Source organism: Giraffa tippelskirchi, chromosome 8, assembly GCF_054371585.1.
Source record: "Giraffa tippelskirchi isolate mGirTip1 chromosome 8, T2T-mGirTip1v1.2.pri, whole genome shotgun sequence".
NCBI lineage: Eukaryota > Metazoa > Chordata > Mammalia > Artiodactyla > Giraffidae > Giraffa > Giraffa tippelskirchi.
Window position 1 is genome coordinate 163,305,171 of NC_137282.1, and position 70,945 is coordinate 163,376,115.

Below are 70,945 nucleotides of genomic sequence, written 5' to 3' on the forward strand. Positions count from 1 at the left end.
TGGCCCCGGCAGCGGAGTCCATGGAACGTCATCTTGGATAGATTCCTCTCACGTTGCCAAAAGACTCCCTTGCCCTGGAGGACTTTTAAATGAACACGTGGCCAAATATGGGGACCTCCAGTAACAGCTGATGAGCAGGCCAAGTTGGGATCCTCGGCCAATGTCTCCTGAAGTCCAGTGTCAGATGCAGAGACCTGGCTGGACGGTGACCCCAAGTGACGCAGGTTCACGCCCTCTGCTCCCCTGGCGAGGCTGACAGCGGGGGATCGGGTCTGGATTTAGCTGGACCGGTCACTGCTGCGTGACCTTCCTCTCCACCCTCTTTCCTGTCTTTCAAGCTCCACAGTCCGATGTGCCGTCCATCCCGCCTCAAGGAGGAGTCTGTGTTCAGGCTTTGTTTCCTCTGCTGATGCTCCCTTTCGGCGTCAGTCTGTGTCCATGCTCTGAAACGATGGGAACTGGTGCTCCCGACCACAGTGGAGACACCCCCCCCCAACAGTGTCCGTCCTGCCGTGAAGAGTCGGGGGGAAGCACCCGGGGCGGGGTCGTGCAGCTCAGCCCCCAGCCCAGCCACCCCCCACCGTCCTGCTGACTCAACCCCGCCAGCCCTGCTCTGCTCACAGAGGTCTTCCGGTTCGCCCAGAGTAAAACCTCTGCCTCAGCATTTTCCTCCGGCTCAGGAGGGAAAAGCAGAGGGTGGAGGGCGCTGGGCCCCCGGCCCCGCCAACCTCTGGGGGCGTCCTGCTGGCTGGCAGGGGGGTGATGGACGGCGCCCCTTCTCGAGTGGGCGGGGAGGACAGGGCGCCTTGGCCTGAATCTGTCCAGTTAGCAAAACAGGGGGAGCTGCCAAGACAAACAGCTGAGGTATGAGGGCTCGCAGCTCGCGATCACTGCAGGGTGACAGGCCTCAGGGAGCAAGACGTCAAGGATGCTGCTTGGAATAGCTGGGATGGCGAGCATTCTTTCCCAGAGGAGGGCTGGACCCGGCTTGGGGGGCAGGCATGCACGACCCCAGCGCCCGGGGGTGAGGGGCTCACTGCTGCTGCGTCCCCTCCAGGGATTGGGGGCTGAGCAGCACCCACCTCTCAGTGTCTTCCACGTGGGGGCCCCGTCCCCCACCTCCCTGCTGTGTCCAACACCAGCCTGGCCCTGAATCGGTTATATCAAAAGAGCTGTTGTAGTGCATAATCATTTTCATCTGGTTTTGGGGAAAAGCGGCCGTAAAATGTCTGCCGGCCGGTGGCTCGGGCCAGCAGGGCAGGCCTGCGGAGCTGGTGCTCTGCCGGGGGAGCAGCTGACAGGCCAGCCGGGCCTGCTTTACGGCCTCCAAAGCCTGTGCTGACACGGAGGATCCGGGCAGGATTTATGGTCAGCTCAGGCCATCACCCAGCGCCGAGAACTGGTCATTACAAGCCGCCTGACAGCTGGAATGCAGTCGTCACTTGGAGGAATATTTATTTGGTTTTTAAGTTTTTGGATGAATCTGGTTTTCAGAAAGCGAGGGCCCCCTAGGAAGTCAGACCATGCCATTAGTACATGCAAGCCATTATGCAGTCGCTGGCCAATTATGTAATCCTGTATGGAAAGCAGGGCCGAAAGCGGGGCAGGGACACAAGGGCTCATTACCAGCCTCGCCCCGCGGCTCCACGGGGTCACACGCACCCGAGAAGCCAGCGCGTGTACCGTCTGCCCGGCCTCGCCACCTCCCTGGACCACGGTGACGGTGAGCTTGACAGAGCGGTGGCATCCGTTAGCGCGGCTCCCTTGGACTCACTGCTGGATTCCAGGTGATAAGCAGCGCGGCACAAACAGAGCCGGACGTTCTGATTAAGCCCCCGTCAGCCTGAAGCTTCCCGTTAATCTTCTATAAACACATCTTCTTTTTACGCTAAAATCATCCCAAATGTTAACATTTCTGCTCTCAAGCAAGTCACAGTTTGGAATTAACGACGTCCGCGCGTGCCTTTTTTGAACAGTCCTCACGTCGTCCAGATAAGAACCCTGATGTGCATTGACGGACACACCACCACGTCTGTAAAACACTGCCCAACACTTCCGGAATCTTCTTCAGCTCATCCTGCCCCACTTAACCGTCTTATTTTCCTTTCCAGAACTTGAGGCCAGCATCTTGCCCTGACGGCACTTCTTCTCAGGAAGATCCATCCTTTTCCGAGGACCAGGGAGAGAAGGCGGGTCGCCCTTGTAGCCGCATCCAGCCTCTTGCCATCACGCAGTCCCACGGGTCGGCCGAGGGTCCCCTAGCCCGACCCCCCACGGGCGGGCAGTGCCCAGTGTGGAAATCCTCCGAGCTGTTGGCTTCTGTGGGCAGCTTCTGAGTGACCGTCACGCTCTAGCTGCGTCATTCACGGCTTACGTGGCCACCCTTTGAGAGTTCTTGAAAGCCAGGGGCTGTGCAGAGTTTCCTGTGCGAGTCACGCGCGCGACAGAACAGATTCGTGCTCTGTGTCAGGAGCAGCAAACGCCCGGGTGCTGCCCTGACCGCTCGAAGGCTGGTCGGCCCGTGGGCTCTGCCCCGAATGTTCACACGGTAACGTCTTCACCTCGGGATTCCCCGGAGGGAGATGGGCACGTGCTCGGTGCAGGTTCAAGTTCAGAAGAGAGGCAGAAACATCGCAGAAGCAGACGTGAGGAGCAGCCTAACCAGGAAGCTCAAATTGCGCTGAAAACACCCCTGGTGTCCTGGTTCGTGGTGGTGCGGCGTCTCCCCGGCTGCGAGCTCCTGAGGCCGGCACAGAGGAGGGAAACAGGGGTCCCCTGGAAGACCCTCAGAAAGGCCCACGTTGTTGAAGTGTCGGTTGCTTCTTCAAACACCGTGAGGCATTCATGCAGGTGTGCGCGGACCTCCTTTCCAGGCCTAGAATCACTCAGCTCACAGGCTCCTCATGCCAGGAGCAGCTCAGCGGTCTGACATGGCCCAGGGCACCGAGCATCCAGGACCAGCCACCTCGGTTCACTCCAGGGTCTCATATGGTCACGACTGGGTGTTGCCGACCAGGGTTTAATATCTGTTTATTTTTGCTGAGCTCACAGAGTCAAATTCATAGATGTGAAATGTTATTTGCACACAATTCTAGCCTATTTCAAATCGACATTCAATTCTGAGTGCAGAAAGGAGTGTGCTACCTGCACACAGGCATGCTGGGTCTGTGGATTTCACCAAAAATGAACTAACAGATCCATTTACAGTTATTGGTTTAATAACCTATTTTAGTTCCACAAAAATCTAGAATTAAAACTAACGAACTTAAATAAATCATTGATTTTGTGAGGCTTTAAATCTATGGGCTGTAAACTATAAACTTTTAAAGATATGTTTTACTAAAGGTTATGTTACTGCAAGTTGGAGGCAAGGAAGAACAAAATAAATGTGTCATCGATCTGAAATAATAGAACTAATCAAGTGTTGGAGAGTGAGAGAGATAAATAGGTAGGTAGGTAGCTAGGTAGACATAGATATATGATAGATACACACACTTATATATACACATAACAGGTAGATAGATACATACATACATAGTAGATAGATACTGATTTTTGTTACTGGATACTGGGCTATAAAATAAACTGGAATATAATTTATTTTTAGCAAAAATTATTTTCACCCACCAAGTAAAGAATAATAAATTATGATCGCTGGAGAAATCCAGCAATGTTTTCTAGCAAATATAAATTTAAATTGTAATGATAACTACATGGTCACTTATTTTAACACATTGCCATCTTGAAGGAAGATATTACTGAATTATGTATGATTTTGAATAAATTCCTCGTGGAAACAAGTGGAATGCATTGGCAAGGCTCATGACCTTTGTGGGATTCTCTGCCCCCGAAAGTCCATGGGAGAACCAGACGCCCACATGGACATCTCACTGGTTCTAACATCCTCACTTCCTGCTCGCCAGAGTCGGCAAGCGTATCAGTTTCACAGGACTCCATGAGGTTGTCCCAGGAGCCGGTCAGGAAGACCTGTGGGAGCCGGTGGCTCCACGTGGACAGAAAACACCAAAAGATTGAAAACGCTTCCTCGAATCTGCGGAATCGGAGTTCTGTTCCGGAGGAAGAGAAGCAAACGAGCTTCACGTTGTAGGGCAATAGCTAGTAAGCGGGCCACGTGCTCGCCCACCCAGGGCAGCCCCCAGGGAACCGGCCGCCTCGTCCCAGGGCTGGGCCGACACAGCCCGAGCAGGAGCCGAGGCTGGGCACCTGGGCCCTGGATACAAAGGGCCGTGTCTACTGGATCGTTTGTTTCGAGACAAGCAAAGGACACGCACTTCCCAGGAATAGAGCGCTCGGGAGCAAACTCGATGTCACAGAAAGATGGCTTGTCAGACACATGCGAGCAGCTGTGACCCCGTCACGGAGCCCACGGCCCCCAGCGGGACCCCCACCCTGGCCCATCACATGTGTGCGTGCACACACGCACACTCACACTCACACTCGCGTTCCCGGGCTCCCTGGCACCTGAACCGCAGGGCACGGACGAGACGCACTAGACCGCAGCTCCCGTGTGCCCGGCTGCACTCCTGCCCACATGCACGGCCTGTCTGGGTGTGGCTCGGGGACCTGACTCCAGTGCTCACCACACACACAGGACCTGCTTCAGGCCCACACGGCGAGAGCCAGGCTCCTCCAGCACCCCCCACGCAGCGCTTCCTCCCGGTCTGCCCCGGGACGCCCCGGAAACGGCCTCAGCCCCCAGAGTGCTGCATGTCAGCTCACGTGGACAGAGGCCGCAGGGTCGCGGCCACAGCCTTCTCTCTCTGAGCTAAACCAGGATTCGAATCCAGGTCCCCGGGGGGCAGCGCTGGCCCGGCCACCCCTGTAATAACAAGTGCCGTACCCACGGGAGCCGGGGGTTCCGGGAACAGGAACAAGCCCGGAGCAGAGAGCTGGCCTCCACTGTCCCCGCAGCCCAGCCGGCCCGGCCTGACGCTCAGGCGGGTCCCTGGACGGACGCTGGTCCCCTCGCTTGTTTGTGTCCCTTCTTCCCTGCGTTTACCCCAAACCAGAGAGAGGGACAAAGAGACCGATAGTAGTGGTGCATTCCTGCCATTTTTCTCATCCGTTCAGATCTGGGAAGCACCAGAAATCTTGTGGGAAAGCCGCTTCTCAGGAGGTTTCTAACCCGATTTCTCAACAGCAGTGGTCTGGAGTTTTTGCCTAAATTCTAGATAAGGTCCTAATTCCTGGTTACTTAGCTGCTCAAATTTCAAATCTTAGGTTCGCATCAATCATTCCAAAAGACAAGCAAAACATTTTGCAGAACGAAATTTGTTTTTTCTTTTTTTTTAACATATGTTTGGTCTGAATTTATAAGACTTCTACGTCTTTGAGGGAAAACACACATCTCCTGACAAAGGCCTGTCTCTCAGTCTCTCTGTCTCTGTCTCTGTCTCGCTAGTAACCTGAAGCCTCCCCTCTCCACCACCGCAGACTCCAATACTGAGCTGCTAAACTGTGCGCTCTAAACAAAACGTATCAGGAAACCACAGAAATGAAGACAATTAGGGTAAATAAGATCCGGTGATCAAACATAGCTAATTTGTATCCATAATATTTGGGAGTGACACAGTCTGCTTCAATTTGAAAGATACCTTCCAGACCACACTGCTTCCTTCCCAAGGGGACTGACTTTTGCTTTTAATTACTGAACCTTAAGAATTCTTGCTACAATTTGGGGTTAGCTTGTAATTCTTTGAGAAGAAAAAAAAATCCAGCCCATAAATCCTGCTGTATCCCATCACTTCCAATAATAGGCTTCTGTGGCCCAATCCACCGTCAATTAACTGCATTTTTGAGAGGGAGCTGGGGTGGGGGGCCGCTCACAGCGAGCACAGCCTCAAATAGCAGCGGGTGAGTGGACACCCCTTGGCACAGAGCCTTGGCTGAATCGGATGTGTAAGAATGTCTCCAAAGCAGAGCACGCAGTGAGAGGAAGGGACACTGTGGGGAAGGAGACGTGGCCCTCCTGCCCTAAGAGAGCCTGAGCGTCCTTCCGGCAAACAGGTGGGCTTCCCGCGTGGCGCTCGTGGTGAAGAACCCAGCTGCCAACGCAGGAGACGTAAGGGACCCGTGTCGGGTCCCGTCGCTGGGTCGGGAAGATCCCCTGGAGGAGGGCACGACAGCCTCGCCAGTGTTCCTGCCTGCAGAACCCCACGGACGGGGGCGCCTGGCGGGGTCTGTGGGGTAGCACAGAGTCAGACGACTGGAGTGGCTGAGCACAGCGCGCTGACGGGGTCTGAGCGCCATCCACGCTCTGAGACGCTCCGAGGCTCCATCTTACTGTCACCGCGGTCCCTGTGGCGGGAGGGGACTTGCCCTCGGTCCCACCCAGGGGTACGGCCGTGCTCGGGGGCCCCACGGCGAGCTGTCATTCACTCTGCAGCCCCGGCCTCACTCTCCTGGACGGTAAGGAGGGGGGTCACAGCCACCCCACCAGACTCCAGATAGTCTTCACACCACGCACTCTCAGCACACACCCTCCGTGAGCTGGTGATGGGGTATCAACCTCACCTTTCAACGTCTGGATCTGATTGGTCACCATCTTGGGGCCTGGCTGACCCTGCAGGGACTGGCCAGTTCTCAGACGCGGTGAAGGACGTGCCTGCAGGAGAGGCTTTTATGCACAAATGAACCATCCAGAGTCCATACCCCCACTGCTTTCTTCATGAGGCTCTGGGTGCTGCCCACCTGCCCTCTTCACCAAGTACCAGCCGACCAGGACAGCCTCTGCTCCCACTGCGGTGTCTCCGCCCGGCCAATCCCAAGCCCACGTCTCCTGCCTCACCTGCTCCTTCCCAGGAACTGCAATCAAGGCTCTTGCCTCGTCTCTCACCTCAGCACGCCCCATCCTCGCCGCGTACCTTAGAATTAGTTGTCAGCAACAGTCCCAGGGCGCCTGGCAGATGCAGACAGAGGTCCCCACAGTCCCCAGGGACCTCCTGGAGCTCCTCAGGGCTGTACCTGCGGTGCTCCCATAGAGCACGGCTGCCCGAGCCAGTGCAGGGGTGCGGGTGGCCAGCAGACCTGCTCTGTGCCAACCCCTCCTCGCGACGTCACACCGTGCTCAGCACTTCCCATCCCATCTCCCTGCGTGCGGCTGAGGAACTCCTCACTGTCTGCAGAACTGACTCATCTCATAGGTCTGCAGACACTGGCCATTTGCTTAAATTACTGGCCGGGAGATACTGTACACTCATCAGAATTTGAGTTTCCAAGCTCTGGGGCGGGCCTGTGAGTCCCTCACCTGTGTCTGCTGGACTGACCCCGGAAGCAGGGCTGACTTTTAGTCCGGGTCTCAGGGCAGCAGGTGCTCGGACAGGATGCCGGGTGCGCGGACGTCCCTGGGGAAGCACCTATAAGGACCGGGAAGCCGTGTGGCCGGAGCACGTCGGAACTGGACGCCCATTGGATGCCAGATGGAGAGGAGGGGCCTGAGTCGGCGCAGCGTCCAGACAGCTGCGCAATCAAGGCCTTTCCCGCTGGTCCCTGCAAGTCCCCCCGCCAGTGCTGCCCACCGGGGGAGCCCTGGGCTTCCCAGGAAGAGGCTGCCTCCCTGCCGCTTCTGCTCAGAGGAGAGGAGGAACTCCAGAGATGGGCTCCAGAGCCAGCAGCTGGAGCAGGGCCATCTCAGCCGTGGAGCTGGAGCCTGTGGTGCCTACCCTGGAGACTCGTCCCTCTCGAGGGCTCACACGGAGCGCCCCTGAGCCCCAGGAGACCTCGTATCACTTTCCCACAGCACTCCATCCTTTCCAGCCCCCACCCGGGTTTTCTCCTCAACTAAGTCCAGCAGCTGCCAGTGATGGGGCCAAGCGCTGCGCTGGCCCAGGGGGGTGGACTCAGGGTCTGTCCTGTGGATCCAGCTGGGTACAGAGGCCTCCACAGCCATCCAGGGGAGAGACAGGCCGGGAGGAGAGAGGTCAAAAGGAGCAGAAGGAGAAGGCAAGGCCAGGAGTCTTCAGGGTGCAGCAGAATTAACGTCAGGTCTGCTGACGGATGCCAAAAGGAAAGGGGGTCCACGAGGCCGACTGAGAAATGGGAAGGGGCTGAGGAGCGTGAGTCGCAGCGTGGTAGGCTGAAAGGAGCCCGCCCACGTCTCTGCTAAGGACGGGGCGTGGAGACTTGGAGGGTCTTTGCCTGAGTGCAAGCTTCCCAGCGTCCCACACAGAGATGGCCCAGCCCCAGGCTCCGGGGACCCACACAGGGACCTGGCTGCCACATGATCCGCCCTCCTCGTGGGGCCAAAGGGTAAAGCGTCCCTGTTGGTGGGGGATGGACAGGCTGCTCAGCCCCAGACAGTCTGGGTTCGGAGTGTCGGCCATTCACAGGATTAAACACAGTCAGTGAATGTCAGCTGCCTGACCTGGGGCAGGAGGATCCGTGAAAGATGCAGTGTCCGTGAAAAGGGAGGACTCAGTCCTGGCCCCAAGGAAAGCAAGCCTGGGGTGGTCTCCCCTGCTAGAAAAACTGGGGTCCCTGGTACCAGAGAGCTCATCTGTCAGGCCACAGAGCCGGCCCCCACGAGACCCTTCAGACACCGGCTCGACGCTCCATAGAGAAGCTAAAATAACCGAAAAACACAAGTGACAAGGGGCCTTAGGGTAGGCGCAGGATGGAGGTGCGGGCTGTTCAGATGGTGGAGAGAGACCTTCAGCAAGGGAGATTACGGGGCCACACTCCACGGAAGGCAGCGAGTCCAACCAGGGCCTGCAGGGGTGGGTGCAGCTTGGTGGTGGACACGGCCGACCGAGACATGATGGCTAAGTCACGGAGAGCAGAGCGGAGAGTCGAGGCACGTCCGCCAGGCCCTGGGGGCTGTCCACACTCGCCCACCCCACACTAGAACCTCACGTAACCAAAGTGCCGGAACCGCTTCCCCTTAGAACTTCAGGACGGAATCGAGAAACGCCCTCGGAGCAGGTGGCTGTGGGCCCTGGGATTCAGGGCGAGTGCTTGCTGGTGTTTGCTTTGCTTTCTCGAACTTTGTCTTTTGTTCCATTGGAAACCAACATAACTTTTTGGCTTTTCCTTATTCTACTTGCATGTTGCTACTTAGCATAGAAATCCCACAATGGAATTCTTTCTTCTTCCAAATGCTCTTTTCCCTTCAGCTCAATTCAGATGTTTTAATTTGGAACGTGTCCTGCTGTCCTGAGGGCAGGCCTGGTTTGAGATATCTCAGGATAAAGACCTTTTGGAACAAAACCTAACTTTCTAAATCCTGGCAAGGAACATCTGACAAGAGCACTTTCTGCACAGGGAGGGCGGGGTGGGGGGCGCTGCAGGCCTGAGCCGCCCCCTCCTCCCCATCCCAACGTCCTGCAGCCCCCTTGGCCATTTGAGCTGTGACGTCAGTCCTTCCAAGTGACCATAAAATGTTTTCCTTTATATTGTTTGTTCTGAGGTAGATGGGGGTTAAAGATAAGCCAGGTTTGGGACCAGGTTGGAACCAAGAGTGACTAATCACTGGCCACTCGTGCAGGGAACACCTCCCCCCACGCTCTCACAGCTCAAGCTGGGTCACGTCCTGCTCTGCCTCCCCCGTCCACCTCCAAGAAAGGGCCTCCGGTGGACAGGAAACTCAGCGGGAGCCAAACACCCTCTCGGAGAACAGGATGGACGCTGCACAGCCAGGCCCCCTGTGCCCCTGCGGCCTGCCTCCGTCCACAGGTGAACACACGGCTCCCGCCCCAAGCTCTGCAGGCAGCTCACGGGACTTCCTGTAAGTCTGCGGATTCTGGGCGGATGAGTCCTCATCCTCAGAGAAAGGAAGTCAGCTAGTAAGAGGCACTGCCTCTGCCCCCAACATCCGTGTCTGCAGCAGACGTCATTCCTGGACCAAAACCCTGAGCCCCAGCATGAATCCCCTCCACTCAGACTCCAGGCGGCCACCTCCAACCAACCGGCACTGGCTTTTCAAAGAAAAATCGTATGCCGTGGGACTTCCCTGGTGGTCCTGTGGCTAAGAATTCACCTTGCAGGGTTCATGGGTTCGATCCCTGGTCAGGGAACTAAGATCCCACATGACAGCTGAGCCCACACCTCACAACGAAGACCCAGACGACACAGCGAAGATCCTGAATGCTGGAAGTAATAGGCAGTTTGATAAATAAGTATTTTTTTAAATTAAAAAAAATTATATTCCATCCTGGGACCAAGCTCTCTTCCAGGTCTATTAAGTCCATTAAATGAATGTAACAGCAATAAGGTATTAAGAACAGTGGATGGACCAATGAATTCTAGCAAATCCTTCTTTTTGTCGTTAACATTCACTGAATATTGACTTATTTCTTAAACAACATGTACCCTCACTTGAAGTAAAATATCTCTAAATTCAGTGAAGAAACCTGATGCCCTTTCTCTCAGACAGTAGAATTTCCTTGGTGTGCTTTGAACTTGTTCACAAATAAGGCCTGTTAATAACATGGCTTGTGCTAATTCACTTCAGTCGTGTCTGACTGTGCGACCCCATGGACTGTGACCCACAAGGCTCCTCTGTCCATGGCACTCTCCGGGCAAGAATACTGGAGTGGGTTGCTATTTCCTCCAGGGGATCTTCCCAACCCAGGGATCAAACCCTCCTCTCTTACATCTCCTGCGTCGGCAAGCAGTTTCTTTACCGCTGAGCCACCTGGGAAGCCAATAATATGGCTCAGGGCACTGATATCCAGTTAGATCTGTCGAGTCCTTTTCTTCTTCCCAATTGTACATTTTGCAAAATTTTGCTCTAAAGCAATCAGATACGGACAAATAACTAGTGACAAGTCTTTCTTTAGCGAACTCACACGTGAGACAGGAGAACACCATCCCGGGTGTCAGAAACCATCAGATCTAAGTGTGGGAAGTTGAACCTGAGCTCTCGGAGCCTGAGGGCGGGAGCACCCTGGTCTCCCGGCTCTCACGCACCTCCTTCTATAGCTTGTAAGCTCCCCAAGGACGCGGACGCTGCTTTATCATCTCTAAGGCCCAGGAGGCTGGGACATGGCCCGCCAGCTGTGGACAGACAGTCGTGGGTGGATCTTCCCATGACTCAGGGCCTTCAAGGAGCAGACTTGAGATGCACGGCGATTCAGAAGGCAGCCTGCATGTGGACGCGTCCCTGGTAGGCAGGGTCCCAAGAATCCTTTCTTTCTCAGAACACTTCTTGGAAGAGGGAGCAGGAATATTGCTTCCAGGCTCGACTATGGTTTCGATCACGCTGATCCAATTTGCAGCTGCTCCAGCGGGCACTCACTGTCCAGGGGTGAGGAGGGGGCGTCTTTGAAGAATCAGTGGCAGATGCTGGGAACGTCCCAATCTTTGGCCCCCGGGGCAGATCACATGAGCTTGAAATGACAAAACCCCCGAGAAAGTTCATGAGAACATCTGGGCACCTTATCAGGGATTTATCGAGCTCTTAGGAGTTGATCCAGCCCTGTTTTAATGAGAATCGCCTGCCCATGGACAATGCATGCCAAAGGTTTTCCCTTTCTTCTCCTCCTCTTCCTTCTGCTTTTCTTTCTTCTTCTCTCCCCTCTTCTCTGGCTTTTATTGCCGTGAAGTTAATCCTGAGACAATGAACAAGCCTCACGTTTCCAGGCCTGCTACGTACTCTGTGGTCATCAAACACTTGAACTTGGGTTAACCACTCTGTGTCCAAATAAAACGGGCACAGCGGACACCCAGCATCACAGCTTGAGCTGGGGAACTGTGTGAGGTTGAATTACCCTCTACTTGTGCAACTGGGTCCTTGGCCAAGACAACATAACCTTTCAGTCCTGATCTGTGTGAATAAGAGAGATCTTCAAATGTTTTACTGATTTTTAAACTGGTAATTTTATACCAGGCACATATTTCAATTAACTAATTGTTATTCCTCTGTGTTTGTGCCTTGAGATGACTTAACTTAAGGAGTTACAATCATAAAATTAAAATAAATAACCATATCCCACTAGAGCCCTGCCCATCTACCCCAATCAACAACCTTTGTTCCCAGCCATGGGGAAAATAACATTCTTTGAACGATCAAAATGTTATAACTGTAAACTCCTCCTTCATTTCTAGGCTCTGCCCTGATTTAGTTGGAGTGTTTTCTTTCCTGACTCCTTCATTTACGTGAATAAATTAAGCGAGTGGCGGCCAATGAGACGAGGAAGCCAGACGCAGCTGAAGGCTACGTAAGGGCCGTAGCGGACCCAGGACCCAGAGGGCGCCTGGGGTCTGAAGATGGAGAAGGAGAGGTGCCAGGGCTGGGCAGAGAGCCAGCACCCAGGGGCCCGAGAAGTCAGCTGGCTAGGAAATAAGAACATCCCCTGAGTTGAGAAGATGAGAATTAAGGCTCAGCGGACAAATAGATCTTACAAAAGCTGTGGGGTGACAGAGAAACCCCCCCTGAAGAAAGTGGTGAGGTTTGCACTAACCCCCCTTCCAGCCTGTGATGGATTCAGAGTTCAAGAACAAAGTGGGGTCAACAGACAGACGTGGGTATATTCTGGTTTTGTTTTCAATTGTATTTGCAAAATCATGATGTGTGGTTTGAATACTTTGAAAAAATGTTAGCGATCACAGGGTGTGGGATTTTCCATTTTTGATTTCTCAGCAGCGCTCACACGTGGTTTAAAGAGACTTGGGACGCCCCTCAACGATGACCACGTGACCAGACCAGACCTCCTTCATTGAAAACAGGAGCGCCTGGTGTCCCGAGAGGTGGCTGACGGCAGCAGGGCCCTGGGCGCCCCGACCTCCTCAGGCGGGACAGGCCTGTCCCCCGGCCCTCTAGACGCGCGGCCTCGCTGACCCCAGGAGGACGGGCCCGCGGCCTTCCGTCCGTGGGGACCCGCCTGGGAGAGGAGGCATTTGACTGGCGCAGGACCGGAGTCAGGCTTTCCGGGAGCCTCCGCTTGCTCTGCCCACTGGGCTCGTGCCGCACACTCGCTGCCACACGCGGTCCCTCGCTCCCTCGGAGGCCCTTCCTGTTCGTCCTGCTGGACCCCAGGCACAGGCTCTGCGGGTCTCGTCGTTGTTCAGTCGCTCGGTCATGTCTGACTCTTGGCGACCCCGTGGACTGTAGCCTGCCAGGCTCCTCTGTCCATGGGGTTCTCCAGGCAAGGATGCTGGAGTGGGTTGCCATGCCCTCCTCCAAGGGTTCTTCCCAACCCAGGGATCGAACTCGCGTCTCCTGCATTGGCAGGCGGATTCTTTATCACTGAGGCACCCAGAAGGCTTAAATAACCAGGTTGGCGTTAGTGTGGGGTGAGGCCGGGGAGGCATTTAAAAGACTTCGCTTCTCCATTGAGTCCTTGGGGAGGGGAGGGATTTCTGGTCAGTCAAGTGATATATCAGCAGAGAAACTCCTTAGAGGCACATTTATTCCCGGCTCCGCAGGTTTTCCTGGAGGGGATGGAATTTTCACTATGTTCCTCTGGAGGGAGAAAGATGGGAAGAGTTTCTTAGCTTCTCTCCGCCCCACCCTCCTCTCCCTGCAGAAGGGGGACGTTTGTGTGAATTGGTTCCTTTAGGCACAGGAAACACAGCCAGTCCAGTCGCCTGCTCCTGCCTCGCCTGGGTTCTCTGCCTTGGGGTCGGGTTGGTGTCCTGCTCCCGTCTCTCCCTCTAGGGAGCTGGTGGGGAAGCTTAGGCATTTCCGGGGTTGTTTTTTTAAGTATTGTCGCTCAAGCTCAAGCTGCAGGGTCCAACAAAGCTGATGTGTCTCACGCCCTCAGGACCCCCGGGTCCTAGGTCATCTCTGCTTCCACTCACGGGGGAGATAGAGGGACCCAGGACAGCATGGGCGAGGCGAGGCAAGGCGAGGATTAAAGCCTTGCCTGTGGGTCTGGCAGGCGGGGCTTCGTGCCTGAGGGCGGAGGCCCCTGGCTGCAGGGTCTCTGGCTGCAGGGAGCACTGGAGGCTCCTGGGGAGCTGCTGGGGTCCCGTCCCGGTCGGGCCCCCAGTTCTTCTCACGCGTCTTCTGCCCACATCTCGGCCTCCAGCCCGAGTGTTGAGCACAAGCCAATCAGGCTCCCTGTCTTCATTTCCCCCTTCCTTATAGCAGCTCACTTTCGTATTTCATAAATAGTGTTAAGTATATCCTTACAAACATTTCAAATGCTACAGCGTGAATGTCCTCCTGAACTTCCCCTACTCCCCCAAGCCCAACCCTCTTCCCTGAGAACCAGCCCACACCCTTCCTGGGAGCAGCATTAGGGCCTCAGATGCAGTGGGGACCACCCTCCTGGAACCTGCTCCCTGCCGCCCTCCTCTGAGCCAGGCTTGGTTTCCTGAAAACCCAGTGAAGCTACACCTCAGGGTTCATACAGGCTGTGTACTTAGCACAAATGAAGAATCAACCACCAGTTTAGCAGAGAAATAATTTGCCCACCTCAATGCAGTTAAGACTGAGGTTACGGGAAACTCCACAGGACAGACAACCCAGTTTCTCCAACAAATCCATTTGTAGGGAAAAAAGAGAGATGGGGGTGAGGATCTATAGATTAAAACAAACACACTGAGCAAATGCAACGTGTGAACCTTCTTTGGATCCATGATTCAAACAAACCAATCTTACAGTAATTAAAAAGATGTTGATGAAACAATTAGAAATGCAAGTGAAGTAGTTGTCAGACAATGAGGAACCTCTGTTAACAACGCTGATGTATGATCATGGGTTTATACCTTTATACTCACAAATTCAGACTTCCCTGGTGGCTCAGTGGTAAAGAATCTGCCTGCAATGCAGAAGATGCAGGTTCAATCCCTGGGTTGGGAAGATGTCCTGGAGGAGAAAATGGCAACCCACTCCAGTATTCTTGCCTGGAGAAGGCCATGGACAGAGGAGCCTTGTGGGCTACGGTCCATGGGGTCACAGAGTCGGACACGACTTAGTGACTAAACAATAATGCTCACGTTTATATCTTTTAGAGATATAATCTGAAAACTTTATGAATGAAATTATATGAGGCTTGAGATTTGCTTTAAAGTAATACTGGGCAAGAGAGAGTGGGCGGGTGAAATTGAAACTAGACTGGCCAGGCTTTGGTGATTGTTGAAGCTGGGTGATGAGTGCCTAGAGGATTCCTCTTGCACATGCTTAAAATTTTTCATAATGAAAGTTTAGAAAAGCACACAGCTCTGGCTAAACTTCCCTGGCACCGTCCAGAGGAAGGGATCTCTCTTTGCTCCCCTCTGGACCTCCGAGCTGGGTGCAGCTGGGGGAGCCGCTGGCGGCAGGTGTGGGCGCAGACCTGTCTGAGAAGGGGCCTGGGAGTAAGGGTGGCCCCGACCCTGTTAATGAAACTTGACTCTTCTCTGCAGAAGGCCAAGTCCAGCCTGGGACTCAGATGGAAAACATGACGGCCTGCTTTGCCGTGACCCCAGCTTGGAGGTGCCTGTCATTTTACTGCAGGATGAGGTTCCCACACCCTGGCTTAATTGGAAACACTCATGCACATCTCCCCCCCTCCATCCCTAGGACAGGGAGATGCAGGCTTTGAGAGCCGCGACGGCCTGGGCGGTAGCCACAGCTGGACATGCGGGGTGCTGGACACAGACACGGCCGAGCAGCGCTAGGACTTTGCTCAGCAGTGAAGAGATAGCTGGGATATTTACTTTGAAGAGCAGCCTCAAATGTGGGAAATGATTAATCCACCACGAGGAATTTTCTCTTCTACAGAGTGATGCCCTCCGGAAATGGAGCCCTGGGTTGAGAAGGTTGCAGTCTGTCCCTCCAGCTCCACACTCGCTGGACCACCTGACGTCCTGGGGCAGAGGGGCAGCGTGAAACCCCGGGGGTGGAGAAGAAGAGGAACAAAACCACTTTTACCAGCTTTGAGAAAGCCGTAAGTCGTCAAAGGATTTTATCCGGAAAGTGAACACAACCTAGATTATAGGAGAAACCATTTGGAAAGCACATACCTGATAAGGGTTTATTCATACACCTGACAAAGGTTTAATATCCAGAATATATAAAGAGAATGGGTAGGATAAGGTTGGAATACGCTTGGCCATGCTTTGGTAACTGTTGAAGCTGAGCCTGTTGCTCAGCTGTATATGTAACATAACAATGTAACCAAAAGACAAACAATTCAACTTAAAAATGGGCAAAAGACTCAGACAGACATTTCTCCAAAGAATCTTTACCAATGGCCCAGAAGCACACGCGAAGATGCTTGACATCACTGGGCACAAGGGGAATGCAAATCAAAACCACGGTGAGAAACCGTTTCACACCCACTAGGATGGCTGTCAGGAGAAGGCAGTGGCAGCCCACTCCAGTCCCCTTGTCTGGAGAATCCCAGGGATGGCGGAGCCTGGTGGGCGGCCGTCTATGGGGTCGCACAGAGTCGGACACGACTGAGCGACTGAGCAGCAGCAGCAGCAGGAGCAGGACGGCTGTCACGATATCGTTTAATAGGAAAAAAGCATCAAGGACATGAAGAGATTAGAACTCTCACACGGCTGGTGGGAGTAGAAAACTGTTACGGAAATCGGCTTGGTGTTTCCCCCGCAACCATGAACACCATATGACTCAGCAGTTCCACCCAAAAGAATTGAAAGCAGGGACTAGAACAGACACCGCAGGCAACCCACATAAATGTCCCTTGACAGGTGAAGGGTAAACACAGTGTGTCCATCCATATCATGGAACCCCAAAACGGGAGGAAATGCTCACACAGACTGTAATATGGATGGATCTTAAAGACACTGTGCTCAGTGAAATAAGCCAGTCATGACAGGACAAATACTGGATGATCAGTGTACGTGAAATATCTAAAACAGGCAAAAGCGTAGATACAGAAAGGTTAGAGGTTACAGAAGCTGGAGGTGGGGGGAAGTAACTGGTTAGTAACTTGAGCTGAAGGTTCTGGCTTTAGGCACAGTTTCTGTTTGGGGTGAAGAACAAGCTTTGGCAACAGAGAGGTGATGGCTGCGTCATGCTGCCCATGTAACTGTTGTCGTTCAGTCGCTCAGGCAGGTCGGACTCTTTGCAACCCAAGGACGGTAGCACACCAGGCTTCCCCGTCCCTCACTAGCTCCAGAAGTTTGCTCAGATTCATGTCCATTAAGTCAGTGATGGGCTTCCCTGGTAGCTCAGACAGTAAAGACTCTGCCTGTAATGCAGATTACAAGCAGTCAATGATAGTAAGTAACCATCTCATCCTGAACATAATTAATGCTATGAAATCATTCATTAGAATTGTGAAAAAGACAAAAAATTATGTTGTGTAGACTTTACCACAATTTTTTAAAGTTAATAATGTAATATACCAAAACCTGTTGCACACTGTACATGGGTGAATTGTTTGGTATATGAATTTTATCTCAATGAAACCGCAAAAAAATATAGGCACACTTCAGAAATATTGTGGGTTTGGTTCCAGACAACTGAAATAAAGTAAGTTATACAAATTTTTTGGTTTCGGTTCATATAAGTTATGTTTACACCATACCATAGATTATTACATCTAAACATAATGTACTTACCTTAGTTAAAAAATACTTAATTGCTAAAAAATGCTAACCATCATCTGAACCTTCAGCAAGCGGCTGTAGTAGCATCAGTGATCACTGATCACAGATGCCATCACAAATAGAGTAATACAGAAAAAGGCGGGAACGTTGCAAGAATGACCGGACTGACAGAGACATGCAGTGAGCCGGGGCTGCAGGGAAAACGGTGCCAACTGACTTGTGGCGGCCACAGACCTTCAACTGGTAAAAAACTCGGTATCTGCGAAGTCCCAAAGCACAATGAAACAAAATCTGCCTGGATATCGATCACACACATACAAACACAGACACACAGACACACACACACACAGACACACACACACACACAGACACACAGAACCGCCCCAGACAGACACACACATACAAACAAAGGCACACAGACCACCCCAGACAAACACACAGACACACAGAACCCCCCAGACAGACAGACACAGACACGCAGACCCCTCCAGACAGACACACATACAGACAGACACACAGACCCCTCCAGACAGACACACACAGACACACAGAACCCCTAGACAGACAGACAGACACACACACACACAGAACCCCCCAGACAGACACACATGCACACACACACAGACCCCCAGACAGACAGACACACAGAACCCCTCAGACAGACAGACACAGACACACAGACATGCACACACCCCTCAAAAGATTCACAACTCTCCAGCCAGGCTGATGTCCACCCAAGGTGTGGCCACGGCGGGGACAACACACCCTCGCCCCGTGCGGCGTTCTCAGCCCCAGGGCAGCTGCCCACCGACTGCGCGGCCTGGCTGGCCTGAAGCCTGAGGGCTGTGCAGCTGGCGCCTTCCCAGCAGCCAGGGCTTGAGGGGACAGTCTCGTGAGTGTCCACGCAGCGTCTGTGAGGACACGGGCCAGCACAGGGTCGGTCTGTGGCCCTCTGGAGAAGCTGGACACCTAGGCCGTCCCTCATCCTTAAACAAGACTCAGCAACAGGGGGATGGCCGACACTTCCAGGAAGCAGTGGTTCTGGAGAAGGGAGAGGCCCCCTCCTCCTCAGATGGCCGGGCTGAGGGAGGACGAGCCAGAAGCCCCCGGCCAGCTTCCTGGGCCGGGCGGGGCTGTGTCCAGCCCTCCAGGGCAGGCTCCCGCTGCGGCGGCTCTCAGGCCGGGCCGGCGGCCTCCGGGACGTCCCCCGGTCCCGTCCGGCTCTCAGTCACTCCTGCCTCATCTCTGACCTCCAAGCCCCCAGGTAGTCGGCCTTCCCCTGCTCACACCTGTGCGAGGACCCCCTTGTCCTCGGCCTCCCGTTGAAGGAGACGCAGCAGAGGATAGGCTGCCGCTCCGCGTCCCCACGCGGGGGCCCTGGCTGTGCAGACAAGCTCCCCCGGAGCGAGTGAATGAATGAGTGGCCCCCGGCCCGGGGGGGGGCCCTCACCCGGATACTGAGAGGACCCCTCCCCCTCGGGGTGTGTGTCGGGGGCCTGGCTCGGGGAAGGAGACTGGGAGGGCGCTTTCGGCTTCTCTCTCCTCCTTTTGGCTTCTCTCAGCCTCTTCAGACCGACTCTTCTATGATTGCAGTCAAAACCCACAAAAATAAACTGCATTTTCTAATTTTCTGAATCCTACATGTTTCTGTGGAAAGCAACATCAACTGTCATGTTCCCATTTCCCCTGAAATATCTGGATGTCATTTTACCAGCATATGGGATACACATCCAAGATCCCCCAAATCAAAGACGCATGACTACCACCGTGGGGTGTCGCGTGGATTCCTACCGCACATTTCCATTCAAACCCACATGTCCCCCACAGTTTTCAAGTGCACCTCAGAGTCTTTGGCTGATTCCAATTTGCGCCCCTTTGTGAGAATATGGAGACTGCAATCAACTGAACATGTACTGTTCTCTTTTCTGCAAATGAGTGTGTGTTGGAGATCTTTTACTGCTTAAGAAAAAAACCAACATAAAATGCATTTGTGCTGGTGCTTCCTCAGGCATTAAGACTTCGAAGCCTCTCCAGTCCTGCTCTTATTGGCGTCCTGCCTGGACCCTAACTAGGTTATCAGCCAGCGGTGGCAGGCAGCCCCGAGCCTCAGAGCCCTGGCCGAGCCCGAGGGTCCTGCCGTCTGCCCACTCAGGGGTCCCCCAGTCCAGGTGGAGACTGTGATCCGTTTGCACTCCCTGGGGCCTTGCACACAGTGGATGCCGCTTTTATAGACTCTGGTTGTTTCTGACCCTAGGTTTTTTTTTATTACATTCCTTTGCAATTCTAGCAGCTGTTTTTGTCAAGAGTCTTAATAAAGTTTGAACTGCTAAACGAACTTTATGGAAATTGGTCACAGAAAACCAGAGGCCCACAGCTGCCTTTCACAGAAACAGTAGTGACCAAATAAGCCCAATAGCCTGGGTGAAGGAGGATGGTTTGCAACCAGTTCCTGACGAGATTTCCAGACAAAATATTCGAGAGAACACTCTCCGCACGTGATTCTCTTCTCTGGCTCTATTTACCGTAACTTGAAAGTCTGGCAGCCGGGCCCAAACGTGAAGCTGTTTTAAAGACTTTCCCTTTCAGGACAGTCAGCGCAAGTTTGAGTCTTTTGGGCTCTGTTTTCAGGCTCTTCATTTTTATAAACCTAAGACTCAGAAGGATTAAACATGCTCAGAGTTCTTTGGTGTATGAGAGAAAACTGAGATGCTATGAGTTGATCTGTCTTGTTTAATTTTACTAAAATATTGCTCCATTTTAAAAAGCATTTTAATTCAGTTGTGAACTTAAGTTGATCTACCTGAGCTCGTAAAGGACTCCAGTCTGGCTCCAGAACCACCTTGAGTGTAATGGTTTACCCTCAACTCCACATACCAGGGTCATGCAAGAATAACTCACCAGCAGACCAAGACTAACCCTTCATCTGTTTGGGGTGTGACTTCATACATTTCTATGAACCAAACAGACCCTAAAAGCAATAAAACCAAGTGTCTGAGGAGGTTTGGCCGGGTACCTGGGCACCCACCTCCCAAGTCCCTCTGTGAAATCTGTCATCTGTCATCTCTTTGAAACTCAATTTTGCCGCCAAACTGAGAAGTTTGTAAACAGAACAAGCTACTAGGTCATAAGCCATGCTGCAGCTGGTGGAAATAAAGTATCTGTACAGAGATGTCACTGGGACTTTAGACCAGTCACCCGAGGCTTACAGAGACCAGCCGCATGCCTCTGACACCAGACGTCCGCGGGGAGAGGAGAGACTGGCCAGAGTGCCATTGGGTGGGTGGGAAGCCTGCCGATTTCACGGGGCTCCCACCAGGAAAAGGGGATGCTCCTACCACTTGGGGGGCTGCAGCCTCAGATCTGACCCCAAGGGGCCGCAGCTCCCGGGCAAGCTGAGACCCGCCTGTGGTTGCAGCTCCTTTCACTCTGACAACTGCGCCTGATTTTAGTTCTCTTTGTCTGCAAGCTTCTGTTCCAAGGCAACGGAGAAGGGAAAGCTGAGCCCTACCCGCTCTGCCATGGTGCCGTGCAGACAACCCCTTTGGATGATTTGGTGCTTTGCTCTTGGTCCCTGTCTGGAGTCAGTGGGTGCTTTTCTAGGTCGCCCTCCCTGGTTTTATGTTCGGTACCCTAGCACCTGTGACTCAAACAGCAAAAGCATCAGAAGCTCTGTATGGTCAGCAGACACAAGACCTGGAGCTGACTGTGGCTCAGATCATTGGCTCCTTACGGCAAAATTCAGGCTTAAAATTGAAGAAAGTAGGGAAAACAGGTAGACCATTTAGATATGACCTAAATCAAATCCCTTATGATTATATACTGGAGGTGACAGATAGATTCAAGAGATTAGATCTGGTATACAGAATGCCTGAAGAACTATGGATGGAGGTTAGTAATATTGTCTGGGAGGTGGTGACCAAAACCATCTCAAAGGAAAAGAAATGCAAGAAGGCAAAGTGGGCTTATGAGGAGGTTTTACAAATAGCTGAGAAAAGAAGAAAAGTGAAAGGCAAAGGAGAAACAGAAAGATATACCCAACTGAATGCAGAGTTCCAGAGAATAACAAGAAGTAAGGAAGCCTTCTTAAAGTGAACAGTGCAAAGAAATAGAGGAAAACAACAGAATGGGAAAGACTAGAGATCTCTTCAAGAAAATTAGAGATACCAAGGGAACATTTCATGCAAAGATGGGCTCAATAAAGGACAGAAACGGTATGGACCTAACAGAAGCAGAAGAGATTAAGAAGAGGCGGCAAGCATCCCCAGAACTGTGCCGAGGGTCTGGTGATCGACCTCTCGTAACTGTCTAACCTCGGAGGTGCGCACTCCCTCTAAAGGACAGCGGGGGGCGCTGTGGGACTTGATGTGCTTCCAAAGGCAGCTCAGGGACGCCTTCCTTTTGAAGGGAAAGGGTTCTTTCCCATGGTAATAAGAACATGATGTCCAATAATGAAAACAGTAACTGCATCAACATCCTTTCCCCAGCAGTCGGGGATTTTTTTCAGAGTGCGAATGCAGGGCTCTTAGTTATAAGTGGACGGATTTTAGAAAAGGGAGGAAGGTACTGAAAACAATTTCGAGATGACTGTGGGCTTCCCAGACCTTGTAACTTGACGGTGTGGACTCCCGTGTATCAGGGCCGCCGTTCCGGGCCATTGTTCTGCCACATGAAGATGACACAGCAGCAGCAGCAGGAGAGACAGCAAGGTTGACATCTGGCCGCAATCAGCCTCGTGTCATAGAGTATCCTCCTGACCCGAGTTTCACGGGGCGTGAGCCTGGCAAGAATGATAGAAAGATGCACTTTTAAACCCAGTGGTGACAGCTGAGTGCTGTTTGCCACCACTGCACGTCAGCTCTCTGTGGGAACTTCCCCTCCCCGAAGCCTGAACCCCAAAGACCCAGTTCCATACTTGCCTTTTCTTTCCCGCAGCAGGTTTCTGCTTCTACGTGACAACGCCTTTTGTATAGCTCCTCGCTGCCAGACACTGTGCGTGTCGCACAAACACCCCGATAAGTCAGCGTGGGAAGCGCAGGCCTGCCGCGGCGTGCCCAGGAGACTCGAGAACTGCATGCGAGTGTAACAGTAATTCAGGCCCATTTCATAAGCCCCACAGAGGGTTCCCAGATACAACACAGGACACACATTTCAACCTGGATTTCAGATAAATAGCAACTCACGTTTTAGTGTGTGTCCCATGCGATCTTGAGGACATACTTCTGGGTGCATGCCTGCTCAGTCGCTTCAGTCATGTCCGACTCTTTCCAACCCTACAGAGTATAGCCCGCCAGGGCCCTTTGTTCTGGGGCTTCTCCAGACAAGAATACTGGAGTGGGTTGCCATTCCCTTCTCCAGGGAGTTTTCCCAGCCCAGGGATTGAACCTGTGTCTCTTGCATTGGCAGGCAGATTCTTTACCGCTAAGCCACCTGGGAAGCCCGTGATATACTAAAGAATTGTTCGTTGTTTATCTGAAATTCAAATTTAACTGTACTTACTGTGATTCTGTTTGCTAAACCTGACAGCCCTTCTCCCTAGACACAGGGGTACCTACGCTGACAATGAGCGGGCTGGGCCGTCTCTATAAAACTTGAGACCTTAAATCCCATTTGTCTACGTTGCATGAAAATATAATGAGAAGCCTGCGGATTTACAAACATTGACAAACTTGTCAGCTCCTCAGCTTCTGGAGAAGACAGAAGATGGGTTTTCCTTCCTCTCCCAACTTATTCTCCTGCCAGGAGCCAGATGGAGATATTAATAACTCGGGTAATTCAAAGCTCTGTTTAAGGAAAGCTCAGCTTAAGGAGTAATGTTTTGTGAAGCCAGACTGACAGCTGACCACAGAATTCAGCCCAGGACGCACGGAACAAGACTCTTCTGCCGAAGCCAGGTGTAAACCTGGGGTCCGCACGGCCGGCTGCCCGGTGAGTTCCCTGACTGCGCATCTGTTACTCATTAACTCTGCTCCCCAGCCCTGGTCATCTGAGCAGAAACCCAGCTCTCGCTGCTTCCTGGTTTTTCCCAGGATCAAAGTGGAGCAGGTGATGTGGGACACTCAGAAAATAGGGGTCCCCGCCTCGGAAAGGACAGAGGCCACTGGCACGGTGGCCACAGGCGCGAGGCCTGGAGACGCTCCACAGGGCTTCAAACATCGCGGAGCAGACAAGACGCCTGCGAGGCTCTGCGCTCCTGAGCTGCCAGTGTCACACTGGCTCAGAAGCTAAACCCTCACTCAGTGTCACCCGGGGGGTCAGGGGCCGCAGACGGAGCGCGAGAAGCTCCTGCAGCCACGGCGGTCAGGAGACAAGCGGGGCGTGAAGAGCGGAGACCAGAGCCTCCGTGTAACGATGACCGCTGAGTCCCATGAAATACCACCCGTCTGGGGCTGCTGTTTAGTTGCTAAGTCATGCCCAACTCTTTGCAGCCCCATGGCCTACAGTTCACTAGGCTCCTCTGTCCATGGGATTTTCCAGACAAGAGTACTGGAGTGGGTTGCCATTGCATACTCCAGGGGATCTTCTCCACCCAGGGATCGAACTTGTGCCTCTTGCATCTCTTGCATTGGCAAGTGGAGTTTTTAACCAGTAGCATCCGCCGGGAGATCATCACCCATATAGTCACTGTTAATTAAGCCAAAGTAAGCTCACTCGATCTCCCTGCATCAGGAGGGTGCCACCCTGACTGGTCTTGGCTGGGTCTCACAGGGCGATGTCAGGGGACCCTTTAGAGGGTTCTAGGCCTGGACTCTATTCCTCAAGGCCAGTCCTCAGGACAGGGCACTGAAGGGGACATGTGGGACTTTGCCTAGAGCCGCTCCTCCCTTGTGAAGCCCCTCGGTCCCCGCCCGAGAGACGTGCATGTGGGGTCTCTCAGGTGAACGCTCTGACCCTATGTCTGCCTGTCAGGTGGGCCTGGGCCCAGCCTCACGCTCAGTCTGAAGCAGGTTCCCTTCTTCAGCGTGGGTTTCACGGGAGCCCTGAGAACCAGGGCGTTGCTCTCCTAAGGAATGAAACAGGCCGTGCACTGTGGCAACTCTGCTTCCCAGGATAATTTGTCAAAACACAGCCTAAGTCCGGATAACACTGATCCCAGATTCTCAAAGTAGGACATGAAATTATATCTCAGTGACTTACTCGACCCGAAAGAAGAATGCATAGCTGGCCTCCCCCAGTTTATCTTTGGGTTAATTGTGGTGGAGGGTGTGTTTCAAATGCCACACAGAATAAGGCCCTTTTCAACCTTTTCCTCACCATGTTAGAGGGTTCTTGAGCCACAGTATTTGTTTACGGCATCAACTCCAGTGACCTTCCTCTCTGTATTTATTATGCTTTGGGTGAAATAATATCATAGTAGTTTCTACTTTTTAAATTCCATGCTACTAAAAGATACACACTGAATCTGTCACTGTTTTATAAATCCATTTATGACTTTGAAATTATAAACAGATTCGCTTTCACATCTTCCTTTCTGAGAAAACTAGGATAAACTCATCTCTCTTGGAAAGCGCTGGTTTCTTTGTTTTAGATACGCAGCTCATGTTTGTGTTTCCTTTTTAGTAGAAATTTCTGTTTTCCTTTTGCCTCACCTGGACCATCCTCTCTGGAAAACAAAACTGCTTTTGGACAAATGCTGACACCACAGATGAAAGGGAGGCATGTAACTCTAAACATGAAAGGGAAAATTTTCCTTAGCTCTTGGCAGTAACAGCAGTAACACAACAATCTTTATAACAACTTCATTTTAACTCATCACAAGTTATAGGTCTATTATTGTCTGTGATAAGTGGGGTAAGATTCGCCATTCTTTCTTTTTGCAAAAGGTCGTTTTATTCTTTCTCATGAAGGTAAACTTTACTTTGTTGTTGTTCAGTGGCTAAGCAGTGTCCAACTTTCTGTGACCCAACACACAAAGCCTCCCTGTCCTTCACCGCCTCCCAGAGTTTGCTCAGACTCACGTCCGTTGAGCCAGTGATGCTATTTAATCATCTCATCCTCTGTCGTTCCCTACTTCTCCTGCCCTCAATCTTTCCCAGCACCAGGGGTCTTTTCCTGTGAGTCAGCTCTTCTCATCAGGTGGCCAAAGTATTGGATTTGCTTTCAAATCTTCCTTTCTGAGGAAAATAAGATAAACTCTTTCATTTACCTTGAAAAGTGCTGGTTCTCTGAACACGTTCCCACACTCCCCTGAACAGTAGCTTCACACTTGAAATTCTTTTTTTTTTTAATTTCAGCATCAGTCCCTCCAACGAGTATTCAAGGCTGATTTCCTTTAGGATTGATGTCTTTGATCTCCTTGCAGTCCAAGGGACTCTCAAGAGTCTTCTCTAGCACCACAATTCAAAAGCATCAATTCTTTGGTGCTCAGCTTTCTTTATGGCCTAACTCTCATATCCCTACATGACTACTGGAAAAACCATAGCTTTGATTATATGGACCTTTGTTGGCAAAGTGATAGCTCTGCTTTTTAACATGCTGTCTAGGTTTGTCATAGCTTTCCTTCCAAGGAGCAAGCACCTTTTAGTTTCACCATCTGCAATGATTTTGGAGCCAAAGAACATAAAATCTCTCACTGCTTCCACTTCCCCGTCTATTTTAGCTGATATACCAATGTGAACAACTGGTGCGTGTTCACCTACACTATGTAGGTGTGCTACACTATGTAGGTGTGCTACGCTATGTAGGTGTGCTACGCTATGTAGGTGTGCTACGCTATGTAGGTGTGCTACGCTATGTAGGTGTGCTACGTATTGTAAACCATTAGCAAATTTGAAGCTAGTTTAGTTTAATTATAATTAAAATAGTTGTATTTTGCCCGTTAAGATTGACCAATAATTATCACACCTGATACATCTACTATTTCTACCCTATGCAGCCTAGAGGATCTCTTCATGACTAAATGGAGGCCTAGATCTTGAAACTGATTGGTGGTGGTTCGTCGCTAAGTCACGTCCGACTCAAGCAACCGCATGGACTGTCGCCTGCCAGGCTCCTCTGTCCATGGGATTCTCCAGGCAAGAACGCTGGAGTGGGTTGCCATTTCCTTCTCCAGGGAATTTTCCCTACTCAGGAATCGAACCTGGATCTCCTGCATTGCAGGCAGATTCTTTACCAACTGAGCTACAAGGGAAGCCCGAAACTATGATTAGTGTTACAAACAGAAGTGTTATAAAAATGGGACCTCTGGGAACAGTGTTTCTGCTGTCTGACTGGACAAGCTCTACCGGACAAGCTCTATCTTAGGAGGTAAAAATGCAAAGAAGGAGGAAAAACATTGGAACTTAGTCATGCCTCTGATGAGACTGCAAATGTTAGATGTGCTTAAAAGAATAAGTAAATCTACATCTTCCAAAATATGTGTGTCTAAAGGGAGAAGCGTGTTGCTCTTCATAGAAAAGAGGCAAGGTGTCGCCAGCCGGTGGTGCTGAATCCCACTGTCTCTGCAGACGGCCTCTTGGACAGGCCAGCAGAAAGCAAACCAACAATCTGATTTTGGTAATCTGCAAGTGTGTGAACACATCTGCCTTGAAACCAAGTTGCCAACGTCTAAATGATGGCTTTGAAGCGCTCGTGAAAGTGGTGGAGAGACGTGTCACGCGGCGGTTGGCCTCCTCTCTGAATCTGGTCGTTCCACCCGTGTCAGCTTGAAATACTGGTTCCTGGAGAGATAGGCAGGCTCCCAGGGTTCAAACTCCCCGCCCCCCAGAGCGCCCCCCAGGCGCCCCTGCTTTCAGAGTCCTGTCCCTACTGCGGGGCCCTCCCACCCCCGACCCCCACCCCCGACCCCCACCCCACACAGCAGCTTCACCCTTGCACTTCGTTTGTTTCTGAAATGCTGGCAGCGCTGAAAGAGGCTCCTGCTCCACCAGGGGCAACATTTTTCTCCAGGAAAATTGTCAACACGGGTGAAACAGCTGCGCACAAATGAAGAGGAATTAGCTATCAAGCCGTCTTCCTGTAGCTCAGGATGATGTTCATGGACATAAACATGTTCCAGAGTAACAAAAAGTAGCATTTCCCGAGCGAGATCCAGGGATGCCGACGATAGCCTGTCTGTGATGGACGGTCCATCTGAGGACCACAGGGGAAACCACATCATCTCTGACTGCCTGGCTCCTCCCACTCTTGCTAACAAGGGCTTCAGGCTCTAGCGATTAAATGGTGGGAGGGAGGTCAACACGGATGGAGATTTGAGGACAGACCGTCTGGCCACCAGAAAGGGGGCCGCTGTCCGACCCTCTCACAGAGGCTCGCCTCGCCAAGCTTATGAGATGGTCTCCATCTTTCCTGTGATTTAAGAGCTGCAAAGCATATGGATATTGTGAGAGACAATTTTGAGAGTGTAATTATTAAGTCTGGGGAAAAAGCAATGGAAGAAAATAGGTATGGCCTTTCCAAAACTGTGACTGGTAAGTCTGGATTTCAAACCTGGCTGCTGTCTGTGAGGAAACAGTGACGAGCGCGTGCTCTGTGCCAAGAGATGAGTTACAGAGAAGGGCGCAGGGAGAAGACAAGAGGGAGAGTCCAGGCCTGGGACTGGAGGGGACGTAAGGGTTGTAAGTGGCTACAGAGCCAGAGGGAGGAAAACACAGTCGGGGAGTAAGAGCATCTGGGGTGAGTGGTTTGTTTGGGTCACGCTTACGCTCAGTCGCTTCAGTCGTGTCCGACTCTTTGCAACCCGTGGACCTTAGTCCGCCAGCTCCTCTGTCCGTGGGATTTTGCTGGTAAGAATACTGGAGTGGATTGTCATTTCCTTCTCCAGGGGATCTTCCCAACCCAGGGATCGAACCCATGCCTCCTGCCTGTCCTGCCCTGCAGGCGGATTCTTTACCACTGAGCCACAGAGCAAGCCTGTTTGTCTGGGTCAGCATTTCCCAGAGTGTACCTGTTCCCTAGACCGCGAGCTAGCTCTATCTAGAAACGCACGTTTGGCTCCCACTTGGAGTTTCGGAGTGTCTCTCTCCGTATTAAATCCTCTAACAAGTCCCACCGTGCAGGGCATTATACTGGCACTGAAACAGAATGTTCAGAGTAGACAGCTATGTTGTGACCTGGTTGTTTAATTTTCAGGAATTTGCAAACAGGTTTTTAAAAAGAGTCATTGTTTTGAAAAATAAACTATATGCACATAATTAGACACATTATCGTAGGAACACTTACATTATCTTAACAAGCTCATCCACTGAGGTTTTGTTATTACATTTTCCAGTTCTTTCTTTTCATTTGTTTGAAGTGTATTCTCAACTGTTTTTTGGAATATTTTATTAATAGTTTCTTCTAATATCTTTGTCATATAATTCCAACATCTGTGTCACCTTATTGGTGTCTGGTGACTGCCTTTTGCCACGCCATTTGAAATTTTTCTATTCTTTCTATACCAAGTAATTTTGGGTGACATCCTGGACATTTTGACTATTACGTAATGAGACCCTGGGTGAAATGTACAGAAAGTATTGCTGCTTTTGTTTTGGTAAACAATCAACCCAAGGAGGTTCGGGCTGCGAGCTCCCACCCACTGTCTCTGCGGTCTTCAGGTCAGGTCGCTTTGAGTCTTTGCTGAGGTGTTTGGATCTGCCCAGCGCACGTGCTGCCCGGTGACTGGGCTGGGACCTGCGTGGTCAGTCTGTTAACTCCAAGTCCTTTAGTCCTTTATGTGCAGATTAGAGTTCGCTTCCCCCACGGGCTGCTCAGGGTGAGCCCAGAACCCATCAACAGCGTCCCAAGGTCACTCCCCATGCTCCTCCCTTCCCTTGCGTCCTTTGTGAGCGCTTCCCAGTGTCCTAGGGGCCCCTCTCATCCTCCTAGAAATCTGGGGCTCTAGTCACTCCCATTTCCTTTCATGATCCTATAAATGATCATTCCCAGACTCCTCTCCAGCCCACTCACTTACCTCTGGACTTTCCCAAGTGTGCCAGTGCCTTTCTTACAGTGACCATGACAAGGAACTGTGACGTGGAACTGTCACGTCCCTTGATATGGACGCTGTAAATGCATTCATGCAGTTGGACATGTGTTGGATTTTTTAGTAACTGCATTTCCTTCAGGCTCAGACCAGATTCTCTGAGATCTCAGGCCTTTTGTATATGCCTAACATCCAGGCTCTGCTGGACAGTTGACCATGGTACTTCTCACCCAAACGCAGGCTGCAGAACTATTAATGCTGTGCCTGACCTCATTGGGTCTAGATCCTGATTCTTGCCTATTGAAGTACTTTCGAATTCTGATACTATCATCTGCCTGTGATTTTTTTAGTTATCCATCCTATCCTTATCCAGAGAGAATAAAAGTAAGTTTTGTTGAGTTCTGAGGAGCCTGGCAAAGTGGAAAGGCTTGCAGAGGTCCAATTCCAGCTATCTCTCCTGACTCCAGATGGTTATGCCCTCACCCAGACTTCCCATTAGCTTTTTTCTGAGCGTATCTAAACCTCAATTGTGGCCAGAGTTTGAATTCATCCCTTTGGAGATTGCCCAGTGTCAGAGAGGTGCTGTATGGTGACACCTATTCCAGTGTGCTATGGGTTTCAGCAGGGGCCTTAGATGAATGCCTGATGGTGGCTGAGCGCATGCCCACCTGCCCTGGAGTGCTCTGGGTTTGAGGACAGTGATGAGCAGACCTCCCCTCACCTCTAGGCAAGAGGGTTGAGTTGGAACTGAGAGGAAGGGAGAGAAGAGCAGTGATGGGAAGAGACACGGCGGAGGGTGGCGGGGGGTGGGGGAGGACACAGAGCTGGGCCTGAAGGGGGGAAGCCCCTCGTCCAAGTTCAGCCTGGGCTCCTGGTGAGGGGGACCCACTCGCTCCGACAGAATTAAGATAACACTTGCTCAGACACACAGAGTGATGAGCACTGTCTTATCAGGCTGGGATATCTTCAGAAAGACCTCCAAAAATCTCACTGTCAGAGCTGGTCAGCTGGGCAAAGCAGCATCCTTTCCAGAGTAAACACTCGGGGACTCCAGGAGAGAACCCAGGGTCCAGTAAAGGAGAAAAGTGAAGACTGGAGAGAATTGAGGAAAATATTTCTATGGAAAATTTCAAACCCATCCTGAAGAGAATAACGTCACAACCTCTGAGCGCCTCACGTGCAGCTTCAAAGATGCTCAGCTCACGGCCAGCTGGTTGACCTCCACCCTCACCCACACCCCCTCCACCGCTCAGCCCCTTGCACTGCTTGGAAGCAAATCCCAGGCTCTATAGCATTTCCCTCTTGATCCTTGGATATGCAGAGAGAAGGAACTTAAACTGAGATGAATTCTTCGCAGAGGAGGTGCCTGTAAACTCCAAGAGAAAGAGAAACTTGAACAAAAACGAAAGTACAGCCAGCCAGGAGAGATCTGCAGGATGGAGAAGGAAGAATAGGAATTCATTCCCAGGAATTACTCTCAGATTTTGACAACGTTTATTCTTTAAACAAGATGTAATAGTCCATCACCAATCCTTCCCCCCACCCCCATCAAACGCTACAGCAGAAATCAGATAACTAAGAAACAAGACTGATATTAGGAGTGAGTCTATCCAGCCCTGAACAGTGAAACATGAAAGGAACGTATTCGAGCTGCACTGGTCCGTGGTGACAACACTTTTTAAAAGATATGGGCCATGACCATACTTTTAAAGTTTATATTTATTTTGCTTCGTTCCACGAGATGTAAACTGGAATATTCAGTTGTAAAACAGCATTTTATTGCTTCTGGGTAATTCCCCAAGAGAGGACAATAAAGTTTATTTCCCCCCAAAAAAGTGATAAATGTTTAATGAAACAGCTAGCCCTTTCCCCTTAAAGGTTAGGCATGACTTTTTAGAGTATTTTTATAAGCATCTGATTTTTTCCACCTGAATTTGGCTGATGCATCAGAATCCAGGTGTGAGTGTGGAAAAGGGGGGAGAAACGCCTGAGGCTCTAAAATCAGGATTTACTCTTCAGTGCACAGAATCGTCCAGAAAAGTGAGGGTTCTGTCCTCAGGAAGGGCCAGGAATCGTTGGGGAAAACACCCGCCCGGAAACCACGGAAAAAGGTTCAGAGCATCAGCTTTCGCTCAGCTGCTAGCTGCTGGAAAGACAAGGTATGACTATCTTGTATTTCACACACGGAGACACCTTTACCCACACCCTCCATGAGGGGCTTTTCAGGCATCAAGTAGTTTTTAACGCAACGAGTTTCAGGAAAGTATAAAGTGAGCCAGAAATAAACGTGTGAATTGTTTCTTAGAATAAGGAAAAGATTTCCAAGGGAAAGAGGAAAAGTCTTGACAAGGCTTGTTTGGGATTTCCCCAAAGGCCACCCCTTTCTCGGGATTTCCAGTGACCCTGGGGCACGCTCTGCACCCCCATCAGGGCACCCGCGGCTGCGTCTCCTGCCTGTGGCGGGGCTGAGAAAGACCACACCCCTTCTCTCCCTGCCCCCTTTACCTCTTGCCACTCGGTCACTGGCTGCCTCAGCTTCCTGCCTCTGGTCCCCATTAAACAAAAGCCAGGAGTAGCAGGCTGCAAACCCCACCCCCTACCCGAGGACCTGCCCCGCCAAAGCCTGCACCCCCATCCCGCCCCGGCCTTGCCTGAACGCGAGGCCACTTTCCCTCTCCCGGGTTTGTTTGCTCAGCTGGTGGCATGCGCGGCCTCAGGCCCGGCAGGCCTGGTGGAAGGCGGCTTCCTCTAGAACCTAAGGGACCGTCTTGGAGCGGTGGTTTGGAGCCAGGAGGAGGGAGCCCCATGGCGCCCTGGGCCCGTAGTGTGTGGCAGTAGCTGTGTGAACATTGGTGCTCCCCTCCACCTGCGGAGCGGCCCGAGGCAGGCTCCTCAGGCCGCCCCCTCCGCTGCTGTCTTCCCACCTCCCTGACTGCACGCACGGCCACCGCGGCCCACAGCCCCAGGGACGTGTGTCTTGTAGCATTCCGCAGGGCCGCGCAGGGGTGAGAACGCTGTAACTACCCTGAATATTTAAATATCAAACTCTTTACATGGCCAGGTTGTTATGAAAGCATTCCTCTTCATGAATACGAAAATAAACACAATATTCTGGAAGGGGTATAATCCTCTTTACCCGATGGCATAATAATCGGGTAAAGAATGTGTTTGAAGTCAGGAACAGGTAGATTTTTTTTAAATATGTACAAGCTTGCACACAGAGCCGTCAGCACTCATGCCCTCGACTTTTTTTTTTCCTCTTGTAGAAAATAGAAAGCGTACCATACCTCCTCCGTCAGCATGCCTGTCCTCACAGCCCACACCGACTCACGAGCCCCCAACCCGCCAGCGCGGCTCCACAGAGTGGCCGTCCCTGCCGACGCTCAGGCCCGCTTCTCCCCTCTGACCGAGCCCCGGTGATGGCGGCCTTCACCAGCCTCTCGGCAGCTCCCGGGGCAGTGGAGCAGGCGCAGCCCTCGGGGCGGTCGGCTTTCCCGGGCTGCCCCAGGCCGGGCCCTGTCCCTCCTCAGTCTGAAGGCGGTCCCCAGGGCTGGTCCCCAGACCCCTGCCCGTCACACACGGCACGGCTAGTGGACGTCCAGGGATGCCGGTCCCCCTGCCGTTGCGGCCCCAACCACCCCCACTCAGAGGGAGGGGTGTCCAGGCTGAGGCCAGGCCCACCCGCTGACCTGCACCCCGGGCCTGAGCCACACTCCCGGGAGGGCAGAGGGCGTCAGCCCCCACGGCCTTCCTGGCGCCCTGACCCAGCCCCAGAGATGGACAGAGGAAAGTGCCTCTGGGCCTCGTGTTCTCGAGGGTCAGGGAAGCGTCACCAGGAAGATGGGAGAAGAAGGAGACCACAGGAGGGGCAGGGACACACCGGCCCCCGGCGAGCTCAGCCTGGCCTCCCACGGGCCCTGCACACCCGTCCTTCAGATTTCCTGTCGTCGAGCCTCGTCTCCCAGAAAGTCAGAGCCGAGGAGAGCGCGCAACCTTCCTGAAAGGGACCCCACGGCTTCTGCAGACGGTTCGGTTTAAGCTGCGGGGAGGGGGCAGGCCTGGGTCAGGAGAAGCAAACCTGTCCGCTCCCTGGGAGGAGGAAGGTCAGCGAGTGGGAACAGTTTATCCGCCTCTGGAAGGATCGCGTTTCGGCGGAGGGAGCCAGGAATTAGACACTGTTTGTTATCTCTGCTAATCCGGTACGTGTACGTTGGACGGCAGAGCTGTTATTCCGGACTCTCCGCTACGTGCCCATCACGAGGAAATGGTGCCCCGCTGAGCTGAGGCGTGGGCTGTGCTAAGGCTACGTGAAGCTTCCAGCAGCGTGGGGCCACGCCGGTCTGCACTCGGGGAGCAGCACACAGTGACCCCTGAGAGTGGGCACTCCTGCCGCCGGGACTGCAGTGCTGGTAACTTCTGGAAGCTCCTGTGTCTTATGGTGGTTTTCATCAAACTGACTCCAGAGGAGAGGATTGGGTTGCTGTGTGGGGTGAGTTTTCTCCCAAGTGAAATAGCCCAGCGTCAGAGAACCTTGCTGAGTTCTACTAACAGAAGTGTTTGTGTTCCCCTCCTCAGGCCCAGGGCGGGGTCATTGCTGGCATGAGCACCGGGGAACCTCGGGACGGAGCCCCCAGGACAGGACCCTGGGCGATGCCCCACGGGACCTGGAGGCCGCAGAGGAGCTGGGGAGGGTGGTCACCCACCCCCCAGCCGCTGGGGGCTCCGTCCACTGCCGGCCTCCTTGTGGCCAGGCTGCAGGCCCACAGCTCTGTCTTTTCTCCAAACGCCCTGTCTGTTCCTCGTCTGAGGGGACAGGGGGTGGAGTCAGGGCCCAGGCGGGCGTGAGGAGGGGCCGGGGGTGAGGCCCTGGGCCCGGCCCTCAGGAGCATCGTTCTGGGGACTGATCCGCGATGCCGGCCTGGACCGGCCACTACAGGTTCCTTCCTCGTCCCCGCCGCAGGGGACCTGGCAGGGCAGGTGAGGACAGGCTGAAAGAGTCCTTTCTTTGACTGCCGTTCCCCTGACAATGACCCGTCCTAGGAAGTGTGTGGCCGGCAGCAGAGACGAGTGACGGGCAGGGTGACTCAGAGGCTGAACCGCAGCCCAGAAGGAAGGCTGCCCGGGGCTCGGCTCTGGGTGCTACTGCCAACTCAGGGCGTCGCCAGCACCTCCCTCGGGGCTCAGCAGGGTGGCAGGGGGGCAGCCTGGGCTTGGCGCCAGCTCCCAAGGTGGGCTCAGGGGCAGGCCAGCACCCCGGAGCCTCCACCCCCTGATCACTGGTCAGTCCGAGGGGAGCCTGTGGGCCCAGTCAGGACAGAGACTCTCTGGGGAGGTTTGGTGAAGAGACATGGAGAGACCTGCCAACCACACGGTCATGGGGCATCGGAGGCTTCCGTGACCCACCTGAGAGCAAGGCCCGCAGGTGGGAGAGCAGCTCTGGGAACCAGAGCAGATGGGAGGGCAGAGCCAGGACTCAGCTGCTGCTGCTGCTGCTGCTGCTGCTAAGTCGCTTCAGCTATGTCTGGCTCTGTGCGACCCCAGAGACAACAGCCCACCAGGCTACCCCGTCCCTGGGATTCTCCAGGCAAGAACACTGGAGTGGGTTGCCAGTTCCTCCTCTAATGCAAGAAAGTGAAAAGTGAAAGTGAAGTCGCTCAGTGGACTCAGCTGCACCCAAGGTCAAACCTGGCTCTTTCGTGCCTCCTCCTTTTGCTCAAGTCAGTGATTACTGTTCTGAGACCAGGGCGAGAGAGAGACACAGCCCCGGACAGACCGGTCAGGGCCAGACCCGGGCAGGGAACCGGAGAGGGACAGAACCAGCCGGGCTGAGAGGAGGAGGGGATCCACCGGGAGCCACGAGGCTACGTGAGCAGAGAGCGCTTCTGACAGCGGGAGCAGCTGGCAAAGCCAAAGGCCGCGGGGAGGTCAGAGGCAGAGCGGGAAGCATTCTCTGGACTCGGGGGCTGGAGACCAGCGTCGTGGGTCCCTCGGCTCCTCCTGCAAACCGCTCTTCTGGGGCAGCTCTGGGCCCCAGGCAAGGACGCGATCCCTTCCGTGTGTCTCTCTTACTGGACTGTCAGCTCCCGGAGGTCGGGGACTCCATGTTGTTCATCTTTTCTTTTTAAGCTATTGAATCACAGCATAACATACGTGTAGAAAATGCACGCGTCTCACCGTACGGCTCAGCCGTGTTTACACTTGCGCCCACTGCATGGCCCCGGCCAGATCAAGATGTACACATTTCTAGGGCCCCAGACACCCGCCCCTGCCTTCCCAGACGACACCCCAGGGGTCAGGGGTCAGCTCTCTTCTGGCCTTGTCGCCACGTAGAGCTGTGCCCGCTCTGACCTTCTGACCTTGTCGCCGCGTCAAGCTGTGCCCTCTCTGACCTTGATGTAAAGGGAGCCATAGAGCGTGAGCTCTCATGTGCCCCCTTTTGCTTCCTCACGGCCACCAGAGGGGAACGTCCGGGCTGACCCGCCCTCCTGTCACCAGATGTTTGACACCTGGAGCCTGGATCACGGCTTGAAGACGCTGCCGTGGACGCTCTTGCACACGCCTTCGGTGGGCGCAGTACTCATTTGGGGGCGATAGGTCCAGGAGCAGAAGCCTGGGCCTGGCCTTTGACCTTCTATTCCCAGCACTCCATCCTGTGTATCAGGCCAACAGGGTAGGTATCTAATAAGTAAAAATTACCCTTGATATCATAAATAACTTTTCAACAAATCCCTTGAAAGAAGTTAAATTGAATGCCATTTACTAGGGTCTTTATGGCATTATCAACAAATTTTTCAGATAGACTTCCAAGTAAGTGAATCAAAATTGGAAGAACAGGCCAAAATCTCAATTAGCAGAAGACATAAGCACCTCTCCTTAAAGAATTCATATACAAGCTCAAAGTGTTGTTTTTAAAACTGTGCTATTTCAGGAAAATAAGCTAAACAGCCTTTGAAACGAATGAGAAGAACATGGAGGACTGCTCGCAGAAGGCTCGGGGTGAAGACTGCGGTCTCGCTGAGAGGAGCGACGAGGCGGTTCTGGAAGGAGCTCTGGGTCGGGGCAAGAAACACGTTTTGGCAGGAACAGAGCTGCAGCAGGTACGTCGACAAATGCCCCGGGAGCTTCACGACGAGAAAGAGCCTCACCAATCAAGGTACCAAATCTGCGCTTTTCTTTTGAATGCCTGTTAGAAGAAGCAACCGCTGGGCTGCGCCAAGGGGCAGGAGAAGTGCGCTCTCCCGGTGGGAGCTGGACCTGCCCCCCCCCCCCCTCATCCTGGCTCTCCTGACGGGCAGGGTCTGACTGCAGATTTGGCCTGAGTTTGCATGAAAGAAATTGCGGTCTTGCCTGAAAGAAAAGATGAAAGAAGCTGCCAGATACGTGCGTTTGGGTTTGGACCCAAGCCTTGGTCTTTGTTCCGTCTCCTCGCTTCCCCCGGCCCGCTCCCTGAACCACCACCCTGAGGCAGGACTCAAGTCCAAGCCTGAAGTCAAAGAATTTGGGGTGTTTTTCTAGGCCTCCTCCCATCCCCTTGGAAATCCTTACAAGCAGAAGGGAATAGCCCCTTGCCTGCCCAGTGTAAACCTTCAACATGAGAGGGTTAAATAAATAGTTGTGGCGGAGGGGGACGATGAGGGTGAACTCCAGGCCAGTGGACCTTGTGGCTGGCAGACGCTGGCACGGAACAGGGGCAAGATGAGAAAGCAATGAACATAGGGAGAGCGGGGGCCCCTCTGGTGAGAGGGCCCAGAGAACACGTGGACGCGTCTCCCGTCCCGTCGTCGGTCAGACACAAGGGCAAGGTCCCATGCTCTGTGGTCCCACACGACAACGACAAGCAGGAGCTGAGAGAAGACAGCCTGGAAAAGCACAGCGTACGGGGAACAGAGACCCTGCCCTCACATGGGCACAGGGGTCGAGGGGCCGGGAGCCGCGCGCTTCCTGTAACGCCCGCTGGCCGTTCAGAAGTGCCTACAGGTGTGTCTCGGGAGGCACAGGGCCACTGTGGTCACAACTCTAAGACACTGTTTACTGGGTGTCCCTGGGGGACAGAACTGGAGTAAATGTTCTCATGGATTGAATTCCCATGTTGAATGTTGGTCACATGTCCTGAAATACCCAGAACACTTGCATTTTTAAAGGAGACACCTCGTCTCGGTAAGCTTAGCCAAAACGTCAGGGTCACAAGTCCTGTGTTTTGGGGGCAATAAAAACACAGTAAGACACATACATGCTCACAAAATGCGAGCCTAGCGGATGGAGCGGGGAGGAGGCTGACGAGGCTGCGAGAAACGGTCCACAGAAGCATCACTGCTCATTCCATGAGCCAACGTCGTCTAAGTGATACCACAAAATCACACCCGTGTAACATAAAGACAGACATACTGACCAATGGCATAGAACAGAGCCCAGAAATAAGCCCTCACACACATGGTCAACTGACCTTCTGCAAGGTATCATGACCATTCAGTGGAGGAAAGCACATTTCTCAACAAATGGTGTTGGGAAAACTAGATCTCCATGTGCAAAAGTTGGGCCTTTACCATAAATATATATATTTACACACAAAAATTAAGTCAAAATCCACCAAAAACCTAAATGTAAGACCTAAAACTATAAAAGTCTTAGAAGAAACCATAGGGGGAAAGTTTCATGACATTGGTTTGGCAGGAACCTCGTGAACACAACACCAAAACCACAGGCAACAAAAGTAAAAGTAGACAAATTGGACTTTATCAAAATTAAAAACTTCTGTGTGTCGACAGACACCATCAACAGAGTAAAAAGGAGACCTATGAAATGAAAGAAAATATTTGCAAAGCGTATAAATGAGAAGAAGTTAAGAAGAAGATAAAAACTCCTGCAACTCAACAACAAAAATCAAACAACTCGATTAAAAAATGGGCCAAGGAAAAGATAGTCACAAGCACATGAAAAGAGGTTCAACATTACTAACCATTACAGCAACAAATATCAAAACCACACTGAGGTATTACCTCACACCCATTAAGATGGTTACTATTTAAAAAAAAAAGAGGGGGGGAGTGTTGGCAAGGATGCAGAGAAATTGGAATCTGTGTTCTGTTGGTGGTGGGATTGTAAAATGGTACAGACACTATGGAAAATAGAAAGGCATTAAATTAAAAATAGAATTAGCATATGATCCAATAATTCCACTTCTGGGTATCTCTCCAAAAGAATTGAAGCAGAGTCTCCCACAGATATTTGCACACTCACGTGGTGCAGTGCAACAACGTTCTCAGTTGCCAAGAGACAGAAGCAACCAACGTGTCCACTGATGGATGATGGGCAAACACAGTGTGGTCCGTCCGTACAAGGGCCCTGAAAAGGAAGGGCGACTCTAACACCTGCTACAACACGGAGGAGCCTGGAGCACGTCTGCCTGATAGGAGGTTAGCATCCAGAGCACACGAAACTCCCACAGCTCAACGATAAGCGACAGATGACCCGATTTAAAATGAGGAAAGGATCTGGACAGATCTGTTTATCCTCAAAGATAAACAGTGGGCCAACATAGGCACGTGAAAAGATGGCCCACTGGTCCTTAGGGAGCTATCCCCTCATACTGGCTAGGTGGCTGCTGCGACGACTCGTCTCATGTGTCAGCTTGAGGGGCCCAGACGTTTGGTCAAACACTATCCTGGGTGTGTCTGTGAGGGTGTTTCTGGGTGAGGTGAACATGTGAATAGAAGACTGAGTCAGAAGGATTATATCCCCTGATGTGAGTGAGCCTCATCCAATGGGCTGACAGCCCAACCAGACCACAGTGAGTGAGGAGAGCGCAGCCCTCCTGCCTGACGGCCCCCCCGAGAGACAGTCTCCTCCTGACTCCGACTCAGACTTGAACCTCGGCTTTTTCTGGGTCTGGCTCCCGCTCGTCTTGAGTGAGTTCAGTCACTCAGTCACTTCTGACTCTTTGCGACCCCACAGCTTCCCCTCTGTCCATGGGATTCTCCAGGCAAGAATACTGGAGTGGGTTGCCATTTCCTCCTCCAGGGGATGTTCCTGACCCGGGGATCAAACCCTGGACTCCTGCGTGGCAGGCAGATTCTTTGCAAGCTGAGCCACTTTGGAAGCCTGCTGGCCTTAGGACTGGGGCTAAACTACTGGTTTCCCCTGGATTTCAGTCTTGCTGATGGAAGATCTGGACATTTGGTAACCGCCATAATCACACAGGCCAATTCCTTACAATAAATAGATATAACCATGTATAAACATAAACATAGATAAACATTATGTGTCTACACACACAGATACACACACATCCTATTGGTTCTCCTTCTCTGGAGAATGGAGACCCTGGACTAATAAGTTATCAAAAACAAAAGCTAACAAGCGTTGGTGAGGATGCAGAGAAACTGGAACCCTTGTACACGCTTGGTAAGAATGTAAGATGGTACGATTGCTACGGAAAACAGTTCCTCAAAAAATTAAAAATAGAATTGCCAAACAATCCAGCAATTCCACTTTTGATTATATAACCAAAAGAATTGAAATCAGGGTCTCAAAAAGATATTAGTCCACTCATGTTCATAGTAGCATTATTCACAATAACCAAAAAGTGCAAGCAACTCAAAAGGTCACTGAAAGACGATGGATAAGCAAAATGTGGTCAATTCATTCAGTGGATTATTATTCTGTCATAAAAAGGAAGGTAATGCCAACACCTGCTACTATGACATGGGTGGTCCTTGAGGACATGATGCTCAGTGAACCAGGCCGGTCACAGAAGGACACACGCAGCTTGGTCTCACTTACAGAAGGTGCCTAATGCAACCAAATGGACAGAAAGGGAAAGCGGAGTGGTGGCTGTCCTTGGTGGGGGCAGGGCAGGGGAGGTATCATTAAATGGAGGCAGAGTTCCAGGTTTGCACGATGAGGAGTCTCAGAGACGGATGCTGTGATGACTGCGCAGCAGGGGAATGGACTTAAAACCACTGAACTATTCACTTTAAAATGGTGAAGATGGTAAATTTTATGTCGTGTATATTTTACCACAGTTTAAAATAAGCAAACAAATAAAAATCATTTATGGGTGAAAAAGATCCATATAAAGTATAAAATATACCAAGGGATTTTATGCTAACCTGGATCCAAAAGTTGACTGATATTTTTTCAGAGTCTACATTACAACTAACTTTTAAAAATTATAATTTAATTTTTAGAAAAAGTCAAAGAAGAATAATCATACTTATCCAAAAGTCTATTAAAATTTTCTTCCTTATGCAACTACATCTTTGTGAGTCCAGGGTTTTCTCCTTGGACTTTTTCTCTTGATACCTTCGAATCAAAACAATGTATTGCAATTGATTAAATGCAAAGCAAATAAGAGAAGCCAACAGTTTTCTACCAAGCCAAAAACAAAGGAAATTTGCAAAAATGAAAACAATGCCACTCTACTCACTAATTTTTTCATCTTGGAAAGTATAGCCGTTTTCACAAATCATGGTTTTTATATCAAGATGCAACAGGTTAACCATTTTTATTTTTATATGAATTAATAAGTATTTTTCAATTTGCTCAGTATTAATTTCTAATATGATGAATGCACGTGTGTTTGCATAAGCTCTCTGTCGTGTCTGACTCTGCAGCCCCAGGGACTGTATCCCACAAGGCTCCTCTGTCCATGAGATTTCCCAGGCATGAATACTGGAGTGGGTTTGCCATGCCCTTCTCCAGGGGATCTTCCCAACCCAGGGATTAAACCCGTGTCTCCTGCGTCTCTTGCGTTGTAGGTGGATTCTTACCTGTAGGTGAATATCTGTAGAAAAACTGTACATAAAGACAAGCTCTGTAAGGTCGTCCATAATTTTTGAGTGGAAAGGGCCCTGCAGCCATGGCGCTCACACCCCAGGACACGCACACGCCTCTGGGAGCCACTCTCGCCAGAGTCCCAGGGGCGGGGAGGCCGTTCTGCAGGTTGAGGCCTGGCCTGTCTCTGGGAACTCGCAGTATGTATTTATGGAGGAGAAATGACAGTGTGCTTTCTGTGAATAGCTACTTCACTTGCATTCCACTTCCTGTTTCCACCATTTGGAGTATTTATAACGTTTTCCATTTGATCCTTTTTGGGGACAAATGGCTTGTTTCGGAAAAACGGACAGATAACAACTAAGTAACATGGAGCCCAGGGAGCTGCCCGACGGACAGCATCCTCAGCATCCTCAGGGGACCCTCTTCTCACGGGTGGGAGGAGGCCCCTCCCAGTTAGGACCGGGGAGCTGGACCCTGAGGATGGGACCCGGGGCCTGTGTGGGGCCGGCGACCAGCCTGCCACGCCAGCTCCCACCTGAACCGCGTGCTCAGTCGTGATGTGTGAAACGCAGAGGTGGTTCCCAGGAGACAGGACGGGGAGCCAGGGTTGGCGCAGACCAGGGAGGGTAGCTCAGTGGTCTCTTTCCCCCGGGAATCCAGAAAGGAGAGGCTTCGGGGCTGTCTCCAGGTCATCTCTGGAGAGAACCGGTGAGCAGAAATCAAGACCCGAGTGTGAGGGGTGAAGGAGAGACTGCAGAGTGGACCCCTGGACAAGGGGAGACCGGGGGCCACCGGCCAGCGACCCCGGGGGCGCTGACCTGAGGCTCCGTGTCCGGCTGGCCTCTCGGGGCACCCGGGGTCTGAGAACAAATGAGCCCTGTGTTTCCCAGAACGGTTCTTCATGCTGGCTTCTTCTCTGGTTTGGAGGCCCAACCTGTCCACTTGTCACGTGCTGACTTCAGGGCAGAGTGCGAGCCACCCGACCGTGAGCCCGGCCCAGAGCAGAGCCGCAGCCCCAGGGCCTCGGTGAGTGTCCTCCTTGGAGCCCTGACCCACAGAAAGGCCTCCCTGGTTTGCCCATGTGCCCGCGTGTCACGGCACAGACACGCGTCACCGGAGGCGTCACGGACATGCTGCGATGCCTTTCTTTGTTTCCCCTTTAATCTGTCTGTCTGACCTTTAAGGAGACAAACGCCTCTAGACTTGGCTCCTGACCCTGTCGCCACAGAAGCCAGAGAGGGGAGCTCATGGCCAGGAGTTCTAAGACCTACCTCCTGGTCTGGCAGCCCGAGGTGCCGCCTCTCCAGCTAGCTGGGCGGAGGGGGCTCGTCCTTGGTCAGCCGGGCTCACGCGGGGCCAGAATCGGAACCGGAGGGACGGGGCGGGTCCGTGCTGCCCAGCTCTCCATGAGGACCGGGGAATGTCCGGGAATCCCCGGCAGGATGCAGGGCTGGCCAGAGCGGCAGGTGCTGGCCTGTGCTCACGTGATCCTCCCAGAAGCACCTTCAAACACTCAAGTGCTCTTCTTTGTAGGATTCTATTCAAAATTGAATGGGTATTATAAAAGTCACAGCAAAGCATTTAGCCCTATTAAGTAACTGGACCATTTATCACAGTAAAGGGAAGGGAATTGGGGGCTAACGCACTTGTAAGCATTTCATTCAACGGAGAAAGATGAGGGAAAACACTTAATATATCTTAGGAACGGTAATGTCCTGTTATTGTTAGAAACGGCTGGGACCTCATTACAGCCTATGAAAACATCATCTGTGAGGACTGAAAGGCAATAAATCTTCCACAGCCTGAAGAGAAGGTGGGGAAGGAGGGACTAAACGGAGGGAGAAAGAGGGGAAGGGGAGAATCACCTCCCGCTGCTGGATTTTCTCACCGAGCCTCGGGCCAGGCTGGGCTGCAGACTGGCTCCTGGAAGGGCTCAGCTTCCTGGTGCAGGCTGACGTGTAGGAGGCTCTGTTAACGATTCTGAAGTCATTATCGACAGTTAATAAAGTCAGTTTAGGATAGGTCCCCCCCAGCCCCTTTTCAGTTTTCATATCATATATATATATACATATATATAAAACCTCTCAGCAGTCTTGGTTCTTCCTTGGACATGGAAATTCCTTTTCAAAAACTTTATCCCGGGACTAAAATTGAGCCAACTCTGAAGAATTGAGCCGAAATTAAGCAGTAAAAGTTAAAGTTGCTCACTTGGACTCACTAAGCATTGTCCCTGGGGCCTCTGTTATCGGCACACAGCCGAGGAGCATCCTGCAGGCCAAATGGCTTCACAAGATTACAGGGACTTCATCTATTCTCTTGTGGAATTGAAAAATGGTCACAGATAATAAGTAATGGAAAAAATAAAAGAATGACAGCTTCAGCCATGAGCTATGTGGGAAACAGACAAGCAGAATCTGCAGACCAGTCACATCAACAAAAACGTGTCCATTGAGAAAGGAATCTCTTGATAAATAGAAACCACAGTGTATTCTATACCCAATAAATAAGATTCTTTTACCTATAAAGAGATTAGTTGGCTATTCAACGACCAATCTGTTTTATGATTCTCCAGTGCATGAAAGGGAAAAGTGAAAGTGAAGTCACTCAGTCGTGTCCGACTCTTAGCGACCTCATGGACTGTAGCCTACCAGGCTCCTCCGTCCATGGGATTTTCATGGGAAAAATTCTTCAATATCTGAGCAGTATTTATATGTGGAGAGGAAAAGACACTCGCCACTGTTTGCATTTTTTTGTCCATTGACCATTTCTAAACCCTTAGTGAGTGAGTGAGGTCGCTCAGTCGTGTCCGACTCTTTGCGACCCCATGGACTGTAGCCCACCAGGCTCCTCCATCCATGGGATTCTCCAGGCAAGAATACTGGAGTGGGTTGCCATTTCCTTCTCCAGGGGATCTTCCCAACCCAGGGATTGAACCCGGGTCTCCTGCATTGATGGCAGATGCTTTAACCTCTGAGCCACCAGGGAAGCCTTCTAAACCCTTAACACTTCTCTAAATAGTTCTGCACACTCTTGTCATAGACCTAACTATTACATAAAAAGCTAAATTATTAATAACTATGAAGTATAAAATTATGAAGTTAACTAATTTGACTCAAAATTTAAACAAATGGCTGATAACAAAAATTAATCAGACTTTTCCAAAGATTTAATGGGTGTAAGTCTAGGCACATTAAGGGACACATTTTGACAATGAAAATAAAATGGATCAGTGCACTAACAGCCAAGCTGGTTTACTGAAGATGTAACTCTGTGGATTTAAATTTGCTTCTCTATTTTCATTCACACATGCACACACACACACACAGTTGCAAACACACACAGCGACACGCTTGCTCACACATTTACACATGTGCACACACACAGTTACACAAATGCACACGCACATGTACACCGCCACTCGTGCACCAGCAAACGCTGTTGACTGGGCTTTTTGAGAGCAGTTGCCAAGCCAGACTTGGGATACAGATGCTTGTAGGATCAGCAGCTGTGAAGCAGAGGGAGAAAAAGCAAGAGTGAGCAGAAGGAGAGTTGAACTTGCTGTAGCTCTGACACAACCCTCTCTGCAAAGCCAACAGACAGCATGCGTGAGACTCTAGTCCACGAGAGTCATCCTGCACCAGGCCTGACACCCTCACGCAGCCTCCAGGTCCAGGCTGCTGTGGGCGGAGCTGCACAGGGGAGGCGGGGCTTTGCACGCAGAGGCTTCCTGCCGACCTAGTGCCTCCATGGCTGGGCATCAACTCCTCCCTTGAAGAGGAATATGGTGGGACATCTTGGGGTCATAGAGATAGAGAGAAAATAGCCAGATAATTGACAGATAGGTAGATAGATAATAGAGAGATAAGAGATAATCTATAGCGACAGATAACAGAGATAATAGATAGATAATCAATAGTGATAGATAATAAAGATAATAGGTAACATAGATGATAGAGATAGACAGATAATAGATTGATAATGATTGATTGATAGATAAATAGACACATAGGTAGATTGATAAATGATAAACAGATGATAGCTACCCACTCAGAATAAAGATTTTAAATATACAAATTACCAAACAATATAAAATAAGTATCTTAATCTTTTAATCACTATCTTAATCATTTAAACTTTTTTAAATGATCAAGCATGTTTTTAAAGAGAACCAAATTTGTAAACTAGAACTTCTAGAAATAAAAATAATAATAATTAAGTTTAAAAAGGCATTAGATATCTTAAACAGCAGATTAAACACAATCAACAAAAAATTTCTAAACTGGAATATAAATACAAAGAAATTATTTAAAATGCAACCAAGAGACAAAAAGAAATGGAAGAGAGAATGAAAAGATGTCATTTATGTAATTAGAGATTAGTAGGAGATAAGAGACGGAGAAGGCAATGGCACCCCACTCCAGTCCTCTTGCCTGGAAAATCCCATGGACGGAAGAGCCTGGTAGGCTACAGTCCATGAGGTCGCTAAGAGTCGGACACGACTGAGCGACTTCACTTTCACTTTTCCCTTTCATGCACTGGAGAAGGAAATGGCAACCCACTCCAGTATTCTTGCCTGGAGAATCCTAGGGACGGCGGAGCCTGGTGAGCTGCCGTCTATGGGGTCGCACAGGGTCGGACACAACTGAAGCGACTTAGCAGCAGCAGCAGCAGGAGATAAGAGAGGTGATGGAGAAAAGGCAACATTCAAAAAAGAATGAATGAGAAATTCCCAGACTTGTCAAAAGACTCAAGTTTTCAGATTAAGGAAGCCCAGTTAATTCCCTGTGGGACAGACAAAGAAAACCAAAGGTAGATATAGCATCATAAAACTGAAGAATATAACAGACAAAGATTTTAAATGTGAGTTAGGAAGAAAAGATAGAAACCTTTAAAAGAAAGGAATTACGTTAAAGGCTGACTTCTTATCAGCAATAATGAAAGCCAAGAAAGAGTAACATTTTTTCCAATATACTAAAGGAGGAATCCTCCTTAAATTCTATACATAATCAAATTAATTTTTTCAAGAATCAAGAGAAAATCATTTAAGTTTTTGGAGAGTTTGGCTCAAAAGGCCCCTATAAACAGAAATTCTAACAAATACAATTAGTACTAGAAATTAAAAGAAAAGACACACTTGATAAACTTAAATTGTAAAATTTTTGTCAAATGACATCTTTAAAAGAGTAAGAAAACAAGGCAAAGAATAGCAGAAGATGTGTGCAATATGTATCTCTCACAAACTCAGGTATCCATCACATGTAAAGTGCTCCTACTAATAATTAATAAGAATAAGACAACCGAATAGAAAAATGGGCAACCAACTTAAACAGTCATTGCACACAACAGAGAATCAAATTGGCAATAAACATTTTAAATGACCCAAATTTATTAGTAACCCAAGAAACGCAAGCTAAAATCGCAATGGGATGCCACCATAACGGGTTGTCAAAAACCTTGAAGTTTGATAACACCATGGGTCGGCTTGGGTATGAGGCAACCAGGGCTTTCCTACACTGCTGATGGGCCTGCAAACCAAGAGCAGGACGTTATGGAAGATAAAAATGGAGAGAGGTCTGAGACGACCTTTCTAAAAAGCTTCAGCTGAGTTTGAAGAATGAGGAGTGGGTCAGACCAAGTAAGTCGAGGAGAGAGCTGTTTGTGCAAAGGTCTGAATCGGAAAAGAACTCAGACAGTTTGAGGGCCCTGAAGGACAGGCAGCAGCAAGGACCCAGCGCCAGAGCGGCCCGGAACTAAGCCTGAAGGCCCTGGTGAGAGACCAGGGAGACCCTAGTGCCCCCAGGCCATGCTAAGGACCCTGATTGTTATCCTGAGCCTCAGAGGTTGGCAAAGGGCTTAAGCCATATATGATGCTCTCAGATTTGCATTTTTCAGAGATCTCTCTGGTCAATACAAGGAAATGGGCTGAGTGTATGCGTGGGCAGAAGTGGAAAACCACTTGGCCTTTTACAGTCATCCAGGAGACTAATAGTGATGACAGAGTCTGGGGAGAGGCAATCAGATTGTGACTGTTCAGGAAATGAGATGAGCAGGCCTTGGTGATGGTTGCGTGTGGTGGTGGGGAGGACGGGGACGTGAAGGGTGACCTGAAGCCTGGGGGCTGACTTGCGTTTGGTGCCGTGCATGCAGAGGGGGAACCCTGGCAGAGACAGGCTGGGTGTGAGACAGACAGACCGCTAGTCCAGTTCTGCATGTGCTGGACTTGAGACGCTCGGGCTGCCTCCAGGTAAAGATGCAAAGGATGCATCTGATGCGTAAATCTAGGCCCAGCGGAGTCCAGGAGTGGGCTCACGCACACTCCGCCTCTCTCACCGGCTATGCAGAGATAACGTGTCAGTGCCTTGATCATGGCCATGAACACTCACACCACGGGAACTGGCAAATGCTGCTGTTCAAGGCTGTCACCCCTCTGCCTGCACCCAGCCTTCGGACCGGAGTAGAAGCTGGGCCTGAGACACAACAGCTGGGGGGCCTCGGGGCTCTCAGTTGGGCGTCGTTAGCAGCAGCTCACTTTCCACCCAGAGTCCAAGCGGGGAATTTGCTCCCGCCATCCCCATAAAACTGCCTGCTGTTGACACACGAATGGCTTCCAGACAGTTCGGACAGGTTGGGGATAGTTTTATACGAAAAGGATTGAGAAAGAGATGTTTGTGGATGAAACACAATTCCCCTCCAGGCTTTGGCCAGCTAGCGCGGCGAGGAGGTGAGGACAGCGTGATGGGTTTACGTGAACGCTCCCTTTCCCGCCTCGGGGCCCTCTGGACCTGCTTCTTTGGTAGCCTCTGTGTCCTGACGCTGGCCCGGTGGATGCCAGCCCCAGGTGGCGGGCCTCTGGCACACCCAGCCCACCTGCGCTCCCATCCAGGACGAGAGCCCAGGCCATTCCCCCCGCAGAGCCTGCCCTGCCGGACGGCACAGGGGGAAACAAGGGGGCCTAGGGTCTGCCAATGGGAGCGAGGTGTGCGGCTCCAAGTAGGGCCCCCAGGGCTGCAGAGCAGCGTCGGGCGTGGTCCTGGGGCGCCTCCGCGATGCTGCCTGAGACTCGGCCGCAGCCAGCACGTGCGTCTGGGCCAGGACACGCCGGCTCCCCAGCGCGTTCACGTGTGGTGTCTCATCTTTGTTTCCTCCAAAGGCTCCGTGGAGTTGAAGGCATGGTGTCACGGGCTTCCTCTGTCTTACAAATGAGGCGACTAAGGTTCAGAAAGTGTGGCTTTCCAGCCCCTTTAAATTATCGTGGACCACCTAGCGGTTCGGGGCTAAGACCCTGTAAAATTCACTGCAAGCCGTCCCCACTTCGCCGCCACCCAGCGTCTTGCGGTTGTCATCCTTGGATTCTCCACCGCCTATCTTCCCCTGATCTGAATTCCAGGCAATGGCACGCATTTGTACTTACAATGGACTATGTAATTCTACATGTAACTGTGGCAGTTAGTAACAGCATACAGTTTGCCTCCGGAAGCATCTAGACTGCTTCCTATGAGGTCCCAAGAATTCCAAGTAGGAGTCATCATACAGGCTTTGATATGTACATGTTAAGGATGGCTTTAACAATAACCTTCTTCTAATTGATTATGACAGTAGGGCATGGGTTCATATTATAAAATTTTAAAAAATCAGGCATGATCATCCATAATTAATGTTCAAAATAAAAATATCGATGTAATGAAAACAGTAAGATAAACATCAAGATAATATACAGTCTACCAAGAGGGTGATTATCTTAAAAGTTCCCTCATTTGAGTATGCGAACAATGGCATTTACCGTGTAAGGATACTCACGAGTGTGCACGCTCACATGTGTGCATGTGTGCGTCTTGTCCTGCAGTCTCCCTTCAAAGGCGCACCCGGGGTGGAGGCTCCGGGTGGCTTTGGACAGTGAGGCACACACTGAGTCCAGGGGGCCAGTTGGTCCAGAGACACCCGCGCGCCCGCCCGCCGTGAGCACCTGTGTGGTCCCTGCCTCTCGGAGGAGTGGGGCTGACGGCACAGACAACAGGATATTCCAGAAACACCAGGTCGTGATTCCTAAGGCTGGATATCGCACGCATTGTGGCTTCCTCTTTGCTCTCTTGGGCACCACTACCTGCAAGGCCACCAGCCACCGCATTGGGAGGACCTCGTGGGGAGGTCCTGGAGAGGACCTGGACTGAGGCCCCCTGCCAGTGGCCGTGCGAGGCGCCATCTGGAAGCGGGTCCTCCACCCTCCTGACACCCCAGGCCAGTGTCCGAACCATGCTGCCCCAGCGACACCTGGCCCGTGACCCCACAAGAGACCCTGAGCCAGAACCACCCGCTGAGATGCTCCTGAATTCCTGATTTGCAGCAAGTGTGAGTTAATCACCCTTTATTGTTGGTTTAAGTTGGCGAGTTTGCAGCAATAGATAACTAATAGGCTGGATTTAAACCAGGCAACTCGACTGAAATGCAGACTCTCACTTCCCTAGATAAGAGGCCATGGGAAACACATTTCATCTCTTATTTACGAATTGTCTGAAATTGAAATAATAATATTTACCTCAAAGCACTGTTTTAAAAACTAGTTGTGAGCCCACGACACAGAAGTCTTGGCACAGCGTCAACATTCTTGGGGTGACTGATTCGCACAGTTTACGCAGAGCTCTCGCAGTTTAGCGCTGATAAGCTGGCACTAGGACCCCTCACCCTGGGCAAACTAACCACCCGTCCCTCTAGCATGACTGGAAACCGGCTGGGGGTGAAAGGTGACCATGGGATGGAGCTAAGAGAGAAAGTCTAGAAGCTTCAGGTAGACTAGCCCACATCCTCCTCGCCCACACATAGAGAGAGACTCAGGCTGCAGGATTTCATCACCATACCTGTGAGACCTGGGTTCCAGGCCGCGTCTCTCAGAAGTTCTGTGGTGGCTGCAGCAGCGTCTGGTTGCCTGGGAGCTACCCGTGGTCCCCGTCACTCTGGTCTCACAGGGAGGCCCTGGGCCTGCCCTGAGCCATTCTCTCTGAAGGATGGGATAGGGCCTGCTCCACACCTTCAACAAGGCCATCGAGGAAGCCTCATGTCTCACATATGGCTGGAGATGGGGGTGGCTGAGGAAAAGGCCACTCCTTGGATGCTGGAAGCCGCTGCTCCAGAGCCCAGCACTCAGGCCTGACGTCAGAGGCCCCCAGCAGGCCGGGGCCCTGGCCGGCCCCTAGTCGGCCCCCTCCAAGGCCTCGGGCGTCCTCCAGCTCCCTGGAGTTCTCTACCAGCCTGAAGTTCTCACCGGTCACCTCCTCCGCTAGCCATTCCTGCCCACCCACCCGATGAAGGACGGCTCTCTTCCCCCTTCAGGTCTGCTCTGAGCCCTTTCTCCCTCTTGGAAGGGTCCTCGGCCTCCCTGGGAGTGTCTCGGGGGCCCCGCGCTCACCCCAACAAACAAGACCATTTACGTCACAGCTGCCGCTCCGTCGGCCTGTCCCTGCCGGCCCTCCGCGCCTGTCTCAACCCGCTGGTGCCCATCACATAGCAGACGCTCAATAAAGGATTGTCGATTAAACGTACAAACACACGAATAAATGCCTTTCGTTCCCCTTGGCTCCATTTTCCAAAGAGTAACATCTGGGGAGCAGAGGAGAACGCTCCTTCCTTCCCTGGAGCATCGTTGGCTGCAGCGAAGGAGCCAAGGAGGCGAGGAGGCAGAGACGCTGGCCGGCGGCTGGCCCAATGCCTAGGTGGGCACCCACTGACAGCCCCTCAGATGGGGGAGCCCGCCCTCAGGCGAGGCCAGGTCTGTGGGGACGGCTGCAGAGCAGCCTGCTCCCTACCCACAGGGATCACTTCAGAAGTCAAGAAGAAAGGGAAGGAGTCTTGAGTGAAATTCTTTCTTTTCTAAACAAAATGACACCGACCTGGGCTGGACCGCTTGACATACTCCAGCGCTTTGTGGGTTCCCTGTAATGAGGAGCCCTCAGCTACTGAATGACCCACCGCAGACACACCGGGGGAGCCAGGGAGCCCGGGGAAGCGCAGGGGTGACGGGCAGGCACCCCGGCGCAGCGGCCCTGCAGACGGAGGCAGGGCGCGCGGGGGCAGGCCTGCGTGAGCCCGTGTGCGTGGCAGGGCTGGCTTCCCGCCAGGGGTGCCCCTTCACACGTCACACAACTCGTCGGAGAGACGGGGAACGGCTTCCAGAAACCCAGGCCCCCGACATCTGGTTTAGTGTGCTTTCCTGCAGCCTGAATAAAGGGACTCGCAGCTTGCAAAGTCAGGCCAGGGTGAACTGGGGGGAAGGAATTTTTGACAAACAGGCTTCGTTCCACCTGGTAAATGAGAGGGAGAGGACAAGAAGTCCAGGCAGGCCTTGCAAAGAGCAGTGGTGAGTGGGGGGCGCGCAGAATGCAGGGCAGACGAAGACACTGGAATTCAGGCCGTAGGACAGCACGTCTGCCTGGGTGCTCAGGAGATGGTTGCGGGCAGCACTGTCTCACAAGCTTGCTTCCTGAGGTTTGCTCTTGCAGGGCTGGTATTTGGGAGCCAAGAATGACACTCTTTGTGGTTCCCCAAGATAGCGTGAAGCATCAGGGCCCGCAGGACGGGCCGACTGTGGCGGCCGCCCTGGGTGAGGGAGGGGCAGGGAGCCGACGCTGACTGAGTGCCCTTGAACTCCCACGTGTGTTCTTTGATGTCAGCCATGAAACACAGGACAGTGTTATCACCCCAACTTTATGGATCAGATCAAGCGACTTAAGTGCTCGCAACTAAGAAGTGGCAGCTTCCAGTCTGTCCGTGGCTGTTGTTCTGGAGTGAGCCGCCTCCTCCAGGCAGTGACCTCAGTGCTGACCATCCGAGAGCACCTTCCACGCCAGGGGCAGAGTCGGGGTTTCCTGGCTCAGGGCAGGTTCCCCGGACCGACAGCCTGTCAAAGCAAGGCCGGCCTGGGCCCTCTCAGCCTCCGCCCTGCTCCTCTCTCGCAGTCCGCCTTCTGCAATATTGGAACTTAGTACATTTTCCATGAGATGGAAGAAGGATCAAGGTAACTGCATAAAACTCACACTCACTTAGGCTTTTTTTTTTTCAAATTCAAAAATCCAAATTCCCCATCTGCTCACAGAACCTGATCTGGAATTAACCAGACAGAGCGATACCCTTACATTACAGAGTGGGTGCAGAGTCAAGGAAATGAATTGCATTTACAGCAGTTACCCCTTTTATGCCAAGAAACTCATCTCACTGGGGTTGGAAAACCAACCCTCAAATGTTGGGTATTAACTGGACCCTTGGGTGAAGCGGTCGCTCTATCAGCCAATTAAGGTCCTTGGAGCAAGGGTACCCTGCCATCCGAAGCCAATCCACGGGGCTCAGCCTGGTCACACGCCATTTCCCCCCTCTCTGGCCCCTTCATCCCCAGTCTGCCGGCAAAACCAGGGGCTTTGAAAGCTCTCCAGGCCCCAGCTACTCATGAGTATTAAAAAAGAAGCCACAGCCTGTTACTGAGACCTGCGGAACGTCTGTGAATGTTCACGGAGGCTCCTGGAGGAGCATGAGTTCTTCCCAAGAGAGAAGCAGCGAACCAGCAGAAGTGGGGATTCCGGGGCAGGCGGGCGGGTCGAGACAGCACGGAGACAGTCTCCACCACCCTTCTCTCCAACGTGGAGAGGAGTGTGTGTTTGGGACCTGCCCGCTTTCGGTCGTGCTGGTTTTCAGATCACCCTGTACTAGCAGCAAACGTGGCCATCGCTTATGGGTAAGGGGCACAAACCACAGGCTCCAGCACCACTGGCCTCCCACTGGAATCCACACTGTCACTCTCCAGTCCGGAACCCCGGGAAGGGAACCGAGACGTTCAAACGTCCGTGCTGTCGACCTCGAGTGCCAACTGATTTAAGTGGAAACTGTCTCACACGCTTAACACAGAGCACGTGCCTGACATGTTACTCACCACCGCTCTTGTTCTCTGACAATTGTTTCCCCAAATCCTCCTGGACTCGGTCAGCCTCCCTTCCCCATGAAAAACAAGTCTAAGATCGGACACAGATTCAAGCCCCAAATCTGGATGCTGAGAGCTCTGCGCCTCAGTGGGCCAGGCCGCTGCGGTGTGCAGGTGCACGGGTGTGATCCTGGCCAAGCCCTGGAGCTTTCTGGTGAATCTCAGAGGACAGGTGGGCAGCCCCAGGGGCCAGAGGCATAAGTCGGAGGAACAGAGAACCAAGGCAACTCCAATATAATTTTGGACGAAGAGTGTGGGTCCACTTGAAATACTCCAATCGTTGAGCAGGAAGGGGAGGCTCTTCGTGGATGGGACTGGGTGGGAAATGGCTTCAGGCTTCCAGCGCCCCAGTCTCCAGGGACACACAGCTCCCTGCAGCACACAGTCTGTGTGGCTACCCACACACGCAGGAGTGACCGGCATGGCAGGCTGAGCTGGGGAGGAGAGGGGACAATCCTGGCTGACCGTCATCAGCTCATGGGTCTTGATGGCAAAAGAAGCTGTCACTTGGCTGAAGGGTGGCTCCTCGGGGAGCAACATCAGCAAGGTCAGCAAGGTCAGCAAGGTCTACGGCTGGAAGAAGGTCAACCTGATGCTCAAAAGTACAGGAGATTTCTTCTTGACCTTTATGGTGTTGTTCCTGATAGTTATCCAAGATTTGGCCCAATGGGTTTTGTCCAAGAAAAATTCAGTGGCCGCCGCAGTAACTCACGGGGCAGCCTTGGAACTCTTTGCCTCCAAGCCAAGCATGAAGAGAGTTATGGGAAAGGAGCTCTGCGTGTGTTCACCTGGCGCCGGACTCCCCGCTCCTTTGCCTTTGGCAGAAACAGCCCGGCGGTCCTTGGATGAACTGACGTGGACGGTTACTGAAGGGAGACCTTGGAGCCGCTCCCCGGCCCGTCCTCCCCTGAACTGTCTCCAAGGGCAGAGGAACTCGGCAGGTCACAGTCCGTGTGTGCGCAAAAGAGTTGGACACGATTGAGCAGTTAAACAACAACAAATCATCAATAATGCTGCAGTGAACGGTCCTATGCAGTGTTTTAAGCACACGTGTCCATTTCTCTTGAGTACGTTGAGGTCCCTTGGTACCTCAAAGATGACGTGTCTGCACGTATTTTACATCTTTTTAGCTTTAGTTACGCTCTGCCCTCCTCCCGCACCTCTCCTCCAATATGAGCCCCATGGAGGCAGCAACTGTTGGTTCGTGCCTAGGTCTCCAGTGCGCAGGAAGCAGGTGCTCAGTTAAGTATTTCTGGCCACTGAATGAACTGGGAGGGCTGAGGTTACGACCGCCTTTAGCCCCAGGAGCCCCCAAGGACTGAGTGAGACCGGCTGCAGGGGACAGGAGGCTGCAGGTGATGCTGGGGTCAGATGGGGGAAACCGGTGTGAAGGGCCAGGACTCGCCAAGGAGCGTGGGGGCCATGGGAAGGAGGTCCATCGGGGCAGCGGCCAGATTCATGCAGACAGCTTCGGCTGGAAAGTGTGAAATTCTCGCTCAAAGCAGCCGAGGCTGCGAGGGGGCTGCGCTGGAGGGACACGCAGCCCTGGGAGGGGCCAGCTCCGCTGCCGGACCTCTGGGTCGGGGGTGCGCTTCCCGCCTCCCTTTGCATTTGGCCCCCGTCAGGGTCTAGCCCTCTCCTTGTTGCCGGGGTGCAAAATGGTGAAGGAGGTTCCCCGCCTTTCTCACCCTTTCAGACGCGGCTCCGGGAGAAGAGCGCCCACGGCTTCTTCCAGAAGGTCCTTCAGGAGTCCTGCTGGGCGGGGACCCACAGGGATGCTGACCTGCCCACCATGGCTGGTCCCTATTTACCTGAAAATGTGTGTGCCCGTGGGTGCTCCTGAGGGGGGCGGGCGTGCACGTGTGTGATGGTGGAGGGGAGGCCAGGGGGTCAGGGGTGGTTGGGGAAACTGGACCTGAAGAAGCTGGCGCCGTGAAGGTGAAGAGAGACAGGTGGGGGACATTAAGGGGGTGTCCCCCCACTGGAGGGGGGCAAGGAGCTGCTGCTGGGCGCTGACACGGGGACTAGACGGGTCCCTGTGTCACTGACTGAAATAAAGGGAAATGGAGTAGAATCGGGTTTACTGGGGTGGTTTCGGTTTCCTGGTTTTGTTACTCTCTTAACACACGTTCAGACTTATTTTTAATTTAAGTCAAAAGAATATACCTGAAAATTGTGATCAGTAAGAAGCAAAGGAATCTAAGGCATATGGTGTCCTTTTCTTTGAGGTTTGAGATCTAACACAGACAACATTAAAAAATACCCAGAGGTGGCACAGATGAAAAATGAAGATTTTTTTACCATATATGTAAAAATTTAATATATGCAGGTGTGTCATAAATGGAGTACAGAGACAGCACACCGCCTCAAATCGAGAAGGATGAGAATTTATGAGTTTTCAGTTAATAAGTAAACTATTTTTAGTGCTCATGGAATAATTAAATACATGTAATTAAAGAAATGAGAATAAATCGACAAAAAATGAGACTATAGTGCAAGGGTGCTGCTGCTGCTGCTGCTAAGTCGCTTCAGTCGTGTCTGACTCTGTGCGGCCCCATAGACGGCAGCCCACCAGGCTCCCCCGTCCCTGGGATTTCTCCAGGCAAGAACACTGGAGTGGGTTGCCATTTCCTTCTCCAATGCATGAAAGAGAAAAGTGAAAGTGAAGTCGCTCAGTCGTGTCCGACTCTTAGCGACCCTATGGACTGTAGCCTACCAGGCTCCTCCATCCATGGGATTTTCCAGGCAAGAGTACTGGAGTGGGGTGCCATTGCCTTCTCCAGTGCAAGGGTAAGTGTTGATATTTAGATAGATGTTAGGTGATACAGGTAAGTAGGTGGGTAGATGGATAAATAAACTAGTTTCCAGTAGCTGCCATAACAAATCCTCAAACCCTGGTGGCTTAAACAATAGAAATACATTCTCTGTCAGTTCTGGAGGCCCCAAGTCTGAGATCCAAGTGGCAGTGGTACCACGCTCTCCCCAGAGATCCCCGGGGAGAACCCTTTGCCTCTTCCAGCTTCTGGTGTCCTTGGCTTTGGCTACATCACTGCAGCCTCTGCGCCCCCCACCAACCCCGTTCCAGGGCCTCTCCTCCCCTCCTGGGTCTCTCCCTTGTGTATTTCCTATGAGGACACCTGCCGCAGATTCAGGGCCACCCAGATGACCCAGGAGGACCGCATATCCAGATCCTTCACTCGGTCATGTATGCAAAGACCCTTTCTCCAATTAAGGTCACAGTCACAGGTCTGGGAACGAAGACATGGACACATCTTTTGGGGGGATTGCCACTTCAGCCCCTACTATGCGGATAGATAGCATTTAGGGTTTCTATGAATAAGCTCCCTTTCATCCGCCCCTCCAATGTCCGCCCCTCCAGTGTCCGCCCCTCCAGTGTCCATCTCTCCAGTGTCCGCCCCTCCAGTGTCCATCTCTCCAGTGTCCGCCCCTCCAGTGTCCGCCCCTCCAGTGTCCATCTCTCCAGTGTCCGTCTCTCCAGTGTCCATCTCTCCAGTGTCGGCCCCTCCAGTGTCTGCCCCTCCAGTGTCCGCCCCTCCAGTGTCCGCCCCTCCAGTGTCCATCCCTCCAGTGTCCATCTCTCCAGTGTCCATCTCTCCAGTGTCCGCCCCCCCAGTGTCCGTCTCTCCAGTGTCCATCTCTCCAGTGTCCGCCCCTCCAGTGTCCGCCCCTCCAGTGTCCATCTCTCCAGTGTCCATCCCTCCAGTGTCCGCCCCTCCAGTGTCCATCCCTCCAGTGTCCGCCCCTCCAGTGTCCATCCCTCCAGTGTCCGCCCCTCCAGTGTCCATCCCTCCAGTGTCCGCCCCTCCAGTGTCCGTCTCTAAAGTGTCCGCCCCTCCAGTGTCCATCCCTCCAGTGTCCATCCCTCCAGTGTCCGCCCCTCCAGTGTCCATCTCTCCAGTGTCCGCCCCTCCAGTGTCCGCCCCTCCAGTGTCCGCCCCTCCAGTGTCCGTCTCTCCAGTGTTCAGTCTGATTTATTCTCTTCTCCTACTTGCGTAACTACTGCAATTCACGCAGCTGCGAGTCTCCAGCATCAATCTTACCGTATCATTTTGGGCCACAAGGTCACAAAAACTGCATTTTTAAAAAGATGATTGTCAAACCAGATGCCAGGAGCTCTCATGAGACGCCCTGTAACTCACACCACAGGCTCCCAGGCTCCGTTTTGAGGACAGTCCTGTACTAAAAACACCGAGCGCACCTCCCCTCCGCCTTCCACGGCCGGCCGACGCACGTAAACGTCAGTCACCTGCCCGCAGGCGAGCTTCTGGAGCGCGAGGGGCGGGGCGTGAGGGGCGGGGCGTGGGGGCGGGGCTAAAGCAAGTACGTACTTGGAATCTGTCTTTTGGCCAAGAAACAGTCACCACGCCCACAGTCCCAGGACGACGGTCCCAGGGACCAGCTGTCGTATAAAACATGTCTATGGGGAAAAAAAAAAAACATTTTTAAAGACTATCCCATTTCTTTACTCTTCCATTCCTTATTGCTAAAATAATTTTCTTTTAAAAAGGAATTTGCTTGGGCGAGTGAAAGAGGAAGACTGGGGTTTGTCTCTGCTCAATTTCCAAGCTGCAAACAACCTAAAGGAAACAAGGTTTTCTCTGCATCCCAGATGGGTCAGGGTGAGAGCTTCCCACAGGGCTGTCAATGAAGGCAGATTGAAGAGTGATGGGGTGGCTGAAAGACGGTGTGCCCAGGAGAAAGGAGGAATGAAAACTGACTGGAAACACTACAGGAAATAAAGATAAATAAGGCTTTATTAGGGAAAGATTTAAATACACAGCGGTTGGGTAGAACAAATATATTTGTTCATTTTAATTGATTGACCATTTCTCTTAATTTATAACTCATTTTTCTTTGTATGAGTGAAAATTCTGACTCAAAGTATAAAATAGCTAATTGAGTTATTTTATAAACTAGCCATATTTCCATCAATGTGCCAAAATGAAACAGAGAAACTTGATTCTTGTTTTTTAAAGAGTTAATTCTGATCACCATAAAACATCTCTCTCTGGCAACAGGACAGGACCACTTAGCCCAGCTACGAGCACAAACCCTCAACAGTAGTTCTGCTTCTAAACACTGTCTCCTGTCCGGCTCACTTCTGTTCCATTTTCTTTCACTTTATGCAAGCATTTCCGCTTTTTCCAACGTGTTCTTGGGGGTATATAAATATATATATATACATATATATACACACACATCAAATTACACGGGGAATTAAGGAAATGCTCTAAGTGAAAGTCACCTTTATGTCTGTTTTTTTCTGAATATTTCAGGCAAAGAATATTTAATTCATATAAATACTCATGAGCATCTCCAACAATCCACATACATATCTCAACATGTATCTTCTTTTTTTCTCTGTGTTTCTGCTGAAAGCTTCTTTACTTAAAAATGAAACCTTGTAATACAGCATTATTTTGAATAGAAACTCCATTAATAAGCCAGAATTATGTAGGAAATAAAGTGAACTAGGACTAGTATTATTCACTTATACTTACAGTTTAATACCATATTATTAAATTTTCAGTTCCTATTATTAAAATGACATTTATATCCTGTTCAACTGCCAGGATAAAAAAAATCAGCTCCTGAGAAGCATGGTGTCCAAATGTAGAATAAACTATAATGCCTCGAATTAACTGCTTCTATTACTCAACAAAAATAAAAGGTATAATGCAAATGGTAAAGGTTGCAGAGAACAGCTGGAAAATATTGCCCTCTTGATGGAAGTTACCTTAATTGTGAAATAATTCCCAAGCCAGGATATCATTATTTAAATTTGCTTTTCTGTCCCCTGGGCAATTTTTTATTATTCTGTGTCTAAGTAATAAAGTTTCCCTCTGTTGTTTACTTACAGTTATTGCTGTCAGTTGCCTGGCCAATAAAATACATAAACTACTATTTATCACAAGAAATACGTGTGTTTTATAGACATCTTTGGTAAATTTTCAGTACTTTTTACAGGTTCTGTAACCAATACCAAGTCTCTAAACATCCAAGACACCTTCTGCCCTGAGGGCAGCATTTCCCAGCTGCGACATTAAACATTAGTCACCAGCTATTTTGTGAAATTTATAAATTAATCCGTATTACGACTCCACATCTAATTAGTACTCCATTCATTCTCTTGAGCACCTACTGGATGCCAGGTGCTGGATCGGATCTGGGATAAATAAGGTCTCACTAGTGATAGAAGGCTGGGTGTTTCCCCATCATACAGACAGTGTAGACCTTGAGGTTACACCTGCCAGTTCTTACCTTAACTCAATTTTAAACAGAACTTCTTTTCTGGGGAAGTAACAAGCCAACTACTTAACTAAACTAAAATAATAATTATGAGGATGATGATTATAATCATCATAATTAGAAGAATTCTTGAAGAATATCAAGGATGACATTTAACAGTGAAAATGTTGGCCGCTCAGTCATGTCTGACTCTTTGAAACCCCATGGTAACTGCCAGGCTCCTCTGTCCATGGGATTCCCCAGGCAAGAATACTGGAGTGGGTTGTCATTTCCTTCTCCAGGGGATCTTCCCACCCAGGGATCAAACCCAGTCTCATGCATTGGAGGCAGATTCTTCACCATCTAAGCCACCAGGGAAGGGCTTTTTAAGTGAACAATGCAAAGAAATAGAGGAAAGACTAGAGATATCTTCAAGAATATTGGGAGTTATCAAGGGAACATTTCATGCAAGGATGGGCACAATAAAGGACAGAAAAGGTAAAGATCTAACAGAAACAGAAGAGATTAAGAAAAAGAAGCAAGAATACACAGAAGAATTATACAAAAAAAAATGTCTTAAAGATGTGGATAACCACGATAGTGAGGTCACTCACCTATGGCCAGACATCCTGGAGTGTAAAGTCAAGTGGGCCTTAGGAAGCATCACTGCGAGCAAAGCTAGTGGAGGTGTTGGAATTCGAGCTGAGCTATTTAAAATCCTAAAAGATGATCCTGTTAAAGTGCTGCACTCAATGTGCCAGCAAATTTGGAAAACTCAGCAGAGGCCACAGGTCAATTTTCATTCCAATCCCAAAGAACTGAAAGGCTAAACAATGTTCAAACTATCGCACAATTGCACTCATCTCACATGCTAGCAAGGTAATGCTCAAAATCCTTCCAGCTAGGTTTCAACTGTATGTGCACCAAGAGCTTCCAGACGTACAAGCTGGATTTAGTAAAGGCAGAGGAACCAGAGATCAAACTGCCAACATTCTTTGGTTCATAGAAAAAGCAAGGGAATTCCAGAAAAAACATCTACTTCTGCTTCATTAACTATGCAAAAGTCTTTGACTGTGTGAATCACAACAAACTATGGAAAATTCTTAAAGAGATGGGAATACCAGAGCACCTGATCTGCCTTCTGAGAAACCTGTTTGCAGATTAAGAAGCAACAAGTAGAACCAGACATGGAACTACGGACTGGTTCAAAACTGGGAAAGGAGTACGTCAAGGCTGTGTATCGTCACCCTACTTATTTAACTTAGACACAGAGTACATCATGTGAAATGCCTGGCTGGATGAATCACAAGCTGGAATCAAGGTTGCTGAGAGAAATATCAGTAACCTCAGATGGCAGATGGCAGATGGCATCACCCTAATGGCAGAAAGCAAAGAGGAACTAAACAACTTCTTGATGAAGGTGAAAGAGAAGAGTGAAAAAGGTAGCTTAAAACTGAACAGTCAAAAAACTAAGATCATGGCATTTGGTCCCATCACTTCATGGCAAATAGATAGGGAAATAATAGAAACAGTGACAAATTTTAGTTTCCTGGCACTGTGGCCAGTGACTGCAGCCATGAAATTAAGATGCTTGCTCCTTGGAAGAAAATCTATGACAAACCTAGATGGCATATTAAAAACCTTAGATGTCACTTTGCCAACAAAGGTCTGTATAGTCAAAGCTATGGTTTTTCCAGTACAGATGTGAGAGTTGGACCATAAAGAAGGCTGAGTGCCAAAGAATTGATGCTTTAGAACTGTGGTGCCGAAGAAGACTCTTGAGAGTCCCTTGGACTGCAAGAAGATCAACCAGTCAATCTTGAAACCAACCCTAAATATTCATTGGAAGGACTGATGCTGAAGCTGAAGCTCCAATGCTTGGGCCACCTGATGCAAAGAGCTGACTCACTGGAAAAGACCCTGATGCTGGGAAAGATTGAAGGCAGAAAGAGAAGGGGACGACAGAGGATGAGATGGTTGAATGTCATCACCAACTCAATGGACAAGAGTTTGAGCAAACTCTGGGAGATAGTGAAGGGACAGGGAAACCTGGCGTGCTACAGTCCATGGGGTCACAAAGAGTCAGCAATGACTGAGCAACTGAACAATAACAACAATAATGACCACAAACCATACTGAATTTGTCATAACCAACAAATGGGAATGATATATATGTGTAAGAAAAGCCTCTTATTAAAAAAAAAAGAAAACAGGGATTAATGGCTGAAAAGAACTTATTCATCGAGAACGTTAATGCATGCTTCCTGTCAGAGTCCCGCATGCATACATGCACGCTAAGTTGTGTCTGACTCTGTGACCCCATGGACTGTACCCCACTAGGTTCCCCTGTCCATGGATTCTCCAGGCAAGATTACTGGAGTAGGTTGCCATGCCCTCCTCCAGGGGATCTTCCCTACCCAGGGATCGAACTTGGGTCTCTTAAGTTTCCTGCATTGGCAGGCGGGTCCTTTACTACCAACGCCACCTGGGAAGTCCCAGTTAGAGTCCTGCAGGAGACTAAAGTCGACAGCATCCAGTGGCCAGGGATGAGGCAGCGATTACCCACATTTGCACAGCGTTTTGGTGGATTTTAAACAACCTAATGCACTACAGAAAGCTGACCCCCAAAAGCCCATCCAAGTAAGTGTCCTGGTTGGAAAAATCAGATGCAAACCCACATGTGGGCTATGTGTGTGTGAAATTACCATTCTGAGGAATCTTTTAATTTTAAACAGAAACCTCTTTACCCAGAGTTTGCAATGCCAACTGCCAATGCTAAAGGAAAATTACAATAATGATGATAAAAACCAAATCGGTTAGAAAGAAAGGAAAAGAAATCCTTGTTGGGCAAAGAAGTTAAGGATTCCTTTTCTCTAAGTTTCACATTCATCTTTTTAGAAACTTTCTTCCCATAAAATGTCACAGCATAGTAAGCACTTGTACCATAAAATCTCAGGGATATTTTTAAGCAGTTTTGTTTTCACTGACATTCCTGAAATGAATACAGAAATTGAAATGTCTGCCCCTTGCCTGTGAATTTCAGACCCTAAACACGTACCTTAGCAGACTTTCAGAGACTAACTCGTTCTTAACCGAAGACTGTTTAGATTACCTTCCCCCTTCTGTTCACGCCATTCTCCATAGCAGGAAAATGTATCGTGTATCCTATCATTTGCCCCAAACCAATTTTTCCGAGTTTCATGGTCATCATCTCCCTCTTCCTGGAACAGAACGTCTTACAAACGTTGCCAACAGTAATTCAGACTTTACCGCTGGTCACTTCCTAGACAAGGCTGTCTTGACAACCAGTACCTGGTTTCCTGACGACCAGTCTATGTAATGAGATGTTGGGGTCCTGTCGTGTGGATGCATGTCTGAGTGGGATGCGAGAGAGAAAGGCTCACACTCGGCCTCAATTACCTACCCCCGACTAGTCAGGAAAGACAGAAATAATTGGCATAGTGCTTTTGTGGGGGGAGGGGAACAAAATTTAGGAAGCCAGAAACCAAACAGGACACTGGCCACATGTTAAAAAACGTCTCTGTAAGGCACCGGCAGCGAGGAGTTTCGGGAGAAGTGAGCCAGCATCAAATTAGGGTGACTGGCTGTGTCCTTCATCAGCCCAGCGCTGGCTCACTTCCTGGACCATTCAATCTGTCTTCATTTTTCTGGCAGCTGACATTTGCCTGCAACACGGCATAAAACGATACGATCCAAGAATGTCTTTTATTTACATTATGATATTCAGCACAGCCCTTATTCCTTAATTCATATAAGTAAAGACATCTTAAACTTCTCATTTTAGCATAAAGCAATAGTCTGTGCTCTGATCAAAGACAGTAACTTTTGGGTTCTTTTCCCCTGATTAATTTCAATACAATATTGTCCTTCACAGAAAAAGCAGTTTTATTTCTAAAAGAAAGAATAATAGAAAAGAGCAGGCAGTGAGCCTATAACTTCAGCAAGGAGTCAAATTTAGGATAATCATTTAAAGATTAAATGTTCTCTGAAAGGATCAGTAATAGTTGGAGAATGAGCATTACCCACCCAACTGGGTTACTTTCTTTAGTAACATTTTTATCTCGGGTTTGGACATTGTAGAGTGTTTGAAGAATTAATTCCTAATTAAAAAACTTTTAGTATCAACTTCTGCTTCAATTGGGGGAGGTTTTTTTTCTACCAAAATTAAATAGACATATCTACTTGTATAATTACTCGGTATTGTTGATGGTGAAAATTTAATGTAATCAGAATTTTTTTTTTTTTACTCAAAGAGAAACATCATCACGATACTCCTCCCCTAACTGATCTCCTTCACATTGCATAGTCATTATTTCCTGAATCAAAGACAGTGTGTACTTCATACATTAATCGTACACCTGGGTGATCCAGCTACCTCTTTTTTGACGTGTTTGTGTGTATATGTGTGTGTGTGTGAGAGAGACAGAACTTTATTTACTCCATCAGCCTTATCCTTATTGATGCCTTAACACAACTCAGCCATTCACAGCTGGTTACATACACATGTATGTTTATCATGTAGACAAAATCTGGGCTTTATCTATTTGATTTGCTTGGGTCGAGGGTTCACTGGCCACAAGCTAGGTTCTGTTGTTCAGTCTTTCCACTGACTAAAGCTGCTGGGGAAACCATTCACACTGGCTCTGTGTTTGCAGAGGGGAACAAGATACTATAATTTGAGTTTAACAGAGCATGGCCAGAACGTATGTACATTACCCAGAGTGCGCGGAGGGCACTTGGCCAGGAGAGCAGATGCGTGGAGACAGGGGCTCTTTCTACTCGCCTGGGCGCTGGTCCGGACCTCCCTCCCTCCCTTTGGCTGCTTCCCTGGTGGAACCTGCCTGCCAGACTCCAGCTCAGCTAGCGGAGAAGTCGGGAGAGCGCTTCAAGATGCGGAGAAGGAAGTGCCTGCCCTCACCTCCTCCCCTAACACAACAGTCGACAACCACGTGTAAAGGAATTCCCTCGGAAAGGGACCTAAAAACTAAGCAAAGAGTCTCCACCTCGAAGGGCAAAGGAAGCACCAGGTGGGTAGGAGAGCTAGAGCGAAGAAAAGCCCACACCCCAGCCATGGCGATCCACCACTGGGCGGGGTCACAGAGGCGTGAACCTTTTCCTTGAAAAGCGAGGGGTTGAAACTCCAGATCAGGCACCCCAGCCCCTGCATCCTGCACACGAGAGACAACCCCGCAAAGGCCTGGCTTTGGAAAACAGAAGCAGAACTGTAAGACTACAGGGAACAGAAAATTCGCCCCTAAAAGGCACACATGCAGACTCACTCAACCTAAAAACCACCACAAAAACACCAGGTCAAAGAGCGCTTGGACCGTCAGTGAAGGGAACCCACTTACTCATCTTGAACCGTCCCCCAGAGGCAGGAACCAGCTGGGATGCTCCCCAGGGACTGAGTCGCTGCTGGAGCCATTTCTGCCATTTCAGGCCGCTTTGTTAGCGCCGGGGCCAAGGGTGCCGTTTTGAGGGTCTCCCTCTAATCTGTTAGCTCCAGTGGGTGCACCCTGTTGAGGACCCTGCCCACTCCAGACGCTTCAGTGCTTGACTGGGGCCAACTGGCTGTTTGCTCTGCTGGCTATGACAAAATTCAACATCCCTTTATGAAAAAACTCTCAACAAAGTGGGTGCAAAAGGAATGTGCCAGAGCATAATAAAGGCCGTGTATGCCCAGCCACAGCCGACGTCCTCACTGATGCAAAGCTGAAAGCTCTTCCTCTGAGATCAGGGACAAGACAACGATGCCCACTCTAGCCACTGTTTTTCAACACGGTGCTGGAAGACGCAGCCACAACAATTAGGCAATAAAAAGAAGAGAAGACGTTCATGCTGGAAAGGAAGAAGTAAAACTGTCACTGTTTGTGGATGACATGATACCATATATAGGAAAACCTAAAGACTCCGCCAAAAAACCATTAGAACTGATAAATGGATCCACGTAAAGTCACAAGGGATTTTCCCACCATTCTAGTCTCATCTCTACCGGCTTGGCACTTTCGATTTTAATGAAGTGACTAATTTTTGCTTAAGTTAACCATCTTCTTCTCTTGTTTTTAATGAGGTTGAGCAAGAAAAGGCTGCATAATAAACATTAAGTTGTAAACATTCAAGCACAATTTTATTTTTTTCACATCAGCTCACCTGGGAGGGGGGTGGGGAAAAGACTCTTCATTCATGCCGTGGACACGCCAGACACACCCTCTTGTAGCTCTCAGGTGCAAGAGAGTTCACGTCAGACCATTTGCCCGCAACTCGTAATAACTAAGACTCAGTTCCTGAAGCAGCTTTCTGTTCCGTCACAGGGAGCTCTGGGGACGTGTGAGTGAGTCTCGTGACACCTCTGGCCCTGACTCCTACCTTCCATCCCCAAAACATGTCCTGGGGCAGGAAGTCAGATTGAGATGGAGCATGATTATCTCAAGTAACGTGGTCAAATTAATGTGAGCGCTGTGATGCATGTCAGCACAGAAACCACATCATCCTGGACGCCTGTACCCATGAGGTTTCATTTAGCTGCACATCAAACGTCAACAGACAGTGTTTGGCGTTGAGAAATTGTAGCTGAGAAAGCTGTCCGTCTCCTGCACACACAGCCTGTGTTTCTGATTCTCCAGCTCATCGTTCACATCCCACAGGTTCTGTCCTGAGTGGTTATCACTATAAATAACTCTGTGTCAGGTCACTTGTCACATGAGTGCACCTCTGACCTACCACAAAGGTTGGCTGGGGCAGTGAAATTCTGTGTTTATGTTTACCATTTCTTTTTAGTTATCATCGGTTCAGTTCAGTCGCTCAGTCGTGTCCAACTCTTTGTGACCCCATGGACTGCAGCACACCAGGCCTCCCTGTCCATCACCAACTACTGGAGTTTGCTCAAACTTGTCCATTGAATTGGTGATGTCATCCAACCATCTCATCCTCTGTCGTCCCCTTCTCCTCCTGCCTTCAATCTTTCCCCGCATCACGGTTTTTCCAATCAGTTACTTCTTCGCATCAGGTGGCCAAAGGATTGTAGCTTCTGCTTCAGCATTAGTCCTTTCAATGAATATTCATGACTGATTTCCTTTAGGATGGACTGGGGTTAGATCTCCTTGCAGTCCAAGGGACTCTGAAAAGTCTTCTCCAGCACCACAGTTCAAAAGCATCAATTCTTTGGCACTCACCTTTCTTTATGGTCCAACTCTGAAAAATTTTTTCCAGTAGTTATCATCACCACCAGTTTATTATAACAGGCAATGATGCTTTCAGCATTGATCATTTAAAATGTTTTATAGGAAACCTTGCATGTCTTAATGATATCAACCTCTTTCAGGTTGACAAAGACTTCTAGTTTATTAAATTGCTGGTTAGTTCTCAAGTGTCTACAAAATTCCACCAAGATCTAGGGATGCCCTTATAGTTTTCTATAATTTTGCCCGCTCTTCAGGACCCACACACACAGTACTTTTATTAAGGTATATCTTCCCCTATCTGCTAGCACAGAGTAGATGCTCAATAAACCCTGCAAGAAAGAACAGACAATCTTACGTGACTGTCTCAGGTACCTACTGCTGTGAAAGAAAATATTTAAGGAACCATCTGCCTTAAAGGTGTTAAGAATCCCTAGGATTAGATGCACTTGAAAAAGAGGTCTGCCTTGTGAGGAGGTTGTTGAAAACCCTCATGGACGACTCCAATACAGACGGACACAGCCAGCTCTGCCAGCAGTGGGGGTGAGATCAGGTCTGGAAACAGGCCATGCAGGCCTCCTCAGAGAAACAGTTCCAGCCTTGAGAAGTCCCACCGTGAGGGCCCTGCTCAGCAGTTCTTAAACCGTCCGTTTCTGCCACCTGCCTCCCTCTGTTTTCCTTCCTTCTTTCCCCTCCTCCCGCCCTCTCCCTTTCTCCTTTCCTCACTCTCTTTCTGGCCTCAGAGCCCCTCACGGGGCTCGTCGAGGCGCACTCTTTATAGCAGGACTTTAGTCTCCCAGCATGGCTTGTGGGCAGAGAACAGAGCCTCCATCCAGGGAACAGAGACTCCGCCTCTTCAGGGAGAGTTTCCTCCAGGAAAGGGAGAGCAGGAGCCTCCCCGGGGAGGACTGTCCCCGAGACAGCACACCGGGATGCTTGCTTAGGGCAGCAGTTCACAGCAGTAAATACCCCACCGATGGGCGCTGCTGTTCTCCTATTACATGTATTATCACGAACTGCTGAGGTTAACCATCGGGCCAGGCCGGAGTGAACCTTCTCCGGAAAGTTAACCAGCTTTTCGTCTAGAAGCCCCTTCTTGGTGGCAAACATTTTTGAACCAACAAATGAACTGACTACTCCAGGACTTGCTATTTTTAACATCTTCTAAATGACCGCTCTTACTGTTCTGCGGTGGCTGGGCAGCTGTTTGTAATTACAGCCATCCATGTGGTCCGCAGGTAAGCCAGGCTGCGGAATGGGGCTTTTTGTGAAATGTTTTCAAGTAACCCGCTGCCACATTGCACTTGGCAGCCAAACCACACCCAGTGGAAATGTGCTAAAAGAGCTGGGCCGGGCGAGCGCTCCCTAAAAACAGAAGAGTGACTCATGCTCGTAAACCATCATCGCCATGGCGATTCTTTAAACACACGGCGGGTACCCGCCGGTGGGAGGCAGGGTGGGGCCTCGGGGCACCCCGGGAACTGTTCACTGGCCGGTTGTTCAGAATGTCATTTTCCTGCTTGGGCTCCTGCAGTCCTTACTGGTGTGGCCAAGAGTCAAGTTGCCGCTGAAAAGAAAGGCCTCCCCCGCCAGGTGGAGAGGAAGTCTCCCTCTGGAATGGCTGCAAACCCTGAAACACGTGTGTCCATCTGCACCCCAGTCACATCATCGAGAGTGTGCGTGGCCCGGGGCGGGCAGTGCTTGGCTTTGAAATCAGGAGCTATTGAAACCAAGCAAAGAGTCAAATAAAAGACCTCCAGAAAATCTGCCCACTTTCCATCACTGTGACGGCCACCAAGCCTGAGAACGTGGAAGAGGCAGTTTGCGAGCAGCACCCTCTCCTAGACCCACATCCACTCACCCTGCCCAGGTCCTGGCTGGGTCTCTCTGGAACCACCTGATTTCCGGGCCAGCTAAGGGTGTGTGCACCAGCTTGTAGACCGTGTGTGTGGCGTGTGCTGGGTTGTGGGGGTTTATGTGGTGATGTGTTGAGTTGTGTGGGGTGTGTTAGGGATGTGGATGTGACCACGTGTGCGCACATGTGCGTGCACGTGTGTGTATAGCAAAGTGCAGATGCTCCTGGCATAAACAGGGGATTCCGACTCCAGACAAGAAGCCAGTGGTCAGCACCGCACTCATCACTCAACCAGGGAGAAGACGGACCCACCCGAGCACACACGGGGGAGGGGAAAGTGTGCAGATGGACTGAGCGCTGCCCCTGGTGCCCGCAGCTCCCTGTGCCGCCTCTGCCGGGGACCATCACCTACGTCAACAGGGCATCGTCTTGACTATCGATCTATCGATCCTTCTTTCTTGTTTGCCCACGTCTTCTGCCCTGGAACAGAGGGGAGGCAGTCGAGAAGAAAGGGTAGAGAGAGAAGAAGTGAAGATGCGAGCGCAAAGAGCAGCACTTTGGACCCAAGGCCGGGAGCCAGCCAAGGAGGGGGACGCGCTCCAGCCTCCCTGCCCCTTGGAACCACAGCCTTCGAGGGGCCGGGGCCGGGGGGCTCGCAGCTCCGCCCTGACGTCACCCTCAGCGCGCGTTCTCGCCTGCGCGGTGTCGCCCGAGTGTGCAGATTCAAGGCTGGCTTTGTGCGTCCGTTCCCTCGGGCAGGTGTTGAATTTGCCCCAGTGCACGCTTCTATAATCATTCCTGTTCTTGTTCTTGATCAGAAGAACACGATCCTGCTCTGGGGAAACCAGGTGTCCCGAAACAGTCGTCTTTCCGATGAAAGCGTGGGGGGTGACGATCATGGGATGTCATCTCTCTTCCCCCCAGTTCACAGCCATCCCGCACTGCCGTTTTCCTCACAATAAAGCCGAATCAGAGCACGATCCTCACCAACAGCTGACGGGCAGACATGACAGCAGTGTCAGGATGGACGCCCCCGTAACACGTCGACTGGACAAGCTTCAACCTCTGTGTCCATCTGTCTAGGGATTTTCAACACATTCAACAGACTCACTCAGAACTTTACAGCCAGAAGGGCCTTCGGAAATCATCTGTGCAAACACCTCATTTTTGGATGAGAGTCCAAGGCCCAAATGTATAAAAGGCCCTGCCTGAGGGGCCTGGGCCGGTGCAGAGAGCCAGGCCAGGTCCTGAAGGCACGCTCTCTGCTGGGCCTTCCCAGTCCCCGCCAAGGACACGGGCCCCCGGGGCAGAGCAGGCGGCTCAGGGCGGTTTTACTGGCTTCATTGAAGAGGTGTTTGTAAGGGAGCCTGGTTGCAAATACCTCTCCGGAGACAAGCGCGCGGTTGGTGGTGAGCAAGGACGCACCCCGACCTCCAGGAGGGTCGCCGGGAACGCGCGCCCTCTCATCCGTCTTCTGAAGAACAAGATCCCTTTCCACGCCCTGCGCGGGCATCTGTGTTTGATCGGCCTGGATGAGGAGGCAGGAGAAAACATGGCCGGGGAGCATTCCTGGACTTGAGACCAGGCGCTCCAGCTCCCGTGAAATATGTGTCTGCACATTTGTCTTGCTCAGAAAGAAATACGAGAACAAAGTTTCCTTCTTTAGGGGGAGGAGAAACAGGCCAATATATTACAAGCTCAGAGCATAAGAGACTTTGGCAAATACAAACTGGTCTGTCTGCTTTATTACTTCTGAGATGATGTGGAAACTAGGTGGGTGGCAGAGTGTGACTTCCTCCTGGAAAGGGGGTGAACTTGACTGCCGACCCACCCCAAGCCGTGAGGCGTCTCAGGGGCGGGCCTGGACGTCCTGACCGGGACCCCAGGCCGAGCAAGGGGAGGCTGAGAGGCAGGGTCCGCCACGCCTCGGATACATGATCCGCATGTCTGCAAATGTCTTCATTCCTCAAATTTTCCACGAACATACCTGGTCTCAGGCTCCATGCTGCACGAGTCTTGCGATTCTCCCAGCCTCTCTAATCCGCACTAACTCAAGGCCTCAGCCAAAGTCCGATGTCCCCTGCCGCAAGGTCCCATGGTGCTCGGGCGTCCCTTCCACGCTCTTGGGAACTGCCAGCCCTACCCGGCGGGGACTCACCGGGCAGATGCACACCTGCCCGCGCACACCTGTCTCCACACAGGAGCACCATGCTCAGCACACGGAGAGCCCTCGACAAGGACTGGTCGGCTGGAAGCGTGGACACGCACCCTCTCTGCCTGCGGAGGCTGCGATCCAGGGGCCTCTTCGGACTACAGAAGGAGAAGCCCTTGTTTCTCCCGAGTCCTGTTTTCTCGACCCTTTTCTCCATGAAAGTGCTTTTACGTGGAGCTCAGACTGTGGCCCTGCCACCTGCACTGGCTTTGAATTTAATTTAAAATTCCCAGAAAACAGTTAGGAGTGGGGAATTAGTGGCCCCTTGAATTCAAATCCCAAGTCTTGAAATAAAGCGGACCCCTAAACTCCATCTCCACACAATCTTGAG

General features: G+C 51.0%; 1 protein-coding gene and 2 long non-coding RNA genes across 3 annotated transcripts; 2 read left to right on the plus strand and 1 right to left on the minus strand.

Moving 5' to 3' along the window:
* The first annotated feature begins 654 nt into the window (after window positions 1-654).
* On the plus strand, window positions 655-3,800 carry LOC145517009 (uncharacterized). The gene is made up of 2 exons (XR_014061923.1): window positions 655-864; window positions 2,112-3,800. It is a non-coding gene; the product is annotated as an uncharacterized LOC145517009 (long non-coding RNA).
* A 1,491-nt stretch (window positions 3,801-5,291) lies between these two features.
* Window positions 5,292-9,713, minus strand: LOC145517008 (uncharacterized). The gene is made up of 5 exons (XM_081519270.1): window positions 9,570-9,713; window positions 7,268-7,376; window positions 6,809-6,884; window positions 6,535-6,625; window positions 5,292-6,200 (listed from the first exon to the last, which is right to left on the minus strand). The coding sequence occupies exons 3-5, from the start codon at window positions 6,869-6,871 to the stop codon at window positions 5,995-5,997; spliced, it is 360 nt and encodes a 119-aa protein (XP_081375396.1). The 5' UTR covers window positions 6,872-6,884; window positions 7,268-7,376; window positions 9,570-9,713; the 3' UTR covers window positions 5,292-5,994.
* A 23,844-nt stretch (window positions 9,714-33,557) lies between these two features.
* LOC145516446 (uncharacterized) lies at window positions 33,558-40,429 on the plus strand. Its single transcript, XR_014061398.1, has 3 exons — window positions 33,558-33,854; window positions 35,823-36,035; window positions 36,294-40,429. It is a non-coding gene; the product is annotated as an uncharacterized LOC145516446 (long non-coding RNA).
* The last annotated feature ends 30,516 nt before the right edge of the window (window positions 40,430-70,945 follow it).

Coding starts and splice junctions, on each gene's coding strand:
- LOC145517008 (XM_081519270.1), bottom strand. CDS start 6,871: ATGGGGCGTGCTGAGGTGAGAGACGAGGCAAGAGCCTTGATTGCAGTT. Junction 6,626..6,808: donor CAGTTCCTGGGAAGGAGCAG/GTGAGGCAGGAG, acceptor CCTCTCCTGCAG/GCACGTCCTTCACCGCGTCT. Junction 6,201..6,534: donor TCAGATCCAGACGTTGAAAG/GTGAGGTTGATA, acceptor GCTACCCCACAG/ACCCCGCCAGGCGCCCCCGT.